We start from the raw sequence: 72089 nt of genomic DNA, 5'->3' as shown, positions 1-72089 counted from the left end.
CTAATACACCCCCTGTTTCCCCAAAATTACACTCTCTCGTTCTTTTAGTTCGCAGGTAATTTTTGTAATCCTCAGGAAGAAAACCTAGATTCTCCCTTCCACCGATCTGTTTAGACATTAGAGCATGTGATGACTTAGGAGGAATTCCCACGTTAGTGGCCATCTCGATATGTAAGCCTGCAACTGCAGACATATTCCTATGGCATCTATACAGGTGAGTTTTCTTTGGACTTGCAAGAGGATGACTATGATCACTGATAAAATTTACCACTTGGAACTTTCCATTGTCTGCCCTCTTTATCCTCAATTTCGCTTCACAACAGAACCTCGTCACAGAACGTCTACGTCTCACATAGACATCACGTTTGTCCTTTCCCCGTTCACCCTGTGCACTACAACAAAAAACTCTATCCAGTATTTTACCCTCGTCGTCTACATGTTTTGAAATGCGCCTTATACCAAATCCTATTAGTTTAGCGTATGCTAAGTAGAATACGTAGGCTTCTTCTTCACTCTCAAATTCCCTACCTAAAAGTGGAATTAAGTTGGCTTCGATGTCCGCCAAAGGTTGGCCGTTTCCATCGAAATTCAATTGACGACGACAAGTAGCAGATTCGCTGTTCAATTTGAACACGTGGAAAATAAAGGTTCAACTAACCAGAACTTGTAGATTATTGTAAAATGAAAACAATGTAAGCGAAGAGAGCTTCACTTCAACATTAATAACATTGTAATATTAGGCGAATATAGTTTCGCTTTAAAACATATTATCAAAAAAGCTATTAGTGAAGAGATCTTCGCTTACATATGAACAAAAAAAATTAGAGAAGGTAAACCATGTTACCTTAAATCATTAATATCATTCTCGTTCGTATCATTCTCGCTCATATGTGTTCCTTCCTGATAATCAACCAGAACAGAACATTTCATGTCGAGTATTCAAAAAACATAAAAAAAGGTTGGGATGAAAAGTAAAGAAGGTATAGATGACATTCAAAAACATACCATTTTTTAATTTAGGAAGATGGATTGATATTATAATGAAGTCTCCGGCGAAGGAGAGGTCGATGGTAGACAATGGAGTATCACTCCGGCGAAGAAATGGTCGTACAGGTGAGAGAGAGAACAGTACAAACTTTGTCTAGCTTAGCAGCATGGCTTGCTGCATGCAACATTTAATGAAAAGGTGGCAGGTGTTAGGTGGCGGTGAGGTGACTTGTTAAAAAAATTATTTCATTTTAATAATTAAATGACTAAAATTATTATGAATTAATATTAATAAATCAATCAATCAATCAGTAAGCGAAGATTTCTTCACATTATTATTTTGACAATTGTTTTAGAAAGATTATTTTGCCGGTTGTTTTAAAACATATTAATTATTTATCACATTAGGGGCGATTAACTTACATAGATTGCTATGTATTAATAAATGAATAAAAATTTATAATTCAAGTTATACATTATTTCTTCATGTTTCAAGATTTAGTTTAATATAAGGCTGGTGTTTTAAAAAAACACCATTCGAAGAACAAAAAAGATAAATCTGAAATCAAATATGACATCAACAAATTGAAGAATGCAAAATATTCAAATATTCAGTAACAAATTCAACCAACACATGTCTATTACAACAACAAATGCTGCAAATCACAAGCAGCAATGAATTCTAGCAAGCTTGTGTGAGGAACACCAAACACATCCAAATATGTCTTTAAAGGATTCTCTGCCTCAAATACCCAAACAAGTTCATTAACATCGTGCCGAGACTTGTCGAATACAACTATAGTTTTGTCGTCCTCGGGCTCGACAAATGGATTCTCCATTTCTTTAGTTGTACCTCATCCAGCAATTACAAACCCCATAAGATCCAGTTTGTAAGTCGGGATGAATTCCCCTGCAAATATGAAGGTGTAACTGTCGAACAGTTTCGGCAGCTGAAAGAAAATACAAAAAAATTTTAGTAATCATGGAGAATTGAATATCATATGGAGGAGTAGTAGGAATAAGACAAAACTTACATTGTTCAAATACCGCATTCTTCCAGCTCTTGGACCGCCCACAGTCCCATGATTATCTCGCTGCACCTCGTATGGTTCCTCGTCCACGTAACAGTTAAATCTGATTGATGATTTTATCCCTGTACAAAAGCAATAGGTGTTTTTAGTTTCATATATGTGAAAATGAATATTCAGTTAAGAGTAAAGGGTTAAGAATGACAGAGTCTCACAATCAATGGTAATGACCCAACTCCCGTTCAATATTGCCTTCAATACTTTGATAGTGCGACCGCATCCACCATTAGAATCGGTGGATGCTATGACGTGGGTCACATCGTCTCGCCACCTCATTGTCACCGTGGCACCACATGTGTTAGCATATTGTTGCATCAAGTGCTGTTTAAGAACAATCATAAATATTTCAGATAAATAGGATGAAAACTTAAACAATATGGAAAAAAAGGGAGATATGTCAAGAATAGTACTATCTCTTCACTTGTTAATTGATTTGGGCATAAAATCCAGTCTTTGCCAAAGTTTTGGACGGATGCTGTGGCGGTTGCCTGCACGTGCATGAAAAAAACGGTCTTTGTTAGTATGTACTAGGGTTTCATGGAAATAATATCCCAAAACCTAACACTAGGTAAGTTCTCCTAAATACGATGGATTTACATTGAAGGTGACATTTTGAGAGTAGGGTTTCACAAAGATTAACGAGACAACAACATCACATAACAGAATCTAGTTTAGTAGTTCCATAATCCTAAATATGAAAAGTTACTATTCAGGAATACGTACCATTGTGTAGTCGTGAAGATGTTGATTCTGGTTTGGTCGACGGGGAGCCGGTTGCGAATCGCCGTGAAAGGAGGCAGGAAGAGAGAGAGAGATGAATCGGGCGGAAATGATTATAAAATAATCATATTAGAGGGTATATATATTCATGTAACCGGGGCGAACATGTCTTCTTTCGAAAAGCGACTATTCATTCCATGTCACATGACACAGGGACCAGGGGCGAATAAGTGTTCTCTCGAGAAGCGACTATTCAATCCATTTTACATGGAACATGGTCTAGGCGAACAAATATTCTCTACCAGCAAAAAATTTTAAATAAAAAAAATATGAATGAATTAATTGAGGCGAATATTATATCGCTGCATGTCATTTTAAATTAATTGAATTAACATTTATTAATAAACGGAAATAAAAAAAACAAGAAAAAAAATAGCCAGTAATTGAGGCGAAGATTTGTTCGGTTGCTGCATGTCATCTTCAATTAATTGAATTAATATTTAATAAACGGAAATATAAAATCCATGTCATTTTGGTCTTTACATAGACGGGTAAGTGTCTTTACATGGTAGGCAAGCGGTCTTCTCATGGGTGGGTATGGGGGTTTTACATGAGGTTTTTATTAAAATTAATTTAAGCAAATATATCTTCGCTCATGAGGGTCTCCAGGCAAAAAAAATGAAATAAAAAAAACAAAAAAAAAATAGCCAAGGAATTGAAGCGAAGATTTGTTCGGTTGCTGCATGTCATCTTCAATTAATTAAATTAATATTTAATAAATGGAAATATAAAATCCATGTCATTTTGGTCTTCACATAGACGGATAAGTGTCTTTCCATGGTAGACAGGCGGTCTTCTCATGGGTGGGTTGGGGGGTTTACATGATGTTTTTATTAAAATAAATTGAAGCAAAATATATCTTCGCTCCTGAGGGTCTCGAGGCAAAAAAATTTAAATAAAAAAAATTAATAAAAAAATATGAATTAATTGAATTAATATTTAATAAACGGAAATATAATTATTAAAATTAATTGAAGCAAATATATCTTCGGTCCTGAGGGTCTCCAAGCCAAAAAAATGAAATAAAAAATTAAATAAAATTCCTAGAAAAAAAATGAATGAATTAATTAAAGCGAATATTATATCGCTGCATGTGTTTTTTAATAAATTAAATTAATATTTAATAAACGTAAATATAAAATCCATGTCATTTTGGTCTTTACATAGATGGGTAATTGTATTTTCATGGAAGGCAAGCGGTCTTCTCATGGGTGGGTATGGGGGGTTTACATGAGGGTCAGGGCAACGGGCGTGTAGATCTTCGCTCCCATCGCATCTCACCCTTCCCTCTGACACGGTGCCCTGAGCGAAGATATCTTATCTGGGTATCATATGATTATTATATAATTTCCTGGCGTTAACAGGCGCTGCCGTTAACGGCGTCTAGTGTGAACCCGGGACGAAACCCGGATTCCGGATTCTCCCTCCCTCCGTCTCCTCCCCAGATTGATTTATTATTAAAATAATAATGCTGCAATCTAATTGGTCCGCCACAGGGGAACACGGCAATCGGTAGCAGAAGATCTGGACTGTTTTATATATGCAAAGAATTAATGAAAAACTTAATAGATGAGTTATTAACAATGTTTATACCTCATATTCTAAACTTTGTATATACATATTATTATTTGTAATATTCAAAATCACATGATTTGTGACAAATCTGTTATTTTGTTAACAAATATAAAATAAAATAAAACCAATTACATGTGAAAAATAAATAAAACAAAGAGAAAAAACACTTGTGAAAATATGAAATTAATGCGTAGAATTTTCATTGTTGGGAGGGTTTGTTTTAATAAAAAAATAAAAAAATGATAGGTTATGTTTCTCCTTCATACTGTGACTAATCCGTACGGGTTAAGCACATAGCTTGCAAAAAAAAAAAAAACTTAACCAATTAATCAAACAAACTAACTTATCACTTATTACTTGACGGGTTCAAACCTATAATCTCAGGGAGGCCGATGATATTCACTTTTTTCCAGCTAGACAAGAAATATTTCGGGAAGTCTGGAAATATATATATTATTTTCTAGTAAAATATTTCACTAAATAATAATAAAGACGTAACTCCTGAAAAACCCTTTAAGTTTTTTGTTCCGCATAAAAGTTTAAGGTTTGAGAATTACAACATTAGTTTACGTGTCAGAAATATTTTTAAAATAAAACATTATTTTAAAAGATTTTGATAATTCCTACAACCTTTTGAAATTAATTACAAAAATAATTAATTTCATTCAAATTTGAAAATTCGGGGACTTGCGTTTAATCAAATTACAATTTGATTTTTTTAGAAATCTGTTGTTTAAATTAATTAAACATAAATAATTTAAAGAAAATTATTTATTTGATAACAGAGTCACCAATTGATTTATGAAAATCAATAAAAGTTGCGTACATGTACAAATGTATTGGCCATAGTTTCTTTTAGTTCGTAGTTTGGTGATACTCGGGAAAGGGATTTCACGCTTCATCCTCCGTATCTGTTTTAAAAACGGTCTCTACTTATAAATTTGACTTTTGTAAAACGGTTGCATAACATTTTAATTTTACAGATTATTCTTACAGTCCTAAACATGTATAAGGTTTGTACATTATTTAAAAAATTGTAACAAAAATTATTTAAATATTGTTACATGTTTGCTGATGATAACTTAGGGAGGAAAATATTTAAAGAATATCAGTCATTTAAAGGTGTTAGAGTTTAAACATAAATCCCAAACGAGCCTTTATTAACATACATGTTTGTTAACATGCTGGGATGAATTCCAAGCAAATGTCTCATCACTTTGATCATGTTTGATCAAATCTTGTTTTTGAAAAGTTTTGAATTTTAAATTTTGATTCAATATTCAAAAATTATTCTAATTATGTTATGATGTTCTTGTTTTGGTTTAGATCAACTATATTCATCATTTCAAAGCTAATGGAATAAAAAGAAGACATTGAAATAACCTAATTTAAAAGATCATAAAATTTGACCTAGAAATGGTGTTTTAAAATTGATATTTGTAAATGCTTCAAAATCGTAATTTATATAAGGGATTTTGTTCTTCATAATCATATGAACTTACTGTAGCTTACAGATCATGATTTCATGTTCCCAATCAAAAGTTATGGACTTCTGAAGTTTTTGACCAAAATAAGAACACCCGGTACTAAGGTTTTAGCTTAAGACCGAGAAAACTAACATTGGGTTCGAAATTAGGACCGAGAAAATGAACCACATGTCAAAACCCAGGATTGAGGACCCATGATCGAGTTTTTTGACCCAGGACTAGTGTTCTTCAGCTAGGACTGAAGACCACGACCGATGTTCTTGAGGAAGGATCGTGGAGCCCGACCGATAGTTTTAGCCTAAGACCATGGAGACCGACCGAATTTTTTGACTTAGGATTGAGTCCTCCCATTAGCCTAGGACATATATTTCTAACCTAGGACCGAGCCTTAATTTGACCTAGGACCGAGAGCCTTTCGCCTAGGACCGTTGATTAGGATTGAGCCTCACTTAGCCCAGGACCGACAAACCTAACACTAGACCTAGGACTGACAACTACCTAACCCTAAGACCGAACAACTAGACTAATAGACTAGTTTGTGATCAGGCCTCCCGAGCCAAGGATCAAGCTCTCTGGTCCCATGACCCACGCGACTGAGCCATGGTTCGAACCACCCCAATCTTAACCGAACCCGACCGAGCCTAGATCGGTAAACCGAACCCAGACTCTAGGACTCTAGTCCTAAGGCCTGTTTGGTTTCACTTTACCAAATCCAAAATTATTTTAATAATTTTGGAACCCAAACCCATTTTCAAATAATCTCGAAAGGTTAGAAAATGATATTTTTACATTTTCGGGATATTTTCTAAGCCAATGTTTTGGATAAGGACCCCTTTGAAATTTATGTTTAAATTCTAACATTATCCTCTGATATTTTCAGGTTTTGTTAAATTTGAATACCAATGCAATAGGTACACACCCCTTTTAAATGATTTTTTTACAATTATTTAAAATTTTATCATTACGTGGGAATTCTAGAGTACTAATTAAATATAAATAATGTTATAATTAGATTTATGAAAGCCAGACTTTGTTTATTTTAGAAAAAATTTGAAAACCGTCCTTAGAGGGCGCGGAAGACATAATGCGAAAGTCCTTTCCCGAACATAAACATACAACGAACCATATTTTTTCAGAAACTCTAGTATAAATACGTTTTTACACGTATCATTTTATTGATTTTCATAAAATATCTCGGCGACTCTGATTTTTAAATAAATAATCTTTAAATTAATTATGTTTAATTAATTTAAATTGGGTCCAAGTTAAATTGTTATTTAGCCTTCTAGATTATTTCAAATTTGAACAAATGATTTTATTTTTACATAATTAATTTTTTACCGCTTCAGGTATTTTCAAAATCTTTTAAAAACTAAGTCTTTCATTTTAAAAGATGTTTGACACGCAAAACAATGTTGAAACGCATTGAACTTCGAGTCATCCCACGATATGATATCAGCCCCAATTTGCCCCGTGTCAAGAGACACGTGCTAAGCTATGGGACCAGGAGATGAAGATACTCATTCTTGGGACGTCATAAAGTTCAAGAGAGATAATTAGATAATTGAAATAAGAGATATATACGAAGAGTTCCAACATGAAGAAGATATATATAATTGAAAATTAAATTATCATAATAAATTCATTTATCAATTCAATGGTCGTCATTCTTAGACTCATGGCATTTATAGACTCTTGACATCCAATCTTATTCATTGATATTATATATATAAAAAATTCACATTTGAATTTGGTATAAATTTATATTAATTTGAATTAAATTACATTTAATTAATTTATTCAAATTCTCATATTTATTAATTAATTAAATTAGTTTAGAATTTCAACTATCACAATTCAAGTTCAAAATCATCACCATAATCATTGAAGTTAATCCAATTGCTTGTTTGAATTACCTATATAATATAAATTTAGACCATAGTTTCTAATATCATCAAAAGTCCATAGACGAATTGTCAAATTTTGCAACGGCCACCTTGTTTTTTTCTTTTACTTGCAATTGAAAACAAAAATTATTCTCTAATAAAATGCTTTATTGCCCAACTGATTACATTTGATTGATTTAGCAAAAGAATAATTACATAGGATTGTTCTGATTATGAAAATAAAAGAGGTTAAATATGATTAGACAAGGACAAACATCGGGATAGAACATGAATAAGCCGTGAGAACAATAGCAATAGAACAAGCCGTGAATAAACTGAATGGAAATCAAACCCACAAAAATTATGGAGCTCCATATAGAAATCATAAATATTTGTGTAGGACTATTTCTAAAATCCCACCAAAATTATTTCGATAAGAAAACTTTTCATTAAGTACCAATATAATTATCAACGTGTAGGACTTATTATTCAATATATATATATATATATATATATATAAGTCAAAACATGAATGAAAAAGTCCTATTTTAACATAGAGAAGTGAAAAGTCATCATTTTTGTGTCTCCTCCAAGGAATTTTTTTTCTTCTTTGTAAAGCAGAATGTCTTGTTTCCTTTTTTCAATACTCAAATTTGAGTTAATGTTGTGTTTGGTTCGGTATAACATTTTATTTATTCGGATTGGATTTGTCGTTTTAGATTTTTGTAATCCAAATAATACTCCCATAATCTTTAGTGGAATTTTACTACTTAAAACATCACATTGTGTTGATGATTTTTTCTCGAGTTTGTATTAGTCTTTTTTTTGCAGCAAAAAAAAGGTGTTATCCTATCTGAAGTCATTTTTTTATTTTCCTAATAAATAGATTTTAGAATTTGTTTTTTTATCTTGATGCATTTTTACAAGTATCCTTTAATAATTTTTATCGGTTATTATTTGACAGAATTTTTTTCGGCATTACTTACCAACCTTTGGGGAAAAACAAATTTAATTGTCGCTCAGAATCTTGGGTAGAGATTTTTTCGATACCGTTTAATTGATTTGTCCGGATTACTTTTTTCATCCGTCGCGGTTATGGAACTTACATTAGTTTTGTCTTTGAAGTCATCTAAGAGAAATTGTATTGTTGGATGATTTACATTAGAATTTAATGTATTATTTAATTTTCGTTATATTTTAATATTTACAAATTATTGTTATATTTTGTAACTCCTAATTTAATTTAACGAAAACTTATTCCTACAAAAAAAAATGAATTTATCAAATCTAAGAAACTTAGATATCAATCCCACAATGCGAACCAAATTATTATTCAGGGTTAATTTGATTCAACTTATTCGCTAATATATATAGATTATGTTTGTTAATAACATCGGATTTATTAATATCTGTTTATTCGCTAAACGCCCTTCATAGTATATCATAGTATATTGAGAGAAAAAAAAATATAAAAACATATCCCAAACAGTTTAATTCAACTTATTCACAACAGTTTATTCATTCTAAATAGTGTAAAATTTTATTTAGGTTTATATTTGATTTGACAAAAATGAGTTGAATGAAACTAGGCATTCTAAGTCTATTGGAGCCGTATAGTTTGGGTATAATCAATATAGAAACCCATAATTGGTTAATTGAGCACTCATTTCAACCAATTATTGGAAATCAAACTAGAATGGTCCACACGTATCAAAAATATCTTATAACACTATACCAACTTCCCATTATTTAACATAGATCGGAATACCTATTATTTATGTATTATTTAATTCAACCACAAAAATAATCAAAATTCAGTTCACATACAAACCCATTTCAATTGAGTTTTAAAACTTTGAAATTCTAAGAGACTAAAATTCCCCCAAACATACAATTAATGTTTCATGAACTAACTCTCTTTATCATGTCTATCAAATAAAATGTTATAATGGTTAAATTAGACTTCTTTTATTTGGGTCAATTAGAATTTTGGACTTTTCTTTCAAACCTTATCATTTGAGTCTACTTAGTGTTACAGTTATACAAAATGAGGTTTATCTTAACGGTTTTAAACGTTGTTAACTTATTACCTCTATAACATTTGTAAATAAACAAATAAATAATAAATGTCATTAATTAACTATCCAGTTTCAGCCTATAGAGGGTTTTGACTACCGAATTTCAAAAATTTATAGTCAAAACCTAAAATTTGATAAAATTCGGTAGTTAAATTAATGACACTAATCTTTTATTTATTTATAAATATTACGCACATAATAAGTTAACATATTTAAAACCGTTAATACACAATTTTGTTTTTATAATTTTAGATACTCAAATTTTAAAATTTTAAAGAACATGTTGATCTAATTTGGTACTAATAAGGAGTTTCAATCTAAAAATTCCCTTAATTAAGATTATTAATTTACTTATATAGTATATTTACATTTTGATTAACAATCTTAATCCATTTAGATGAAATGGATTTAACTAGACTGTCTTTATTTGATCAATAGTCACAAATAGTTGTTTATTTTTATATAAATTATTTTAACTTATATATTAAAATAGCATTGATATATATATATATATATATATATATATATATATATATATTTAAATAAATAGCTTCTTCTTTTTTCTAAAAAACATGAATAAACTATCAATCTAATGAATTTCAACATATTTTAATGAAATGTTATTTAAAAAATAACTTAATTTATATAGAAAGACCACATGATTTGTTTTAGTTAACTAGAATTTTGTTCAAAAAATTCTTAGAAACAAACAAAATATTTAAATACTCTATCTAAGGCTTAATTTGTAGTCTAGAATTTTTATTTTTCTTAAAGAAAATATTTTCCAGTCAAATTAATTCAAACAAACTGGGCATAGTGATTTTCTTAAAATGGTATGCCATCTTAGTCTTAATTTTAGATTACAAATGCTTAAGAAAGCAACAAATCTTACACCTTTTTAAAACCCATAAATAAACTATTAAACTATTATCAATTTCTTATATTCACCCCAAAACATTTTTTTTAATTTAGATCACTTCCATTTGAAAGGAAATTGAAATAATTCATTTTTTCCAAGGAACTTAGTGCACACAATTTTGTTTTAGGTTAATAACTAATTCTAACTTAAATTTGCCTCAAAGTTGTTCATAGTTAGTATAAAAATTGAAGAAACAAATATGTTCCATCCAAAATTCACTTAAATTATCACTTTGTTTTAATATACATAATTAAAATATATATATATATTATAACCTTATTCAATCTAAATCACACTCTCAATAACCTTAATAAGATGTTGTACCAAAAAAATAGATTTTAAATAATTTTTTAAAAAATCGTTCAAACTCATATCTCGTTCGAATAATTTATATCACAATATAAATTAATTTTTGTTTTTTTGGTATTTAAATTAATTAAACCACACATCTACTATTTGAATTTAAAATTAAACAATCCCCTCTTAAATAAATTCAACTATTATAAAAGAGAAAAAAAATACGTACAATAATATCAAAAATATTGGCCCCGGATTTTCAGGGCGTAATTCCGTTTACTTTTATTTTTTTTGGTAAGTTTTGGATAGAGTATGGATGTCATACTTCCATTAAAGTTAATTTAAGATTAACAGTCATCAAGCGTCTTTGACTCAAACTCATGCTATGCTATGGGTTTCACTTTGATGTTATTCTTTGTTTGATATTCAAAACTCAATACTTTCAATTCATTTTATTTCATATTTTTTATATATTCTTTTCATCTATATGGTAATTAAACTTTAAAAAACTAATTTAAAAAAAATTAAGTGAAACAAATATTTTATCCCAAATCCGTATAAAATCAAACAAACTCTTATTGGTGGTGGCTTGAAATTTTATTATTTTAGTCTTTTTCCTACACATTTTTAGTGTAAGTCTATTGTCTCACATTTAGAATCATAGTAAATATGGACCATCGATGACATCAATGTCATTTAAAAATACCATAGTAAAACATATTTTTTCGAGTTGTAGGTATCCTTCAACGGTCGGATATGCAGTACCGTCGTTGTTGCTCTCTGCCTCCAAATTGTTGTTGAGCTAATTTACTAGACAAGATGAGATTCACGCCCATTTCCATGTTGTCTCGAACAGGTTGACAATGATGTTAAAAAAGAATAAGGATCGACTCCCGATGTGGAAGCCACGCTGGAACAAAAAGTCCATCGTTGAAAAAAAGATTAACGCGTGATCTTCTTCACTTTTGATCAAATCATAGCAAGACTATGATTAAATCAAAGCATTCTCCTATTGAATAATAGTTCAAATCTTCGATATTTAGATTTTTCTTTCTATGAGAAACCCAAGTCGAAGAAGACGACCTTCACAAAGAAGACCACGATGAAGAAGATGACTACCGCGAACAAGACTTTAACATGTATTATTATTAAACTAAATTATAATGTTTGAACAATAATGTTATTTTTAAACTAAAATATAATGTTTGAACTGTAATATTATTTTTCAAATGAACTGTAATGTTATTTTTAAATTTGAACTTTATTGACTTATAAACTGGACTGTAATGTGTTTTAAACTGAACTGTAATGTCTGATAAACTGTACTTTAATATTTGATAAACTAAAATGTAATGTTATTTAAACTGAACTATAACGTCATTTATACTGAAATGTGACGTTTTTTAAAACTCAACTATAATGTGTTTTAAACTGAAATGTAAATTCTTATAAATTAAAATGTAATTTTTATAAACTAAACTGTAATTTCTTATAAACTGAAATGTAATTTCTGATAAACTGAAATGTAATGTCTTATAAACTCAAATGTAATGTCATTTAAACTGAACTATAACGTGATTTAAACTGAACTGTAACATTTTTTAAAACTCAACTATAATGTATTTTAAATTGAACTGTAATTTCTTATAAACTGAACTGTAATTTCTTATAAATTGAAATGTAATTTTTTATCAACTGAACTGTAATATCTAAAAGTTGAATTGTAATTTCTGATAAACTAAAATTTAATGTCATTTAAATTGAACTGTAACGTTTTTAAAACTCAACTATAATGTGTTTTAAACTGAACTATAATTTCTTATAAATTGAACTGTAATTTCTTATAAGTTGAAATGTAATTCTAATAAACTGAACTGTAACATTTTATAAATTGAATTTTAATGTCTGATATATTAAACTATAATGTCATTTAAACTGAACTATAATGTCTGATATATTAAACTGTAATGTCTGATGTATTAAATTGTCATGTTTGATATATATACTAAATTGTAATGTTTGATATATATACTAAATTGTAATGTCTAATATACTAAACTGTAATATCTGATATACTGAAATATAATGTTTGATAAAATGAAATATAATGTCATTTAAACTATATTGTAACGTCTTATATACTGAACTGCAATTTCTTATACACTAAACATATAACATAATTTCTTATAAATTGGAGTGTAATGTTTGGTAAACTAAATTGTAATGTTATTTAAACTGAACTGTAATATTTTTTAACACAGTTTCTCTCTTATTTTTTAGCTTCATGGATCAACCATCATCATCCCATCCCAATGTTCAAATCCCCACTGTTGGAATAACTTTTCGTTCCAAAAATTAGCTTCGTGAATATTAAAACGTTTATGCCCAATCAATGAGTTTTGGCATTTTTAAGCTAGGAGCAATGAATGGTCCGAATGACAAGCAAAAGTGATTCTCCATTACGTGAGTCAAAAGTGGTGTATTTTTACAAATGTAAAATATTTTACAAGTTAAATCTTTCACCAAGAAGAATTGTAATGCTAAGATAAACATTACGGTTAGGAAGAAGGTGTTGTTGATATTACAAGTGTCTTCCATTAGTATAACCATATTTTGAGCCAAGAAAAATTGAGACATCTTAGATCTCACAAGGTTCTAGATCCAATTGAGAAGACAAGATTGGATATAAAAGACGAAGCTGGAATTACTTTGGCAAAAACATTTTAATCAATTGTAGTTGAAGCTGGTAGATATGTTAATCTGACTTTTGATGAGAGAAATTGTAGAAATATATTTCAGAAGCTAGGCGGTTGAGGTTAAGAAATGGTGATGCTGAAACGCATTGTTAGTATTTCTACCGAATGCAAAGTAGATGTTTAAATTTTTATGTTTATGATGTGGACGAGGAAAACCAAATAAAGAATATATTTTGGGCTGATGGAAGATGTAGAGCTACTTATGAGTACTTCTCGGATGTCATCACCTTTGACACAAAATATTTAACAAACCATTATGATATATCTTTTGCTCCTTTTGACGTGGTTAATCATGATGGACAATTTATTTTGCTAGGATGTGGCTTACTATCTGGAGAGGAATTGAAGTCATTTATTTGGTTTTTTAAGGCCTGATTGACATGTATGCATAGACGTGCTCCAAAGGCAATAATCACCGATCAATGTCAATTAATAGCCATTGCTATTGAAAAAGTATTTCCGAACAACAAATATCATTTTTGTCTTTGGCATATCATGAAGAAACTTCCTACAAAATTGGTTTCTCATGCTTATTATAAAAGTATAAAAAAGACATTTAAGAACATTGTCTATAACTCAATCACAATTGAGTAGTGTGGAGAGAATTTTATGAAAATGATAGAAGAGTTTGAGTTGGAAGACAATTATTAGTTGAACTCCTTGCACGTAGAACGAGCTAAATTGATTCATGTGTATGTTAAATGTCACTTATGGGAAGGCATGTCAACATCGCAAAGAAGTGAAAGTATAAATGTTTTTTATGACCTTGTACATTCGAAAACATCCCTAAAGTAGTTTGTTGAGAAATATGACAGGGCGTTGAAGAAGAACATAAAGAAAGAAAATAAATTGGATTTGCACTCTTATAATTCCACCATTTCAATTGTTAGTGGATATTCTTTGGAAAGGTAATTTCAAAGTGTATATACTAACGACATTTTTAAGTTGTTCTAGAATGAGGTGAAAGGGTTGATGTTATACGACACCTCCATACTTAAAGATTATGGGACAACTACTATATTTGGAGTGGTGGAAACCATTCTAGGAACTGATGGAGAATATTTGAGAGATATTTCAATAAAGTTACCCTTCACCCCAATGAAGACTTCTGTAAACTATCAATGTCAAATGTTCGAGTTTAGAGGGCTATTGCGTGGGCATATTTTTGCGGTATTAAGAAGAATGAAAGTGAAAAAGGTGCTAACGAATTATATTTTGGACCGCTTGTATAAAGATTTTAAAAGAGGTTATCAAAGTATCAATAAAATTTATGATTCTAATATGTGTGACATTGAAAGAAATCGGTATAACTATCTTACTCCAATGATGCAAGAGCTCTAATAAATTGTAGCACAATCTAATCATAATACTTCTATTTTGGCTGAAGTGGTGAAAAAAATGAAGGAAAATTTATTGAATATTCAGGAACATCAACTTCTAAACCAATAACTTCTGCACATAAAACTTTTGCACCAACCCCTTCTGCACCAGCACAATTGATCCTGTGAGAGTAAATGCCAGAGTTCAACCATCAACAAAATGTAATCAATTTATCATCAAAAGAGTTATAAACAAATCGACTGCAAGGGTAAAAAATAAAATTAATTTTTGAGATGTGATGTTACTTCGATATTTGTAAAATGTTATAGATACTACATATATTTCATGCAAAATCTATTGTTTTTTGTATTAACGACTATACATGATTCAATATCAACACAACAAGAACAATGGAATGATCCAGTCTTGACTCAATTCTTTTTCACACCATTTTTGTCCTCTCAAATATATCTTGAAGATGATGTTTGCGGGGACAACATTCAACGAAGATAGTATGAACATTATGTATGTTGTAATATATTTGGATATTTTTAAACAATTGTAAATACTACATTTCGGTATACAAGTGTATATAGTTTAGTAAATAAGACGTTAAAGTTCAGTTTAAATGACATTATATTTTAATTTATCAGACATTATTGTTCAGTATATCAGATATTACAGTTCAATATATCATACATTATAGTTTAGTTTATCAAACATTATATTTCAGTTTATCAGAATTTACATTTCAGTTTATAATAATTTATAGTTCAATTTTGATAACATTATAATTGAGTTTTAAAAAACGTTAATGTTCTGTGTATGGAAAATTACAGTTTATTATATAAGACATTACAGTACAGTTTAAATGACATTATATTTCAGTTTATCAGAGATTACATTTTAGTATATCAGACATTATAGTTTAGAATATCAGACATTACAATTTAGTATATTATACATAAATTTCAGTTTAAATAACATTACAGTACAGTTCAATTGATATTACATTTTAGTTTATCAGACATTATAGTTTAGTTTATTAGACATTACATTTCAGTTTATCGGAATTTACATTTTAATTCATAAGAATTTATAGTTCAGTTTTAATAACATTATAGTTGAGTTTTAAAAAACGGTAATGTTCAATGTATAAAAAATTAGAATTCAGTATATAAGATAAGATGTTACATTTCAGTTTAAATGGAATCATAGTATAATTCAACCGACATTATATTTTAGTTTATCATACATTACAATTGAGTTTATTAGACATTACAGTTGAGTTAACCAGACATTACATTTCAGGTTCATAAAAATAACATTTCAAATATGTACACAATGTGATGGTTTATAAAGAGAGTAATTAACAAAGAGTTACATTAAGAAATATGAGTTCTGAGATTGTTGGTTTTTGAGTGAAGTAGTCGGGAAATGTAATGCCTCATCAATCGATTAAGCTTTTTCTTCGAATTTTTTAAGGTGATGCCACACTCTCAATTATTGTCTTCATCCATATAGGTCTCCATATGACGCATAAGATACACTCCACAATTGTCGTAGTTTATATTATATTGTCATTGCATTGATAACAACTTCAGCTTGTAGGTGGAGAGTAAATCAGCTATGGGAAACTCCATAAAGTGTAAAAAATCAATAAACTTTTTCAATATCTCCATCACCTGGTCATACTTGTAATCAAACGTAATATTGTCGGGGAGTTTCCTATTGTCAATAATTTCGATTTTGTGTGTGTTTCTATTGTAAATGGCTAAGTAAAAATAATTACTTACATAGAGAGGCAAAAAATCTGCATAGATATAAATGTCAATTTAGTTTTAGGCACGTCAAATGTAGTATTTATAATGTTTGAGATGGTTAATTTGACCAAAATGAAAGTTAGTAAGATCATAGTATGAGAGGTTAGTTAGGGTGTGGATAAATGTGGATGAGATGGTTAGTTAACTGAAATGATGATAAAAAAGTCATGTTGTATATTGTAAAATATGTGAAGAGATTGTTCACGAGATAAGAGGCTGGTTGGGGATTAGTGAGAAAAGTGAGAGTAAAAGAGATTAGTAATGTTGGAGATGGTTAATTTGACCGAAGTGAATGTATAAGTTCACAAATGTGAGGTCAATTATTGGGGTGGATAAATGTGGAATGAGATGGATATTTAGCTTAATTGAGGATAAAGAAGGTTGGGTTGTATATCGTAAAATATGTTAATATATGGTTTGTTTGATAAAGTGAAAGTAAGGTTTCAAAATAAGATGTCGATTGTGAATTGGTGGATAAATATGAAATGAGATGGTTAATTAGTCAAAGTGAAAGTAAGGTAACGAGATGAGAGGTCGGGTTGTATATTATAAAATATGTGAGAATATGAGTTATTTGATGAAGTGAAAATAAGGTCTTTGATAGATGAATTTTTTTTTTACGGTTCAAATTTGACTATACCCGCTTATTTCTTAAAAAATTTCAATATACTTCAATGTTTATTTATCTAATTATTAAAAAATGGTAAAACTTACCTTTATCCACTAGTTTTATTCGAAATTTTTCTCGTTATTTTTTAAGCTCACCCCAAAATTTTTTTAAGCCCACCCCAATCCTATTTCTTGGGTCTGTCCCTGTGAGAGATCAATTGTGATTGGTGGATAAATGTGAAATGATATGATTTTTTAATAGTCGAAGTGAAAGTAACGTAAATATATGATAGGTCGACTGGAAAAGAAATTAATATTGGTGGTTAAAATATGCGAAAAGATTAGTTGTTTGACCGAAGTGAAAGTTAAGGTCACGAGATGAGAAGTCCGATTTAAATTGGTAAATGTGGAATGAGATAGTTGGTCAGTTAAAGTGATTTAAGGTCATGAGATGAAAGGTCGATTGAGCATTAATGGGCTAAAGTGAGGGTAAAAAAGAGATTGGTAATATTTGAGATTTTTTATTTGACCAAAGTGAAAGTTTAAGGTCATGAGATGAGAGGTGCATTATGTGAGAAGATGATTTGTTTTACCGAAATGAATAAAATGTGAAATAAAAGTGTTTTATTTTTTATTCTAATATATTATTCGTGATTTATTAAAAATTTAAAAATTTAATACATGTTTTAAAATTATCATTTTTTATTGAATTTATTTTGTTTAAACTTTGATGGAATCCTCCTAGTTTAGATAATCTCATATCAAACAAGCTCAAAATTTGGTACATAATTCCAATGGATGACCTGGCATTGTCACGTTTACATGACCAGTTGACACGTAGGTGTATGTTGACTATCAAACATACATGATGGTGACTGTACATGTTGGTCCATGGGAATGAACATAACTCCTTTTTGGGTTATGAAATATTAGTTTGATTAAGCTTATAATTCTCTTATTTAAAATAATTAGATAGTTTTTTTTTTTTTTTTTGGTATGAAAACAAATTGCTATGTCGGTTTGATCCAACTTATTTATGATAATTTATTCACACAACCCTAACTTATTTGGGAAGAATAAGCTGAATCAAACTAACACGAAAATATATGAATGACATTTGGATTTTGGGGACCAATAATCCATTCATTCAGCAACTATATTATAGGGTGTGCCTATTAGTATTATCTTCTAAACCTATATATTATTATTGGTATCACTATCATACAAGATTTGGCATCAAATCCTTATCTTTTCATTTAAAAGTCTAATGTACAGAAGAAATGAAATCAAGATTGTAACAGCTCATAATCATAACATGATGTTTAGCCAGATTGATGGACTGCGGTTCTTAAGATGAATTGGGTTATGCCAAGTGTGGAGTCCGGAATTGTTATATTTTGTAGGACCGATTCATAAGGTGCATGATAACGACTTGTCATACAAGTGCATTCAAATCGCTTAGATTTAACGGTACATTATTTTAAAAAGATGAAGATTAGTCATGTCAAAAGAATTTTTTTATTAATTTTTTTTATAATCAAATCAAAACGTGGTTGATTTTTCAATTAGTTTTGGTCCAACAAGTTACTATGATGAGACATATAACCTTCAAACTCAGTTAGTGCTCCCAACTTTTTGTATTGCTTCCATTTTCTTTAGTTAGTGGTATTTTTTATTTCTTACTAAAAAAGTAAAAACAAATAGGTTTTTTTTTAAATAATGAATTGTGTGAAATGTTTCCAAATATAATTTATGTCATGCAAGAAACAAACCAAAAAAAAAAAGATAATAGTCTTTCCAAGATTATACTTATCAAATTGATAGTTTGATACAAAATTGCTATAAAATAAAATAAACTACAATATTTTTAAAATCAAAACAGTTGTTTTCTAAAAATCAATAGAAAGAGATCTATTTTAACCAGATATATTTATTTGTCTTTTTGGAAGAGACTTGAAAAATTTTCTTAACTAAAAAATAAAATATTTTAAATGATAGATAAAAAATATAAGAAATGAACCAATTCATTTTTTCTTGTTTTCTTTTTTATGGTACCGATATGAACATATTTAATCTTACAACATGATATTTAAAATATCAATCGGTGTTACCCTATTCCGATTGGCTAGAGTCCAAATTGTCCACTTTGTAGAAGAATTAGACACTCTCATAGGATCATTCCGTAAAGACTCTCACACAATGAATAACTTTTGGTGATTAATAACTGTTATATTAAAGAAAAATGTGAACACCTCTAATCCAAAAGAAACAAGTATTGTGATTCGATATAACTTGTGGAAATTTTAGAAATACGAAAAACATGACTAAATATTCTCTGGCACTTGGATCTAAAACTCAATCCAAATAAATACCAAAATTGTGGTTCTTCCCCATTGAATTGACAAACAAAAAGAATTTCATTAATTAAGGCATCAACCATTAATTAAGTGACATTAGTTCCATGCTTAGCCTTCTTAGACATAATCTGGTTGGCCAAAGTCTTAACAAGACCAATTAAGGTGTTGTTGAATGCGCTAACAATTTATTAAAATAGTGGTCCATATCTTAGGTCATATAAAACAAATTAAACTATAGTTTACTTACAAATAATCATTAAGATGGGGATGGTTAATTAAAGCCATTTCCTTAGGGATATTAATTAGCTTTAATGTATATCTTATTATAGATTTAGACCCACTAAAATGTAAATTAATCTCTTCCATTAATGTATTCTAGAGATTCATATAAATAATTGACTCATTTAGAAATAGTATTTTAATTTTTTTTAAATGACTTCCACAATTTATTTGATGTTGTTTTAAATCATTATAATTGCCAATTTACTTATTGTTGATTGGAATCATCTGGATATTTATTTACACATGTCATATATGATGGTTTCTGGTGGAAACTCATTAGGTTTGTAATTTCAATGTGAAAAGGGTAAGGGGTTGATTTTTAGTTATTTTTTTCTATTAATTTCACTTTTTTTTGTTTGTCGTTTGTTTGCTCGGAATAAAAGGTAAGGAATTGATAGAGTTAGGTTTATAGCTATCGCGGCAAGATGATTTTTAATGGACTTCGACTCTACTAAGAACTCGGAAGCATCTCATGTAACTTATGATTTTAACGATATAAAATCATCATTTTCCTATTAAGTCTTCTAATAAAACAATTCTATTAATACAAATTTATGTTTAAAAGATAAAAATAAAATGCATCTCTCTATTATCAAGTTTTGGAACTGTTTAAGTAATTAAGTGGTGTTTAGCTAAATGTTTTCAACACGCAATTAGAAGTCTAGCAAGTTGAACAAAGTAGTCTCCTTTAGTCCAATTAAACAAACTAGTGTTAAATTGACTATATGTCCAATTATTCGTCAACAAAGGATGCTTTATACATTTTTTTCCTTTTTTAATTAAATCTTCATGCTTATATATGGTTTAAGTTATAAGATTATTTTAAAAAATTTTAGTATAATTAGAGATAAACTACACAATAATATCTACCCAACTCCTCTCCTTCGAGTACCTACTTACCACGTCTCTTGGAATCCAATGACCAATCCGAGAGTCCAGATGATTTTATGGCGTGAAAATCAATGACGATAATTCTCAAGAACGAATACGTTTGAAAAAATGATAATGATGCTAATTACCCTTTCTTTTTTGTGACCCGGGTTTATTGTGAGATGGTTCCCATAACCCTTTTTAAATGAGAACGTTATTAGTGGGAATTAATCTAAAACTTTTAATTTATTAGATAATTAGAGACATGCATAATGATGCTAATTTAATTCTTCTAGTTAAAATGATTGACTTTAAATTATTGTTTATCTTAGAAGTAAACTGAGTGTTTCAATTTATTACAAAATTCAATTTTTTTATTTTAAAGTGAAATGAAGGGATAATTGAAAATAATTGAAAATGGATGTTTAGGTAGTTTAGCATTCAATAGGGATGTATATATAGGCCTCATATATTCAATAAATTTACAAAAGGTGGCAATCAAATTAATTTTCTGTTAATTATGTTTATTTTGTTTGGAGTTTTCTGGATTTTAGGTTAATGAGATCACCTTAATTAGTTGAGACAACTAAGGTCAATATTATGCAAAATGAAGAAGTTGCATTTTTCAGTTTGACCATCTTAGCTAAGATAAAATGATTTTCAAATTGACTATAATTTTCTCATGAAGAAAGTAGTATATCTAACAATAACAACCCAATGAGGAGGCAAGTGGGTTAATAGATTCTTCAAAACCAAACATCAACATTATGAATAACCATTTTTATCAAGATGAAAGTTTGGGTCTTTGTTAGTTTCCACATTATTGATGATTACCTTTGAATATTCTTTGAACTAAAAATGGATCATTGTGATGAAAGTTTTATTGATGAAGGATGGTAACATGTGAGTATAATATAGGACATAATTCGTGAGTGTAATTGTATAAAGAGACCACGATTGATGTTACATAACGATGTTCAACTATGGTTGATTGAGATGATTTTATTAGTAAGTGTAGATTATAAGTCTTTAAGTTTAGTTGATATGTTTTGTCTATAGAAATGTTGAGGATAAGTGAGAAAGAGAGATTGAGACATCATTTTCAAATTATTTTCCTCCTAAACATATGGGCTAATTTAGCCCTAAGGTTTATTTAAACTATGGATGGTGTGGAATTATAGGGTATATATGTACTATTGCAATTTTGAAGAAACTAAGGTCAAATCCTATGGATACATTAATACTAGAGCAACTAATCGAGAAGGTTTGTAACTTACAATGGAGACTAAAACATGAAAAAAAAAGTTACTCCAAACCTCATTTAGAAAGAGTTTCACGAGGAAACGTAGATGCAGGAGTAGATATATCTTAGGGATGAGCGTCCTTAAGCCACCGTAAAAAGTAAAAAAAAAAAAAAAAAAAAAAACATTATTGTTGAAAGATGAAATTACCCTTAATTTTTTATTTTTCAATCTAAGTCTCATTTTAAAAACGACATGTTTTATTCATAATTTTCTTTTCATTTTCTTCAAGTCTATCTCAAATTTTCTTGAAGCCTACAATCTTCATTGCTTGTAATTATGGTTATTGAGATCTTCACGTCTATCATTGGAAAAAAATCATTTGATAATAACCTTAGGATGTATATAATTTTGATCTTTATGTAAGTAGGTGTTGTAACACTAAAATTATCATTTCTTAATAGAGATGTTAATGGACATATAAGGCCAAAAAATGAACTTAATTATCATTTATGTCTCGTTCTAATTCGAATCGATTCAGGGAATTACTGCGAAGAAGATATCGGTTTCGAGAAGTCTTTCAACGATGCACTGTTTCTTGTATAGGCGATAATTGCACTTTTAGTGTTCGGGACAGGTACAAGACGTAAAATGTAAATATCATTCACATTTCATCTTAGATCAATTATATATCAATCAAATCAGTGAAAAATCGCCCCCAAATAAGAACAATTTGGATCCGACAGATTAAATTACCATCAAAATTCTCCCTTTTAAAAAGAAAAAATAAACAAATATTTCATAATACAAATTAATATTAAATTTTGAAGTGTATGTTTTTGGAAAATGTATAATCTACATAAACAAATTGTGAGGAATAGTTTTGTTGCTATCCAACAAGAATGTGTTGAATATTAAAATGGCCAAAAGAAAAGAAAAAGTGCTTTGAACTTAATTTTAAGTAAGTATATGCATGCACATGGTAGTGTGTGAAATGATGCTCCATATTATATATCATTTCTAAGATAAATAAACATGTAAACTATATTATTCAAAGACATTCATTCAAACTTTCAAGTTTTTAATAAACAATAATCATAATTTAACTAATTTCAAGTAAGCATTCAAATATCTCAATCACATTGAAATGTAGAGTTCTAAAGTGGGTTGTTTGGAGGCATGTGTCAATTTGTACAAGGGTTGAGGCTTAGTTGAAGTGGTTTCGTTTCAATTTTCTTCTTGTGAATCATTTAAATCGAAATAAATATAGATTTTTGTGAATAAAGTTCAACTCACAGATTGTTTGAGGCTAGTTTTTATATATTTATTTTCAGATTGTCTTGTATAGTTTTAATAGAAGTTTCAACAAAATAAATAAGTGATATGAGAGTTCTCAGTTCATTTGAATAAGTTATAACTTATTTTAAATTTTACAAATATAATTTTTTATATAAAATTAAAATATTTTATATAAACATTAAATTGTAAATTTAAAATCGTTCAAACTTCAATTTATTTGAATCGTAATTAGTCCATATTTTGGAATCTCGGAAACAAGTACTTTAGTTAGAATTAGAATTGGATGAGATGAGTTAGGATAGTTCGGGCTAGGGCTTATCATTGGGTTAGGCCTAATTAATGATTCTTTCTTCTTCTCTTTATATTCATTTCCTTCTTCTTCTATTTTCTTTCGAATTTGGTTGAAATGGATACTATTGGATCAGATTATATTAGAAGATTAGAAGATTGGAAATTGGAATAGAGTTTGGTTAATTGTTGTCTGGTTGATCCGCTTGAATTATATATAATAATCAATATTGATTTAAGGTATCGGTTTTCGGTATAGGTCATAAGGTACAGGGAATGTCGTGTTGTCGGAATGATCAAAGGATTTTGTTGTCGCTAGAATTAGGGGTGTTCATAGGTTCGGTTTTCGAGTTATACAAGTGCCTCGGTTCGGATTCTTCAAAAAAAAATTCATTTTTTAACCAATTCGAAAATCGAACCGAATTTAATTTTTTAAAATTTTATTGTCAAATCAGTTTTGTTGAATTATTCGAATTCAAATAAAATTCAAATTAAAAATTAAAAAAATCTTATTTACTAAAAAAAAATAACCTAAGCTAAACTTAATGAGTTGTAGTTGATTTTTAATGTTCGGCAATTAGTATTAAGATATTACTTGTGAGATAACTAAATATGTGAAATGTTTAAAAGATTTTTAAAGTTAGAGATGAGGAGAGAAAGTGGATGACTTGACGGCTAAAGAGAAAGAAAAGAGGACAAAGGTTAGTGTTTTATTGGGATAAAATTATTAGGGATATAGGAGGTGTAGACAAATTAATATATAATTATATAATTAAAAATAAATAATAATAAATGAATTTGGTTTCGGTTTGATTTTCGAGTTTAAACTCAAACTCGAAAATAAAACCTAAAACCGTATTTTAATATGAATCAATTTAGAATTTGATTTGAAAATCGAAAAAAAAATTGAATTCGCTTTATTGGAATTCGGTGGAATATTTGATTAGACCCAATATTGAAAAACCTAGCTAGAACGACGTTACTGGGAGATAAACTTGTTCAATTTTATGTTGATTTTTTTTTTGTTTCCTTTTAATTTTAATTTTGACCGAAAGCTTTACAGCTTAGTGATTTAAAATGACATCAAGCACATGTTATTGGGCCAAATAGTTTTATAGCCCATTATAAATTATCTTATCAATACAATTGCATATCAACTATGAAATATATATATAAAAAAGAAATGATAGTTAACAAAGAAAAATATTGATAGAAAATTTAGAGTGGGTTAAAATTTTTTAACTCTTATTAAATTTATAATCCAATCAAGACATAACATTCTTTCTAATTTTGTTGTCTAACATTTTTCTCACTCTATCTTTTCTCTGAGAAAAAATGGGAAATCATTTATTAAAAGATGTCATGATAATTTAAATAATGGATAGATAACTTAATAATGTTTATAATTATCTTTCTTGTTTTTATTTTCTTTTTTTCCAAAATTTATTGACATATTTATAAATATTATTAAATTATATAACGATCATCCATTTTAGTTTTATACTTCAAATTATATTAAAACAAAATAATTTGTACATTAGAGGAGTTTAACTCTTAAAAATTTTGGTTAGAATATCCTGAAATTTGAATTGTAATGGTTTGATAGTGGCTGAAATTGGAATGGATCTAGTCATTCTAATATTCTAATATTGTTATTTGGTTGATAAGTTACAATTAAGTATGACTATCAATATTTATGTTAGGTATGATTAGGGATGGCAACGGGTACCCTACCCGACGGGTAGTGAAGTACCCATTCCCGAACCCGATTTTCATTTCACTATCCGACTCTAACCCCGAACCCGACGGGTATCTCTACTTCTATACCCGACCCTGACCCTGACCCCGAACCCGACGGGTATCTCTACTTCTATATCCATCCCCGATTTGTCGGGTACCCGATCCCCGACGAGTATCCCATTACCCGATTAAATTACTTATAAGATTATAAAGTTTGAAAAAAAAGAAACACAACTTTAATAAATAATTTTAACATTAATAATATCAAAATATTAAAAATAAAAATAAAACCATTACTTACCTACCTCATAATTTTTGTAAATCTTAAAGAAGATAAACTAGAGTGAAAAAAAAGTAGAATGAACATTGAAAAAAAAAACTAGAGATTGAATATGAAGAATTATGAGAGAGAGTAATATTTTGTTATTAAAATAAAAATTGAAGTTACGTAGAGAAATATTGTTTTAGGAATATAAAATAATTAAAGTTGGAGTGTAGTGTATTTATGACTATGGTTGGAGTGAAGTGTGGATAAGATCAAATTAAATGATGCATATTTATGATACATTTGCAATGATGAAACATTTTTGAAAAGTCACACATTAAACTTTAATAAAAAAAATTAATAATATTAATATAACCGGGTATCGGGTTTGGGTTTCGCACACTCCCCATCCCCGACTCCGTACCCGACCGGGTACCTTCTCCCTCTCTCCATGCCCGACCCCGAACCCGATTTAAAATACCCGAACCCGACTATCGGGTACCCACGGGTATCGGGCATACGGGTACCCATTGCCATCTAGGTATGATACAAATTTGGGAATACAAATGTAATAAATACCAAATTTATCCTTATAATAAATATGATAATCTTATACAGTTTTTATACATTTTGGTTATAGGGGTACAAGGGTATTGGAGTACCGGCAGGTATATTGGGTATTGGGTATTGGGTATTGGATATTGGGTATTGGAGTATTGGAGTATTGGAGTATTGGGTATCGGGGTATCGGGGTATCAGGTAGGTATTAGGGTATTTTGGTATTGGAGTATCGGGGTACGGGTAGGTATCGGGGTATCAAGGTATGTATCGGGGTATTAGGGTAGGTATCGGAGTATCGAGGTATCGAGATAAGTATTTAAGTATCGAGGTATCGGGGTATTGGGGTATTAGAGTATCGAAGTGTTGGGTATCGAGTATTGGAGTATTAGAGTATCGGGGTATCAGAGTATCGGGTAGGTATTGGATATTGGATTATCAGAGTATCGGATATGTATCGGGGTATTGGAGTATCAAAGTATCATAAAATCAGAGTGTCGGGATATTATGTAGGTATCAAAGTATCGGGGTATTAGAGTATCGGATAGGTATTAGGGTATTGGAGTATCGGGTAGGTATCAGGTTATTAGAGTATCAGAGTATCAGGTAGGTATCGAGGTATTGTAGTATCAGTGGTTCAAAGTATCAGGGTACCTCATTGGTATTGGAGTATCGATGTATTAAAGTATCAGAGTATTCATAATATCGGAGTATCAGGTAGGTATCAGGGTATTGGAGTATCGGGGTATTAGAGTATCAAAGTGTTGAAGTATCGGGTATTGAAATATTGAAATATCGAATTATCGAGTATGTATTGGGTATCGGGGTATTAGAGTATCGAGTATATATCAGGGTATTAGAGTATTAGAATATCATTGTATCGAAGTATCGGGGTATCGTGTATGTATTAGAGTATCGGGGTAATAGTGTATCGAAGTATTGAAGTATCGGGGTAGGTATCTAAGTATCGGGGTATCGGGTAGGTATCGGGATAGCGGAATATCAAAGTATCGAGTATTAGAGTATCGGGGTATTGGAGTATCGGGGTATCAGGGTATCAGGTAGGTATCGAGGTATTAGAGTATCGGATTTGTATCGAGGTATTGGAGTATCGAAGTATCAGGGTACTGTGTAGGTATCAGAGTATCGCGATATTAGAGTATCAAAGTATCATAGTATTGGAGTATCGGGTAGGTATAGGGGTATTGAAGTATTGGTGTATTAGATAGGTATCGGGGTATTGGAGTTTCAATTAGGTATCGGGGTATCGAAGTATCATAGTATCTGAGTATTGGGGTACCATGTAGGAATTGGAGTATCGGGGTATTAGAGTATCAGGTAAGTATTAGAGTATTAGAGTATTAGAGTATCATAGTATTGGAGTATCGGGTACCGTGTAGGTATCATTGTATCGAGTATCGGGGTATTGGGGTAAGTATTGGAGTATTTGGGGTATTGGGTTATCGGGTAGGTATTGGGTATCGAGTAGGTATTAGGGTATTGGAGTATCGGAGTATCGGAGTATCTGGTAGGTATTGGGGTATTAAAGTATCAAAGCATCATATTATCAGAGTATTGGGGTACGTGTAAGTATCCGAGTATCGGGCACGGTGTAGGTATTAGAGTATCGGGTCTCGAAGTATCGGGTATTGGGGTAGGTATTGAAGTATCAGGATATTGGATTATCGGGTTGATATTGGGGTAATTGAGTATCGGAGTATTAGGGTACCGTGTATGTATGGAAGTATCGGGGTATCAAGTAGGTATTATTATATTGGAGTATTGGAGTATCGAAGTATCTGGTAGGTATCGGGGTATCAAAGTATCGAGTAGGTATTTGGGTATTAGATTATCGGAGTATCATAGTATCGGGGTACCATGTAGGTATCGGAGTATAGGGTATGTGGTTATCGGGTAGGTATTGGGGTATCGGGTAGGTATTGGAATATTTGGGGTATTGGGTTATCGAGTAGGTATTGGGATATCAAAGTATGTATTAGGGTATTGGAGTATCATAATATTGGGTAGGTATCGAAGTATCGGGTAGGTATTGGGGTATTAAAGTATCAGAACATCATAGTATCGGAGTATTGGGGTACGTGTAATTATCGAAGTATCATAGTATGGATGTACCGTGTATGTATCAAAGTATCGGATATGTATTGGGGTATCGGGATATTGGAGTATTAGAGTATTTGAGTATTAGGGTACCGTGTAGATATGGAAGTATCGGGGTATCAGATAGATATCATGGTATTGAAGTATTAGAGTATTATAGTATTGAAGAATCGGGTACCGAATCGGGTACCGTGTAGGTGTGGAAGTATCGGGGTATCAGGTAGATATCATGGTATTGGAGTATTAGAGTATTATAGTATTGAAGTATCGGGTACCGTGTAGGTGTCGGTGTATTGGGTATATATCGGGGTATCAAAGTATTGGGATATGTGTTGAGGTATCGGGGTATCAGCATTTGTGTATCAGGATTTAGTACAAGTATGGGGTATTGAGGTATCGGGTACAAGTACAGGGGTTAATGAATGGATTTTGATTATGATATAAGATAAAAAATGTGTATCGTAAAGTTGAGCAAATGAGATCCTCAGTTACTGTAATCTCTTGTTCCTTCTCACAGAGTAAAATAGTAAAAAAAATAAAAATTAAAACAATTATTATTTTATCCCCAAAGAATATTGGAACATGTAATTTTGGTAGGAGAAGATCTCTCCCCACTTTGTAGTATCTGATTACTATTTAGAAATGATTTCCAATCTCATTAACCAAATATTTAATTTAATTTTTATATTTTATGTTTAATTATGATTGATATTATTAGTTGATTTTATTATTTGAATTTAATTCAATGTTATAACATATATAGTTGTTCATTTATATTTTATGAATATGTTTATATGATTTTGAGAATAATTTAATTAATTTGAAATAATTTTTATTTGTTATTATAACTTTATTATTGGTTAAAATAAATTATTTTAAAATAAATAAATTATAATAATTTGTAAGTTAATTATATATTATTAAAAATAAATATGATTAAATTTGAAAGAGAAAAGATTATTTTAGGCTAATTAGTATTATCTCTTCTACACCATTTCATTTATACCATATTTGATATTTTAGTTTGATGGACCATACAAACCCTAAAGGCTAAAACCTAAAGGGTAAATCTTGCTATCTTTTACGGATCTCATTCTTCATTTTCTCATCTTTTGATTCTCTTCTCTTTCTTCTGTTAGTTTGAGCATTCAGGCGGCAGATCTTCTCAACACTGAAGCAGTTTCGACGCATCCATTTCCTCCTGGAGCAGAAGACCCGATAAAATCAGGTAATCATCCTTTTCAGATAGTTCAGTAGGCGATTCTAGTAGATGATTACTATTTCTTTGAATTCAAATGGAGCTCCGGTGACTTAATTTCAGAAGTGTTTTTCCATCGTGCCTACTATGTTTGTAAATGCTTTGTTACGATTGGTTTATAAGGGTATATGTTAGAAACACTTGATAAAGGAGCTGAGTTGTGTTTTTGGTTTTGGTTTCGAAATTTGAAAACGCTTGATCGATTGAAAATCCTTTTATTATTTTGAGAAGGAAGTTGATTGGGATACTTTTCTTCATTTTGGTACAGGCAGATAGGGAACACATTCTTTTGATAATGTTGATTTTAATGATGCTGTTTTGATTGAATTAGAAAAGAAATGTTATCTTGACCTAGACATTGTGGATTGATTTTTGCTTCTTAGATTGAGGTTCGAATTGGACTAAAAGTCATGTGAACCTTGAGGATGAATTTTAGTGCATGATTGAATTTACTAGTGAATTGGGGATGGGTTTATGTATTTGGAGAAATTGAGTTGGTATGATAATTCTTGTGTGTTCAATTGTCAATCCGACGTGCTGTTCATAAGAGGTGGAATTAAGATTGAATTGATGTGCATTCTGAGATCAAAATGACATGATAACTTTTGTGTTTCATTGAAATTTGACATTATTTTGGCCATAAATGATAGAGCATGTTGATTATTGAGATTAAATTGGCATGATATTCATGGATGCTTGTTTGTAAATTTGATTGTGCTGATTGAGCGTGTCTAGAATTATATGATATGGCTTCTAATGTCATTAGATGTTAGGATTATCATTATGTAAATTTTAGTATCTCATTCATTGCTTGTTCTTTATTATTTGAATTTGATATCTAACCTGAATTCATGTGAGATGTGTTTAGGAGTGTTAGAGCCTAATTCATAAAAATATCTGACAAATCAAGAACTCGTTTGATCTGGAACACTGTAATATTGTTTTGACTTGTGATTTGATTTGAGCACGTCATTGGCAATTCAACATTCGTCTTGTGATAGACGAGCAACTTTGAGATCCAACAATAGGATGACTTAATGCATTGAGCTTCTTGGGTTTTGTTTATTGTGATTTTGTTCAATGAATTAATCTTGTTGACTGTGTTTCATTATTTGTATCAAGGTGAGAGTTTGTTTAATGCCTATATAGTTACTTATCAATTTTCTCGAACTTTTGTATCTTGTTGTAATGATTCTTACAGTCGACTCAAATTGTGCATTTACTGTAGTTTTGCTCTTAAAAATAAAAGGTAATAAAATCTAATGCATTGTTTGATCTTGTGTTATTTGAATAACCAAGTGGTTATTTCCAAATAATTTGTTTGATTTATATGTTATTAAAAATTGTATTATTTGGAGTTATTTAAGTAAAAAGATATTATGGATATGAATTTATAATAAAAAGAACTTTTTTAAATAAAATATATGGTATTTGATATTTTGTTGGATGATTTGAATGATGAGATATTCAGTTATTTGAGATTAACGTAAAATAATCTAAATCAAGCAAGACTTAAATTAGTTAAGGACGACAACACAGGGACCAGACAGAAATTCCTTGTCAAGTTTAGGTGTTGATTTAATCTATTTTCTGATTATTCATTTTATTTCTTCTTCAAAAACTGCCTAATAACTTGTGAATATAGAACCCTAACAGAGCTCTCTGTTTGTCATTCTGAGAAGCCATGTTTGTTAACCGATCCGCGATTCGACTTCAAATCGGCCAAGCATTTCGCGCCATTGTCCCCGGAGCTTTTCGAGGTATGTCTCATGTTCAATAACTAGATTCATGGTCCTCTCTCTTCCATTATTTCATTTCTTCTTCTCTATCTATGTTTTGCTTGCATTTCCATTGCTTTCATGCCCATCTGTTTGGCCATGATTCCTGTGTTTTTAATGATGAAGTTCAGCAAGTTGGATCTGTTGATTCATTCTGTCATGAAGTTTAAGCAAGGTGGATACAACATACATATATGTCTATGATAAATATAAAGTTTTGCTTAGCTTCATTTCTTGTTTAAAATAGAGTACAAATACTTAACAAATTCTAGCCATCAGTGGGGAATTTTTAGGTGACTGTGAAAATGGCTGATTATAGGGAGAATTCATTTATGTATAAAGAAGGAAGATGAGAATACAGTGGAATAGCCCCATCAGATGATCATTTGTTTCATCCTTAGCAAACATAAGGTCTCTAAGACACTAAATTTTACTTTTTATATTGGTTGTGAACTGTTGATGTTAAAGTGATATTATAATAGAAGCTAACAACTACCTAATTGATAAGTTTAGATTAATTAGGAACAGTTTATTGTGATAAATGGATTTCATATATTTTTAAAATATTGATTAAGTACAGTCTATTTTGCTACATTATTATGTTATTGGTTTGTATTTATATGTACTTGTACTTGAGAACTCAACAAGCTACCCTGGGTGAATTCCCAAGGGATTAGTTGAGCTGCGGGAAAGATAAAACTATATTATTTCAGTTGGAGAAAAGGGCATAGTATGATATTGTCATTGTATGAGCTAGAGACCCGAACCTTCTATATGCTAATCAGATGTTATCCACGTGCATGTTGTTCGTAATGTAGTTAATTGAGCTACTTTGACAGATGAAATTCATGAAAATGTTTACGATGCTTTTGAAAATGAGAACTGAGCATGTTCAACGTCTTTCTATAAATCCTTTTTAAAAATAATCTGAAATGCATGCTTGAGTTTAATTCCTTAAGTCATTTTTATTTTCTGAATTTTTTCTCAGGTACTTGTGCAGGTGTCACGGATAAATTGAATTGTCACGGTGATGTCATTCATCGATTAATGGGAAGTTTAGGCAGTCAACTAGGTAGAAGCTCGATACACTCATCAAGTCAGAAGGAGTTTGAAAATGGAACCGGTCAAATGACAAGATCAACCGGTCAAATGACAAGATCAATGGATTTCGTGAGGGGAATCATGGAAGAAGATATAAAAGGTTTTCCCAGAAATAATAATAATAATTGGATGCCTCAGTATCAAGTGGAGAACAATGCAGATATCCTCCATATAAGGATGATGAGAAACAATAGTAAAGTAACTCTGACTGATTCAAAAGGGAAAGTAAAGTTTAATATATCAGCAGGAATGTTATCAGGAGCAACAAAAGTTTCTCGATATTCAGCTGAATCTGCTTCGGAACTTGCTGGGCGAAAAATAAGGGAAATGGGAATCAAATCGGTGGTTGTGAAAGTGAATGGGTTTACTTTCTTTAAGAAGAAGAGACAGGCGATCTTGGCTGTGAGGGAAGGTTATACTAATAACCGGGGAGATAAGAATCCTATTGTGTTTATCGAAGACACCACTCGCAAGGCTCATAATGGATGTCGGTTACCCAAACAACGCAGAACCTAACCTCTTTATTTCTCTTGTTTTTGGAAGACTTTAAAGTGGAAGACTTTAAAGTTATTTTCTAGCTATGGAGAATAATAATGGCTGCTTTTAAGACTTTCAGACATTGTACCTGAAGATGATTCTTCTTCTTACTCTGTTTTTTGTCCTCTTTTTCTCCATTGTCTGATTATTATTGATTGATATATTGTAGAAGAATGGAAACAAATGAGGTATGGTAAGTAATTGTATTGTTTCCAGCCCCAATCAATGCCCAATATTTGAACCCTAATTGCACTTACATAGCTTAATTGATATATTTTTGTGTAACTCAAGGCCAGATGCAAATTCAGAAATAGTCTCATTTTTATTTTTACTTGGATTTTAAAATCTAACTTTGCTCATATGCTTCAAATGAATGTGAAAGGTTACCAATTTATTTATCTTCAAATTCTTGGTACTTTGTTAATAGTTCAAAAGAATCTCATTATTTGAATTGAAATATCAAGTAGATTTTCTTTCTTTCATTTATATCTTTTTTTTAAGCTAGAATTATGTCAATTTTATTTATTAATAAAATCTGATTTACTAAAAAACACAAATCAAAGAACAAACTATATTAGAGCTTTCATTGGTTATTTTGGGAATTCATTACAATTAAACCTATAAGGCTTAAAAGATATCTTTAATTAGAGTTTTCATATGAATTGGAAATGTTGCCAGATGTTTTGATTATGGTAGTGGAAGTGCTTTTAGCATTGTTCCCGGAGTTAGGAAAAACCTAGGAGTCTCTGAATGCCTTCAAAGCGCAATCCCTGAAACGTGAAAAGGAACATTTTAGCTCCTCAATGGAGAAAAATCTAGTCATTTGAAATGGTTGCAAACAGGTCACAGTTTTTAAGTAGTGTTAATTAGATAATTATACTTGTGTGTAAGTCGATGCATTTTTGTTTTCTTTTATGAATTTGGGAAGCTAACACGACCCCACGGTCATAGCCCCCACTTCAACTTAAGACGTTCTTAGTGAAAATCAAATTCGAGACCTTTGGTCTCTTTAGGCAAGACTTATCACTTCAGTTATTCTAGTGCGTTCATTACATTGATATATGCATCTGTTCTTTTTCATGCATATATGTTTCTATGGGCACAAGAATAACATTGAGACTCACCAAAAGCATACTTGCTAAAGGGATGTAAAGCTGACTTGATGTTTTCTTAACATAAATAGCAAGAACACCATTTAAGCTTTCCTTTTCTTCAATGTAGAACTTCCTATAGACTTGAACACCTGAGAACATGGTAAAAAAAAGTCCAATATTAGAATATGGAAAACACTTTTGCATTGCTTGATAAAAGGTTATTCGAATTTACCCAAAACATCAAATTACCCTTAATTTAATTTTATAGTGTTATTTTAGTCGTGTAACCCAACTAATCCACTTTTTCATCAAAATATCGATTCATTTAAAAAAGAAATCCCGAAATCAAAGAAGATCTTGATGAATTAACCTTACATAAAACAGTTCAAGTGAAACATTCAGAAATGATATCACAATATGAGGTTTACCATCTTCAATACTTTTCACTCCAGGAAGAACCTTTTCTATACCTTCTGTTTCCAACATCTCTTTAAAAGATGCATATCGATGCACACCCTGAAATAATAAGGCATAAGCTAACAAGAACATCTGGTGGAAGACTAGGTATTGTATGAACAAGAATATGAAAACATAAAATGATCTGCTAAAGGATACTCCATCACCTCAACTTGCAAGATCAGACATTTGTTAAATAGAATGAAAGACCCTGATGCAATTCTGCCAGAAAAGTTCAAATAGCAATTGTTATCAGATACCATCTTTGTTCAGTGAAAATTGCTTTACCACTTGTAAAATGGAAGCAAATCCCTATCATACCTGCTGTAATTACCAATGGCACATCTCCCTTCAACAGTTTTCTGACCATCTATAAACAAACTAGAATCAGCAAAGAAGAACAAAAAAGAAAGAACCAGCATATCAAATACCTTTCAGCTGGGAAAAGAATGGATCTTGTACATGAAGTTCAAACCCCACATTCATCAAAACCTAATATAAGTGCAAATATAACAATGGTTATCAATCACTATCTTAAAAAAACTTCAATAGATAAACTTACATTGGCTATATCAGAACACTTGTCAAATATTAACTTAATCCATTCATCTTCTTTCTGCGTCAACAAGGCATTTTCTCCACTGATTGTTCCAATTGGGTTACGTTTCGTATCAAATGTTCGAGAAACTAGGCAACTGTATAAAGATGATGAGAGTTTTTTGTATAAAGGATAAGCTGGAACTCCTGCGAATGAATCGGAAGTAATAACAGCAGATGGATCTAAATGATCATCAAGTTTGAGAAGGCTGGAGCAATACTGCTTTGAGAGACCTACATCTAGCTCTAGATCTCCTTCTATGAAGGAAATCAACATAAACTTCAGTAGATCTTCGATGCAGTCTTCTAGATGAACGCTGCAAACTTCCGGCGACGGTGGGTTTGACTCTGCCGCCATTTTAATAAAGCAAGTTGAATAGGAGGTACTTCGCTGTTTTAGAATAATCTGAATGGTTGGTTTTAGAATAATCTGAATGGGTGAGGATAATCTAGCAGTTAGTTCATGACAAACTTTTCATCTTTCATTTAATTTCATTTCATTCTTGAAAAAAAAGTTAAACTTTATTACTGATCTTTGGTGGGTACAAGGTTAAAGAGGATATATTATCGAGATTTTTGGATGCGGGCAAGAAGGAACCTGAAGAGATGAATGATCGATACTTAAGAGACATAATTCTCAACTTCATGATTGTTGGAAAGGATACATCAGCAAATACTCTATCATGGTTCTTCTACCTGCTATGCAAGAATCCACAAATACAAGACAAAATCGAACAAGAGATTAAAGAAATAGTCGGTTGGGAAGGCAATGTAGATGAATTTATGGAACGGGTAACCGAGGAAGCGCTTTAGAAAACACATTACCTTCATGCGACACTAACCGAGACACTTAGGCTTTACCCTACTGTTCCTGTGGTAATAATTGGGTTCATTCATTGGACAAACAAGACAATATTTGTTAATTTGTTTTTGTATTAGGATGGGAGGTGTGCTGACAATGATGATATTCTTCCGGATGGATATGAAGTGAGAAAAGGTGATGGAGTTTACTACATGGCTTATGCAATAGGCAGGATGGAAAGCATTTGGGGTGAAGATGCGACAGAGTTTAGACCCGAGAGATGGATTCGAGATGGTGTTTTTCAACCCGAATCGCCATTCAAGTTCATTTCTTTTCATGTAATAGAAACACATATTTAATGATTCTTTCTGTTAAAAAGATGGATTCATTTGTTTAATCTTGATTGCAGGCGGGTCCAAGGATCTGTTTAGGGAAGGATTTTGCGTATAGGCAGATGAAGATAGTTTCTATGGCTCTCATTCGGTTTTTCAAGTTTAAGTTGGCAGATGAAGAGAAGAAGGTGACTTATAGAACTATGTTTACACTTCATATTGATGGTGGTCTTCTCCTTTATGCCACTTTGAGAGACATGTCTACATAAATCCTCTTTTACCATTTTCGATATGTTCATACTATATTGTGTGTATATAGTAGAGTGTACATGAAAGTGCCTGTGTATTTTTATTATACTTTTCAAATAAAACGCCAGTGAAATTTCATGTCACACATCAATGATGAAGACTTACTTGTAAAAGGATCCAACTAGAGTATATATCTTCATGTTTTCCTAAAGTTTTGAAATCGTTAAAACAAATTTTTTTTATAATGAAGAGCTTCAAATTGTGATGTGAAGTTTTTCAATTCAGGCAATATATTAAATACAAACCTATTTTTATAATTTAATTTAAAATAATTTTTATCTAAATCAATCCAAGTAATAGACAATGAATTAGGTATAACATTGATTTGGGAATGGGAAGGATACATCAATTACATACATACATTATAAAAAAATACCCACAAACCCAAAAAAAAACTAAAAAAAACTAGAAAATTGTTTTGGGAATAGAATCTAATATTAAAGCATTTCTTCCCCAGCCACAACAAACAAGGAAAAGAAAGAACCCAACAAAACAAACTATATACTATCTTTAAGAAAGAACTCAACAAAACAAACTATATCCTATCTTAACCTTCTTTGTGTAGTCTTGTTTGTGTTTTTGTTGGAATTCGAGTTCAAGACCGAAACTTCTCGTTCTTCCCCTTCCACTTCATCCTCGCCTTCGGGTGAAGGCTTAACATACTTTCCAATCGTCTTCTACCTATGTTTCCTTCTCATTCTTTCTAACTTATCCCTACTCTGTTTCCTTCTCTTCTCTTTCTCTACATTCTTCAGATTCCTTTCCTTTTCATAAATTCCCTGCCAAAAACCCTCACCTGTCGATGGCCATAGCCACCTTCTAGAAGAAGGCCCTTCTGAATCTGCTTCTTCAGCTAGATCTTCATCCATGCCCTTGAGTGTCGTGTACGAGAACCACTTCACCCACATCTGACCCCTCCAGTTCTTAAGTGCGTGTTGTTCTTGCATCACACCTGTTTTCGGATTCACATACACCATTCGCCTCGCACTATGATATGCCCACACATTCACAACTAGTTCCATCATCCGTGAGTAGCAATGCTTATCCTGCGATAAACACCAAGAGATTTTTTAGACCAGGGTTTATTTTCATATTTAAGAAATTAGTCAAGTTCAAAAGATTATAACAGTAAAAAATTGACAAATAAGAAAACTAATCTAATCACCTTCCATAGACTTAAGTAACAATGCCCGGTTTTCGGGTGCCCATCGTAAACATGTTCGTCGAGAGCATTGACAAACATCCTGCAACCGCAACACCCACAAATAAGTATGATATTCAAAAGCAAGGAATTGGTGGGGCTTCAAAACTTAAAAGACCAACCTTGAGAACATTATAAACTCCATAAATGATTTTGTCGGCAAAACCCAACTATGCATTACGGACCATGTCTCCCCATCAACAGGCATTGAAGGAAGAGAAGTAACGGTTAGTCTTTATTCCATACATCTTCTTCATTGCCTCCAAAAACGCAAGTCTGCAATTCCCAGCATTAATAGCATCGCAGAACGACCAAAAATCCTGTTGTAATGGGTTCCTACGATCCTCATCCAAACGGACCCAAAAATATAGGGTGTCCCTGTGTTTTCGAGCTTGGATCGCATCTAAAAGTGCAGTTTCAGCTGTCTTAGACAAAGATGCCTGTCAATACACAAGAAACCGTTAATAGATTTCTAAATATCTTTCAACATGTGATTCAAATAAATACCTTTTGTGCTGTAACTCTCCAGGACTGGAACCCTATCCATGCGTTTTTGTGAATTCGATCGATCCGGTTTGCTATTGCAAGAATCTCAAATTTCTTCGCTCGAGAAATTTCCCCACGCCCACGCCCAAGCCCCACGCCCCAAGCCCAAGCCCCACGATCCACGCTCAGGCCCACGCACTACCCCATGCCCTCGCCCCACGCTCAACCCTCACGATCCTCGCCCCATTCAGATTATTCTAAAACCAACCATTCAGATTATTCTAAAACAACGATCCCTAAACTAAACTAAACAAAACAAAACAAAACAAAACATAATACTCATTAAAATCAGCAGGTTTCCCAAATCAGAAGGAGAACTAACCTCAGTCCGTGAATGATTAGAACTAGAACGAGAAAGGAAGAACGTCCGGCTGGTGCTTGGCGATCGTCCGACTGCTCGGTAAGAAGAATGGGACCGGAAGATAGGCGGTCGGCGGCAATGGTCGCGGGTGGAAAGTGAAGGGGAAGAGGAAAACGGGAAGAAATAAAGGGGAAAAAAGAAAAGGAAAAGGAAAAGGAAAAGGAAAAGGAAGAGAAAAAAAGGAAAAAAGTTATTAAGGGTAAAATTGGAATTTGTTTAAAAAAAAGGTTAAAAGTAAAAATGGGATTTTGTAAAGTTAAATATAAAAATGATCCTCTTTTCAGGGGAAATTGGACGAAATGACCCTGAAGAAAGGGCTATTTGCCTCCGTGGTCACCAGATAATTGAAATTGATCTGATGACCACTTTATTTTTTTGGACAAAAATACCCTTTTCGCGTAACGCGAAGGGATTTCGCGTTTCGCGAAGGGAGTTTTTTTATATAAATACTTAAAATTTTTCATTTCGGCATTTTCTTTCTCTCTCTTCTCTCTTCCCTCTCTTTCCTCTCTTCTCTTGACGGCGGTGGCACGGCGTCGGCACGGCGAAACCCTAAACCAAAACCTAAACGAACACATTATACAGATCGACGACGAAAACTCGTTCTAATTTTCACGACTTCACGTTTCGCGAAGGGCTTCACGTTTCGCGAAGGCCCAGACGGTCAATGAGCCCTAATTTGTAAGTCAAGAACTTCTTCAGGTCGGTCTCTCTCTCCCTCCCTCGATCCGAATTAAGAATCATGTGAATGCTTATTGAATCTTCTTCTTCTAATGATTCATCTTTGATCTCGCCTAGGTTATTTTCGGATTAATTTGTCTTATCATAATGTCTTCTTACTTGCAGCTTCAATCCCGTACATTGCTAGTTAGGGCTAGCATTTCTGTACTAGAATCTAGTTGATTATTGAAAAATTCTATCTGTATTCGATCTAGATCATAATCTAATCTCCTTTGTAATGTATTTTGTTAGTCTCTCTTTGGCAGAAGCAGAAGAAACAAGGTCAATTAGGGCTTGCAAGAGGAAGAAGATGGTGAAAGTATCTACCTTCTTTGGAATGACAGTGAGTGTCTTCGTCTTCTGGCAATCCATGCCTTAGTTGGAAAATAAATATTTTGAGACTTAGATTTGCGAGTTTGTGATGGGCGTTATTTTTCAATAATTTTAGGCAGTCATTTGACATTATATGAAAAATGTAGACAATGCTATATTTTGATATTATATGAAATTCAATCTTGAAATCCGACAGATTCGATTAGGATCTCATTTCCATTTCGAAAGATCTTCACACTTTTTAATATGTTTATTTTATTTTCTTTCACAATGGTTTATTTGTCGCATTTAAACGACTATTCATTTCATCGACCATCTAAATAATATATATAAATCAAAATCTATAGGAACCCACCACAACGCTTTATTTGAAACTGATATTTGTTACATGCATCTTTAACAGAAATCACAATTCAATAAGAAAATTGTCTAAAATTTCAACAATGATTTTGTAAGTTATTGGAACATACTATATCTGTAAGAGTATACATCTTTTTCCTGAAGACTGTATATCTGTAAGAGTATACATATTTTTCCTGAAGACTGTACTCCTAAAAGAATGAAACTAATATACAAAAGAAGTTGTTTCCTTCCTCTCATGCTGACTCTTCTAGCAACATCCCATGCCTTGAGAGGTGCAAGCTCACCGGCTTGAGATGCAAAGAAGGATTCGTAACCGGGTGAATCAAATGCAAAACATGTATGTTTAGATCCCTCTCGAGGAAGCCATGCCATTGCAAATCTCCTCGATTCCTCTGGATTGAGCTGGTAGTACCAACCTCCACCAACCCTATACTGCTACTAATATCTATTTCATTTGCATGCATTTCCTGAACCATCTGGTGATCATAAGGGAAGGCCAAACATCCTGACAGTTGAGTTAACACTTGTAGAACTGGAAATGGCTACAAATTTATAGATCACCAATGATTGGTAAACTTAAAACACAGCCAAGGCCACTACAACTCTCCATTTGAAGAAGTATTTCTTATTCCTTCCTTGTACAATTGAGGGTACTGCTTTGAAAGAGATGCACTCACATCCTATTATAAAACACAAACAATTTACTTTTCCGGTTCACGATTATCCAAAATAAATAGAATCAGCCAGAAGCAAAGATATACCTTGTCAAAAAGTCCAAGAACTAAAACTGGTACTGAAGTGAAGATAACATTATACAAAGACTAAAATGTGAAGCCATCGCGAAACATGAAGTCCTTCGCGAAACGTGAAGCCCTTCGCGAAACGTGAAGCCCTTCGCGAAACGTGAAGTCGTGAAAATTAAATTAAAGTTTCCTGAAACGAAACCGAATCAGAGCATCATTAACTGCAAACATATCATCGACAAGATGAACAACCAAGATGAACAATAAGATGAACAATAAGATAAACAATAAAAAAATCTCATGATTTAGGGTTTAAAGATGAACACAATGGAAATAATAATATAAATCGATCCAATTACCTGATATTAGAACGAGTTTTCGTCGTCGATCTGTATAATGTGTTCGTTTAGGTTTTGATTTAGGGTTTCGCCGTGCCGACGCCGTGCCACCGCCGTCAAGAGAAGAGAGGAAAGAGAGGGAAGAGAGAAGAGAGAGAAATGAGAGAAAGAAAATGCCGAAATAAAAATTTTTAAGTATTTATATAAAAAAAAAACTCCCTTCGCGAAAAACGAAGCCCCTTCGCGTTACGGGAAAAGGGTATTTTTGTCCAAAAAAAATAAAGTGGTCATCAGATCAATTTCAATTATCTGGTGACCACGGAGGCAAATAGCCCTTTCTTCAGGGTCATTTCGTCCAATTTCCCCTTTTCAGGGTCATGTGATCAAATTTCCCCTACATAACATATATTTGAATTTTTTTTATATATTTAAATAATTTTATTATATTCAATTAAATATATAATAAAAATACTAATATATTAATTTTATTATTATCTCTATCTATTTTTAACTATAAAGATAAATATGAATTATATTATTTATTAATATAAATTATATATAGAAAAAAATAATTTTTTTTTCGACAACAATAGTCAAAAGTAATTGAGAGTCCAATTCTTCTCTTACTAATATTTTTGTGCCTATGTTCTAGACTTATCAAAATGCATCATTAATATTATTAAAGTACATTTGGGTTTAAAAAAAACTTTAAATTTGAAAATATTACCGCTTCATTATGGGTTAAACTTGAAGCGCACTCGAGTGAAGCTTCCTTCACTTTCATTTATAACGTCAATACAAGTGAAACAAACTTCACTCGATAACACTTGCTTCACTTGTATTTACATCTTTAATAGAAGTGAAACAAACTTCACTCAATAACGTATGCTTCACTCGATAGCGCTTGCTTCATTTCTATAAGCATCGTTAAAAGAAGTAAATTAGAAGTGAATCAAGCTTCACTTAATAGCGTTTGTTTCACTTCTATAAGCAACGTGAATAGAAGTGAAGTAATCTTTACTCGATAGCGCTTGCTTTACTTTTATTTACATCGTTAAAAAAGTAAATCAAATTTCATTTGATAACGCTTGCTTTACTACTATTAATGTTGTTAATACAATTGAAGCAAACTTCACTCGAGTGCGCTTGCTTCATTTTTATAAACAGTGTAAATAGAAGTGAAGCAAACTTCACTCGATAGAGTTTGCTTCACTTCTATTTACATCGTTAATAAAAGTGAAACAAACTTCACTCGATAACATTTGTTTCACTTCTATTAGCAGCGTTAATAGAAGTGAAGCAAACTTCACTCTATAACGCTTGCTTCACTTCTATTTATATCGTTAATAGAAGTGAAGCAAACTTCACTCGATAACGTTTGATTAGCTTCTACTAGTAGCGTTAATAGAAGTGAAGCAAACTTCACTTGATAGCGATTGCTTCACTTGTGTTGACTCTGTAAATATAAGTGAAACAACTTTCACTTGATAACGCTTACTTCACTTCTATTTACAAATAAGAGGCTCTTAACAAAACAAACAACAACAATAGTAAAATATGTTAATAATATTAATTCAATGTGAAATATAATAATTTCAATATTTATACAACTCTTATCTAATATAAATATATTCAGCTCTTATCTAATTAATTTAAGTAGATTCTTCATGTTCGAAATCAACTCTGACATTAGAATTCTATATTTTATCATATTGTGTTCAATGCTTCTAAGGCTTCAAGACAAAACAATATAAGGACATCAATAAAGAAATGTGAATGAAGAATATGTGTTTAACACTTAATCCATATGGGTTTTAATCGGGACCTAGGCTCGCGGTGCAATAAAATAAAACAAAATCATAAATGTTTGATATTGGGCCCACTAGGCCCAATTATGTGATTATAAATATATGGTCTTCCGTTTTAGTTAGAGTTTTATTTACAACAAACACACAAAATATTTACCATTATTATTTTTTTTCTCTCTCTCTCTAAGTTGCAATCTTATATTTTAACCATAATAAATTATATCCTCATCTGCCATAGTTTTTCTTCTTGAGTTTTTTTAAGTAAATCTTGTGTTTTTTACGTGTTTTTTTGATTGATACTTTGTCGCTTCTTTATCTGAATTAGTCTTAAATCCATATCATATTTTTCAACAATTCGTATCAAAGTCTTAATTTTTTTAATTCTAAGACTATATCTATTTTTGGAGATGTCAAGTATGAAGTACGATATTCCGTTATTGGATCACAACACCAAATTTTTCTTTATGGCGGATAAAGATGCGACTTTTTCTCACTTAGATGAACTTGGACGAAAATCTCTTAGGGTTTGATAAAATGCCTAGTTCGTGGACATTAGAAGAGAAAACGAGGAAGGATCGCAAGGCTATGTCTCATATACATTTATATCCGTTGAATACTATTTACTAGATGTTATAAAGGAGACGAGTGTTGTTGGGTTATGATTGAAGCTATAAAAACTATATTTGTCGAAAAGTCTTACTAGTAAGTTGAATCTGAAGTAGCATATGTATTTTCATCGTATGTCTGAAGGTACGACTCTACAAGAGCATTTATCAACATTTAAAGAAACTATTACTGATTCGAAAGCCTTGGAATGCAAGTATTATGATGAAGATTTAACTTTAATTCTGATGTGTTTGTTGCCCCCATCATATATCACGTTTCGTGATACTATGTTATTTAGTCATGATATTATTACGACAAATGATATTTATAATGCATTATTCTTTAAGGAGAAAATGAAACATCTTGTTGTTTATTTTGATGGTTAGAGAGCCTTATTATTGGAGGGAGAACCCAAGAAAGGGGGTTCAAAAAGTGATTAGAGAGATAAATCAAAGTTGAGAAAACCTTGGAAGACTTGCAATTACTACAATAAAGGAGAACACATAAAATTTGAGTGTTGGAAGCTACAAAATAAAGTTAAGAAAGAGGATGATATTATGGCTGAAAAGGAGATAGAAAATTGGAGTGAAACCAATAATGTTGACGCCGAAGATAGTGAACTCATGACTTCTGTTTGCGATGCAAGGTCGCAAGATGATTAGATACTCGATTCTAGTTGTACGTATCATATATTCCCAATCTGGACTAATTTTTAACATATGTTACAATTTCCAAAGGTATTGTATTGATGAGAAATAGTTCATCCTATAAGGTCGTGGATATAGGAACAATAAAAATCAAGATGTTTGATGGAGTTGTTCGAACACTTGATGTGAGCATGTTCTTGATTTGAAAAGAAAATTTATATCTTTAGTACCCTCGATTTAAAAGGGTACAAGTACATTGTTGAATATGGAGTTATGAAGATTAGTAGATATGTATTTGTCGTGATGACAGCTAAAAGAAAACTTGACATGTTATATGTTCTTAAAAGCTCCATAGTTGTAGGAAATGTTGTTTTCACAACTCATCGTTATCTAATGATGATGTCACAAAGTTGTGGAATACGTGACTTAATCACATGAGTTAGAATGGCATGGCCGAGTTGAGTAAGCGAGGACTTCTAAATGGGAATAATATTACTAGATTGAAGTTTTATGAGCATTGTGTCATCGACATTCATAAAAGAGTTAGGTTCTTTAAAGTAATTCACAAAATTAAAGGAAAATTAGATTATATTCACTATGATCTCTAGGGTCAATCTAAATTACCTTTTATGAGAGGTGCCTATTATATGTTGACGATTATCAATGATTTTTCTAGAAAAGTTTGGGTTTTCTTCTTGAAGCAAAAGAGTGACATTTTCTTTAAGTTTAAGGAGTGGAAGAATATGATTGAGAATAAGATTGGAAGGCCAATAAAATAGTTTGGAGTTCTCATCTTAAGAGTTTAATACTCTATGCATGACTGAAGGAATCATGAGGCACCACAAAGTGTCTAAAAATTCACAACAGAATGGTGTGGAAGAGAGGATGAATAATACTTTAATAGATAAGGGAGGTGTATACTCGTTAATACTAATTTCCCAAAGTCGTTTTGGGCTAAAGATGCAACTTTAACTTGTTTCCTCATATACCATTCTTCGTCGAATGTGAGTAATAAACAGACTCTGTAAGAAGTATGATATGGTATTCTTTCTAGTTATTTTGATTTGAGAGTTTTTGGTTATTTTGTGTATGCTCATGTTGATGAAGGAAAATTGGAGACTCGATCTATGAAGTATATTTCATCAGATACAAGTCCGGTGTAAAAAGAGTATAAGTTATGGTGTCCTGAAACTAGAAAGGTTATAATTAGTAAAAATGTTATTTTTGATGAGACAACTATGTTACATGCTACACCTCTTATATATTCTTGTGATCAGATTTAGTAAAAATCTAACCATTTTCGAGATAATTCAGCAAAAAATTAATAAGTAGGTGAAGTTTGAGAGCAAATTAGAATCTGAACCTGCAACATTACCGTCAACTTCATTAGAATTGTTTGATACTTCACCATCGCCCACACTACCACAATATTCTATTGCTACTGACAAGCCTAAACGTGATATTAGACCTCCTCGAAGACTTGGTGAAGCTGATTTAGTTATTCATGCATTGAGTACTATACAATATATAGATTCATTGATTTAGTTATTCACTTGTGATGACTCTAACAAGTGGATGATTTTCATTCAAGAAGAGATGAAATCTCTAAATAAAAATGATACGTGGAATCTCGTAAAATTACATGTGGGAAACAAGGTTATTTGTTGTAAGTGGGTGTGTAAAAGAAATGAAGGTACACCTAGAATTGAAGATACAAGGTTTAAAATGAGACTAGTTGCGAAAAGTTACAATCAAATTCTAGGGATTGATTTTATTGATGTATTTTCACCAATTGTGAAACATATTTTGATTCGAATATTACTTGGCATCGTGGCGATGCATATTTTGGAGCTTGAGCAGCTAAATATGTAGACTGTGTTCTTCATAGAGTTTTAAATAAAAATATCTATATGCATCAACCTAAAGTATTTAAAGTCTTAAGAGGAGATGATTGTATTTTTTATTTGAAGAAATTCCTTTATGGTTTAAAGAAATCTCCAAGACGGTGGTATAAAAGTTTAGACTCTTTTATGACCACTCATGACTTCAGGAGAAGTGATTTTGATAGTTGCGTCTACTTCAAAGTCCTTTATCTAATCAACATTTTTTATGCAGTCCTTCATTACCAACTCATTTTAAACTCTCTTCAACTATATCACCTCAGTCTAATGAGGATATCGAGTATTTGTTACGAGCTCCATATTGTTGGGTTTTGCAACAACAAAACTACGGATCTTCTTAGAAATTAAACCTGTAACAAATCAGTTTCCAAATCGTCTATGATGAACAACAAATTTACCAAGAACTGAAATATCACAAAATAATAACAACACATTATATGTGGCCCCTACCATAACTATTCCGGCTTTGGCACAACATATCTCATGATTGCCTTTTGGCCAGCCCTTTGTCATCATATATGACCCATTCTCATTTGTATGCACTTTCTCCAAGTATAAATCCTTCTTCTCGAGCACTTTATGGATCCAATGATACCTTCTTTGAATGTGTTTTGAACGTGAATGGAAACTTAGATTCTTTCTCACATGTATAATACTTTATGAGTCACTAAACACCACGAACCCATCTTGTGTTATACTTGTTTCCTTCAATAATTCCTTCATCCATCCCATTTCCTTACAACATTCAGTAATGACAATATATTCAGCTTCTGTAGTAGACAAAGTAACATATTTTTATAGACGAGACTGTCATGATACATCTCCTCCTCTAAAGGTAAACAAATATCCTGAAGTTGATCTCATTGTGTCAATATCACAACTCATATCTAAATTAGAAAACCCTTCAACATGTGGTTTTCTAGTACCATAACACAAAGCGTATTTGGAGGTCTCTTGAAGATATGCCATTAGCCACTTAACCGCTTCCCAATGTATCTTACCAGAATTTAAAAGGAAACATGTGCTATATCTGGTCTTGTGTAGACCATTGCATACATCAGAATGTCTATTGCTGAAGCATATGGAACCTTGCATATTTCTTGTCTTTCCTCTTCATCCTTGAGAGACACTATCTTTTTTATTTTCAAGTGTGTATCCAAATGACAAGCAATTGGCTTTGCCTTGTCCATACAGAACATTTTTAGAATCTTCTCAATATATCTCTTTTGAGACAACCATAGCCTTTTCTTCACCCGATCACGAATGACCTGCATTCTAAGAATTTGTCTTGCTGGACCCAAGTCTTTCAACTCAAAAGACTTGGCCAAATCATTTTTCAATTTGGCAATCTTGAGCTTGTCTCTCCCTACAATCAGTATGTCACCAACATATAGGAGAAATATAATAAAATCATTAGAAACAATCTTTTGCACAAAACACAATGATGTGTAGACGTCTTCATGTGCCCATTGATGGTCATGAACCACTCAAACTTAAGATACCACTACCTTGGTGATTTCTTCAAACCGTATAGACTTTTGATAAGCTTGCACCTTGCTTTCCTCACCTTTCTTTTTGTAACCTTCAGGGTGCTCCATATAAACATCCTCATCCAAATCACCATAGAGAAATGCAGTCTTGACATCAATATGTTCAACCTCAAGATCCATACAAATAGCTAGACCTAACACCACCCGAATGGAAGTCATCTTCACTACCGATGAGAAAATCTCATCATAATCGATTTCATGTCTCTAGCGAAAACCTTTGACAATCAGCCTATCCTTGTATATTGGCTTGATATCATCACCTTCTTACTTGATCTTATATACCCATTTATTTTGTAATACTTTTATGTTCTTTGGTATTTCCACTAGTTCATATGTGCCATTTTCAGCAATGACTTTACCTAATAAGTCATTTTTCCTTATGAGCATCCTCAAGAGCAACACCATTTCATTATACCATTTTAGAAGCAACACGAGCAAAACTTTTAGATCCAGATGTATGCGGCATATTCTATTTCTCTCGACATCTTTTGTTGATTGAACTATTTCTCTAAATAATAAAAATTATCAAATTTATTTATATAATAATCACTATAAATATAGAATCACAGTGTCATACCATGTTCTTATCCGAGTACCAAAAATTGACAAGGAAATTCCATCGTACATTTGGAATCCCAGCTGGCCTATTCTTTAACAAATCTTCTCTCAACGGATTTTCCAAAATATCGTGCTTTCAAATCAGATCGATAACCTTTCAATGACCTTCCCAACGATTTTAGTACCCAAATTTTAGCCGTTTAAGGTAAATCAAACCTATTCTGTAGAAATAATACTAAACATTAATAAATATTATGAATGATAAATAATTTACCTTGACCAATATTATTAGATGGTCTTTCAATTTTTTGGGAAAGCATCTCCAGTCATTATATAACAATGGAGTTATTTCTGCATTTCGCACGAGTGTACTTAAGAAAAAACCCAATGTGCATCCTTCTTGTCCAGTAGGTTGGTTCAAATGATTCAATGATATTGTAATTCTTTTATCACTTGGTAAATCCCATACATTAAGTAAATTAGTGGGTCCGCGTACTCTTTTAAGTGGTTGAGAATCTGTATAAAAATACGTTAAAAATTAATAGATACATTTCAAACTAATTAAAAAATAAAAACATAATAACTAACTTTAGTATCACCATGTAAGGCATCAAAAGTAGAAGCATCATGTAGTAAATTATTTGATGATGATGGCATACAAGACGTTGATCCACTAGACGAAAAATCTACAGTATTTAACTTTTTTTTCCGAGCCATTTATCTACAAATACATTACAAAATATATTAAAACACTATACAAACTCACTTATGAGTTAAACATAAGATGTATAAATATTGGAAGTCTCACTTGGTGATATAAAATTAAGCTAGTTGATTTATAGTTTCTTCTTCAATATCATCTCTAACCCAATCAACATCATCATCTCCTATGATTAGTGAAGACTCCTCAATTTCAATGTAAACCATACTTTGATCTCTCATGTCAAAAGTATTTCTAACTTTTAGTTACCTTGGGAGAAACCAACCAGGATTTGAAACATCTTTAACGTATATAACTTGCTGACATTGCGAAGCAAATACAAATGGATCATCTGTGAGATATTTTCCCATGTGTATAAATCTAGAAAAGTTGACAATTGTAAATCCTAAAAGATCTTTTTTTTTATTCCTGTCTTTTAATCAATATCAGCCTAATCACATCTATATATTACAATCTTAAATTCATCAGAGTAGTTCAATTCAATAATATCAGCTAAAATTCCATAGTAGAGTACATCACCAATGGTTGGTCTTCGATCACTCGTACTTGCATAACTATTAGTTTTTGAAACATTAATACTTGATAATTGAATTCCAGCTATAAACAAACAACCTAGAAAAATCCCATGTCAATGTTGTGTTTACTCCATATATAGTTAAAGAACAAGAAAACCTTCAAAACTAATAAATATACTTTATTAAACTTTATAAATCAAATAAAACCGGTTCTCATTTGTCGTACATGTTTAAGTAGCTAAGAATAGAAGAAACCAAGAACAAAAAGAGGTATATTATACAGGGTTTTTGTGTAATCGATCAACCGAGTATGTACAACATAATAGATCAAATGATCAATGGAATTCCTGTGTAAAGCTATAACACATCGAAGTGAAAAATATCTTCCTCATACAACAAGATATGCCTAAATTTTCAACTATTCTATAGACAAATGGCTCATTGGGAATACTCTAGATATCAAAACAAGCTCGAGATTGCTACAAAATATGCAATAATTTCCTCTTGCAACAAGTTTTTTGGCCATGTGTAAAACTTAGCCTTCACATTGCATATTCCCTCGTCTAATTGGACCATGAACAAATCTTACTATAAGTTTATCAAAAATAACAAATTGATTATCAATACTCAAATTATTCAAGGAAATGAAGAACATGTTGTAACCAATACTACATTATCCAAGAAATAACACTAGAAATAACAAGCTACAAAAAACGCTAGAAAAATATTTATATAAATACTATAAGAGTGCATATGTTTTAATTTTTTTAAAAAACACGATTGATTCAAAATACAAATACCTTACCTTTATAAAACCCAATAACCCATTTCATCAAACAAGGTTTCTTCTAAAATTTAATCAAATGGGTGGAAATTGGCTGGCAGTGGACACATCGTGGGTGGGAAAGGGAGTAACTTTACAGAGACAGAGAATATCATAATAGCATAAAAAGACTTTCATGTTTCTACGACTAAATTGTCAACAAAACAAACAGTCTGACTAACAAACATATAACAAACTTAAGTAGAGTAGATAAATTCAGTTTTAACCATAAAAATTCTAATCTTAATAAAACCATCAAACAACAACATAACAAGAAAGAAGAGGTCAAATCCAACACATAAAATTTGATCACAATAGAGTCCCAACTTATTCTTCAATACAAATAAGATTAAATATTATATTAATTTACTGTACCTAAATATTACTAACAAACTATTTATATTATAACTATGATACAATTTTCTCTCCTTCAATCTCAATGTTATTTAATTGTTTAAACATGATTTTGAGGACACGCCAAACACCATCTAAATATGAAGAAAACTATATACTCTAATTCATACATACATAGAAGATGGATTAAAGGGAACCAATAAAGTAACAAATAAAAAAGGAAATAAAAATCGTTTTACAGTTTTAACGAAATGACCAATTTCAAGTAGAGAAACTTTCAGGAGCAAATTTATCTGCACCACTTCACACTTAGCCTTTTTAAAGGACAACTTAGCACAACAACATGATCTAAAGTTATAGATGAGAAGTTTGTGGTTTAACAAGAAGGATGCAGCTAAAGTTATAATTTACATATTACTTGGTCCACCTAAACCAAAGACAAAAGAGAAATATGCACAAATCATACACAGCTAATGGATCATTCTATATGATATTCCTTTTATGCATATTGATACATAAATGATTTCAAATCGTAATATCAGAATAGCATTCATGTAGATTGACAAATTCATACAAAAAGACACATCCATGGAAAAAAGAGAAGTGAGAAAACCTGGACAGCAAGAGCAAAAAGAGCGCAATACAATGTAGATTCCTATAGAAGTATTTAACTCTTCTTGAAAGCAATCCAGTCAGTCCCTTCTCTTTGAGTCAACTAAGATTCCTATTATCATCAACAATGGCGGGATTCACATATGATAATAGTAGTAGAAATCATAGCAAAAAGAATTCTCTTGAAATGAACGTGCGTCTATTCACACATTTACTAATAAAAATAAGTTGGGCTAGTCATTCAAATTTCAGACACACGGTAATTTCTGATAATAAGGCTGGAGCTTGATTTGTCAACTTTAAAATGTAGGTTTCATAGGCTGAAGAACATTAGTATACACATTTCTCTTGATTTGTATATAGTACCTTCTTAAAATACCAGAATACTATGTACATTTTTTTCATGGCTAAGTTAAAATATAGAGAAGACTGTAGCCACCGTTTCATTAATGTGACTGTTCATCATCTGTTTGTTTTAGGACAGAGTTAATCAACAAATACGAGCTCATGATTTGCCTAATTTCATTGTGTCCAATATACTAATTTGGGATATAAAGTAAAAGAATCATATCATATAAATATGTCCTTTTTAAAGCGTATAAACAACTTGTTATGCATATATTTAATTTTTTTTAACAAACATGAGACAAAATATGAAGAATACGAGAAACAGCTAACCGTAATCATTCAATTGTGTCGATGATAAGTATTAAGACCTCGAACATGGGCTTGGAATTTCCTGTAAACACCCGATTGGAGAGTTCAGAATGTTACAACGTATGAAAGAAAAACCTACATACATGTGAGTGTACTTGTAAGTTGTAATTTGTATGGAGAGTACAACATCTCACTCATAAAGATGGTTCAATCAACTATAAAGAAGTATCTACAATAAAAAACAGTGACCTAAATAAGTCAAATATATACCATAATTCATCCTTAAAACAAATAAGTATAACCATTCTTCACTCATAAAGATGGTTCAATCATCTAGTTAACGATATACAACCTAGCATCAAAATCCAACTGAAAATAACTAAGAAATCCAAAACACTACAACAAGGGGCAAATCTATGAGCCACGCATCTACAATAAAACCAACCTAAATAAGTCACATATAAGCTTATATCAAAGGTTCTACTAATTTATATGTTTCTACAAATAATTTAAATTCAATTTATTGATCTATATCTTCAATTTTTGGAAATTTTTATTGAAGTACATATCATTATTTTCTAGTAAGTAGCCTCAACAATCATCACCCTACAAGTCTACAAAATTGCATTAATGTAGATCTGTTAAAAACCATTTAAAGCATTAAGAATTATATTTACTTAGATAATTAAAGATGTCAATAAACAATAAATTTCACAAATAGTAGGAGACCAAAAAATCATGCTCTTTAAGATAGAACAAATGATAGATTTGGAAAAAGAAAAGAGCATCATGATAGAGTTTAATAGTTCAAGTCAAAAGAAGAGATGCAAAAGGAAAGGAGGTTTAGGCTAATGGTATAGAGCAGTTCCAAGTCTATAGATGTTTGACATCAATAACATAATAGTATACCTAAACTTCCATTATAGGACATGAAAGTTCACCAAAATTAGTAAAAATATGCCTTTTATATAACCAAAATTATTAAAAATCCGCATTATATTTAAACAAGAACATAACTTAACTCATGTTCAATATCAACAAATACACAACACTAATTTAGGGTTTATAAATAGTGCATGCAAGACTAAAAACATTGCCTCCAAACGATGTACATGAGAAGACAATAAAGAAAGTGAGGAAGATAATACTATTTATATCGGGTGAAATTAGAATCCAATCAGACTTCTAAGCACCGATTAACTATAATCAAAATTCTGGCCAAGTTAAATTCCTCTAGGTATAAGGACAAATGAAGCCACGCAATCAATTATTTAGCAATGTAAAGAAGATATACATGTAAATAAGCCGGGAATAAGAATCACATACCTTGTGTACTTTTACTAGAACTGTGAAAATGGAGCTGAAGTATACAAATGAGTTGTATTGTTCAACGCATATCTAAAAGTAAGCTTGACCTGCAAATTCCAGAGAGATAGAAATAAAGAAGAAAACCTAGAATTTGGGTAGCAGAAAGAAATAGTCGCGAGAGTGGTAATGTTTCACAGAGAAGAAAAAATAATTGGCTGATGTGGGTTAAGGGAAATTTGACAAAATAACCTTTATAATAGCCTTATTACCAAAAATAACATAGATAAGAATTATTTTGCAAATGTAACCTTTTGTCATGGGTAAAAGACCCTTTTACCCCTCAAATAAAAAATAGGGTTATTTCCTGTTTCTTTTCTCTCCCTATTCTCATTTCAGTTTCTCCCCTCGACGATCCAAACAAAACAACGAAACGAAGGAAGCCGATCGATCAACTCCCCGATGCAACATCGAAATTCCTTCATCATTGCAAGTGAGTTATGCCCGTTTTTCCGTCATTTTCTTTGCATGCATGCTGAAAAGGAAGAATGGTTTAGTGTTTTAGCATTTGGTTTAGGGTTTTAGGGGGTGACTGAATGATTTAGGGTTTATTATGCATCTGTCGTAGCTGAATATGCATATGTCACCTACCACAAATGTATTTTCGCATGCGACAAATGTATTTTTGCTTGCGACAGATGTATTTTCGTCTACGATAGATTCATATTCGCCTGCGAAAGATGCATTATTCGCCTACGACAAATGCATTTTCCGCCTGCGACCCTTTGGTTACTTGGTCGTTTGTACAAACAACGTTAATTTGATTTTTGACATTTTGATTTACTTATCAGATAACTCAACACAAGTGGACATGGCCCTTTATGCAGCCTGTTGATGTTGAAGGTCTTGGGTTGGATGACTACTATGAGGTAAGTTACTATTTTCTTTTTTGGTTTACATTTCTATTGATTTTCATGTTGGAGAATGTCCGTGACATTTTTGCTGATATGAGGCTAGTGTTCGACAATGCAATGCAGTGTAACGATGAAAAGAGCGATGTTCATTTGATGACAAAGACTTTATCAAAAAAAATCGAAGAAAAGTGGCAACTGTTTTTGCCAAAAGTTATGGAAGAGGTAGTAGTAACTTACAATCTCATTTCATTTACTTATTTATGTTTTGGTTTGCGATTCTATTACATTATCAACTATCAAGTGCTTTTTTAATAGGAGAGAAGACGAGAAGAGGAGGAATCAGAAGCTCAGATAAAAATGACACTTGCCTAGGATGCTGCAAATGGAAGAATAAAAAAGGATTTAAGAAACAAGGTTTATTAGCAGATCTCACAAATTAAAATGCTGTCAGTGTATAATATATTGATGAGATTGATAAATAAATATTGTTCAAATTTATGATGTGGATAATCATTTGGAAGAACTCTGCAAAAATTTGGTTCAGAAATGCAGGTTTGTTTTCCATGGCTACTACTCAATGCTCTATTGACTATCATTACATTTCACTTATAAATAACATGAACATCATTTTAGGAAATTCACTATTGAAGAAAAATGGAATATTGGGATTGAATTAACCAAATTGTCTGAAGATCTCAGCAAAGTTTTAGATATAGTAGCTCAGAATAACCCTAGCTTCCTTGTGACAGTTGAAGAAATAGACCTCGTCATTGATTCTCTGGCAGTAGCCACTCACATTAAACTGAAAGCCAATATTGAGAAAGCGAAGAAACGTCAAAAAAAAGATTTCCCTGCATGACTTTTTTGGCTTACAAGAGTGGTTCAGTTTTTTTTTTAGAAATTTAATCACTTAAAATTGAGATTATGCCTCCACTTAATTGATCTAGTGTTTTTCTTCTTCTAAAAATGTGATTATTTATGTTAAACTTGTATTTAATATTGAAAATGATTTACAAAACAAAGACATTTTTACAATTGTTTAGAACATTCAAATTAAGTGTCTTACAATAAATGATACATGGTGATAATTTAAATAAAGATGAGAATGATTAAATATTAGTACCCAACTCCAATTGATTGTTTTCAAATAACACTCATTTTATTTACAAAACATTAATAATATAAATATTTTGATTAATGATTATTAGATTGTACAGTAAATTATTAATCATCAATATAAGGACATGTCTATTTGAATTAAATGAAACTTAATTTCCCTAATACATATATCAACAATTGAACATCATTTCTAGTAATCTGATTTCAATAGAAATGGTTATGACAAAAAAAACTGCAACAACAAACACCACCACTCAGTGATGAAAATAAAATCCTTCTAATTGACAAACATATCAATCAATCAAAATATCATTCTTTGGATTCAAATTTAGAATTGTTCCTCTTTTACCTAGCATTTAAATCAAACTCACCCCCTTCATCACGCCAATCGTTTTGCCCATTATTAGTCTCCTCGTCGTTCAGAAAATCTTCTAAAGGTTCTCTCTGATCATCCCTTTGTACATTCACCTCCCCCACCTAGTGTTATTATTACCCATTTCATTCGGGCTCACTCCATCCTCAACGCCCATTCTGTGTGCCCCAAAAGCATTCAAACGTACATGCTAGTGAAGTGATGCTCATTCATGGATTATAAACATCAAAATAACACATGCATAAACTAGTAAAAAACATAAAAGGGAGATTGAGAGATACATATCGCAAGCGTCGCAAGCGAATAATGCATCCTTCGCAGGCAATATGCATCTGTTGTAAGCGAAAATGCATCTGTCGAAGGCAAAAATGCATTTGTCGTAGGCGACAGATGCATATTCGCCTGCGATGCCTACGATAGATGCATAATAAACCCTAAATCATTTAGACACCTCCTAAAACCCTAAACCAAATGCTAAAACCCTAAACCATTCTTCCATTTCAGCATGAATGCAAGGAAAACGACAGAAAAACGGGCATAACTCACCTAAAATGATGAAGGCATTCATGCGTTGCCTCGGGGAGTTGATCGATCAGCTTCATTCATTTCGTTGCTTCGCTTGGATTGTAGGGAGGAGAAACTGAAATAAGAGAAAGAGAATACCAAAGGGTCGGGGGAGAAACTAAAATGAGGAGAGGGAAAGAATTGAACAAGGAAATAACCCAATTTTTTATTTAAGGGGTAAAAGGGGTTTTTACCCATGGAAAAAGGTTACATTTGCAAAAATTATCATACCTATGTTATTTTTGGTAATAAGGCTATCATGAATGTTATTTCATCAAATTTCCCTATTTTTTTTTTTGCTAAAAAACGACTTAGCGTCATTTCATTAAAAATTCCCAAAGATGATAAAATAACAATTTCTCTCATTTCATATTTACTGAGAGAGAAAATTAGAATTGGGCTCAGAGTAATTTTATATCGAAGAGAATTGGGCTTGAGAGTGGTTATTAATTTAAAAAAGTTTATAAGTTAATTTTTTATTCTTAAATTTAATTTATTTTTAGTTTTTATTATTTTTTACTTTTAATTTAAAGAAAAATTAATTAAAAGATAGATGTTAATAAAAAAAATTTAATTTTATAAAATTTTAATAATTATATTATAAAAAATTAATAATTATATTTTAGTGTTAATAAAATTTTATGTCAAATTTAATTTTAAAGAATTAAAACATTGAAATAAAATATTTATAAAGTTAAATTATAAAACATAAAAAATATTAAAATTTAGTTTAGTTAAATAAGGTTGTCAACTATGTTTATAAAAGAAATTAATAAAGGTTGTTGTAATTGTATAAAGGTTGGCAAAATTAAATTCTCTTTTGATTTTTACCAACGCTTAATATGGGTTGCCATATAAGGGTGGTTGAAAGTATATTTTGTTGTAGTGTGGCATGTTGTCTAATATTTTTATTTTCTCTACTGTCATATTTATACATACAACATAGAAATGGTCAGTGCGGATTATTAGTAGGAATATCTGAAAAAGTAGAGTTATTTGTTATCATTACATATAGCATAAAACAAAATGTGTTATTTGAAGGATTACAAGGTCATAGTGTTGATGTCTTCTTTTGATATCTTAAACGGTTGCATCTCTTCATTAAGTGTACCAACAAATGTAATAGAACCATAGTCCTTCATACGATAAATTCTAAATATCAATCACATGAACATTGTGCATAATACATAGAACACAACCAAGTGAAGTACTTACATACGATAATGCAGTAAAGAAAATTCTTCATTTTTCATGTCTTTCTTACCTTGTAAAATTAAGGTTCAAGAGATGGGCCCAAATGTCCACTATTTCACTAAAAATACACGTGTCTTCTTTCATTGTGGTAAGAATTTGACATGACAAACTGTTGGTTAAGTCACCGAAAAGTTTTTCCCTGCAAAGCATATTAAGAACACACATTACTTGGTATTCTAATAGATTATACTCATTTTTTATTGATAAATGTTTTGAGGAAAACTTTATTTACTTCGTATAAAGATCTTCAAAAAAAACAAATCTGCCACTACTTATTCTTTCTTTGTTATTTTACCCAACTTCTAAATGATGTTGTTCATATAAGGGCATTTATGGTCCGCCGTTAGTCTGTTAATCTTCCTCATCGGATGGTCTTTAATATTTACACATCCCTCTTCTTCATCATCTTTAGAGTCTTCACTATCTACACTATTTTTATTTGTAATGTCTTCAATGAAAGTGTCCCTATCTGCACAGTGAGCCTTTGGAGGGGGTTCATTATTTTTGGTGGGTTTGAGCCCACCACCATCCTAAAGTAAATCTATATGTGACAATATCAAACTTTATCAAAGTTATTTATCATAAATCCTCCTTTTATAAAACTATCATAAAATTATCATCAACATATACATATATTCTTATATTCTTGATTATGCCCAAACTAATTATATATATACAATGGAGAAACCAAATCGGGGCCAGCATGTGCTTGTGCCCCGACTGAATCCTAAATTAGTAAGATAGAAAGAACATGATAGAGTTATGTAGTATCAAATAGGGCTGACTCCTAAATTAGTAAGATAGAAAGAACATCATAGAGTTATATAGAGTTATGTAGCATCAAATAGTTGTAGTACGTGGTTATTAATCCCGCCCCCATCATCTAAGTTACCCAAGTTTGAGCCCTGGCAAAGAAGTTTATATATTATTTAACTAAACTCCAAAAGAATAAATTTCTTACTTTAATTTCAATAAAATTTCTACCATTTTTCCTTTCAACCAAACCAGTCTTAACATTTATGTTCCATGTAGTTAAAGAGAATGTAATATCATGATATTTTGTTATTACTACGCATGAAAAGTAAATAATATAATGATAATAACATTCATCTATGTCACTTATCCAGTTATCCTCATTAGAAACACTTGTCATTTATCATAATGTGTCACCTACATACTAAGCCACATTTATTTTTTTATATAAAGTCATTTATTTTGTTTTATTTTTAAATTTAGATATTACAAAAACCAAATGCAGATTATGCCTTTTTATTGTTGGAGAGGATGCTTCTTTCTCATTAGTGAAAAAAAACGATCTAGGAAGTTAAGAGTTATACGAATTGAGAGAAATGAATGAATTATTCATCCAATTAGATGGTACTTTATTATTCATATAACTAACATAGCTTGTAAGAGATGAAGTTCAAATACAGTATACTAAATAATACTCAACAGTAGATTCAACTCATCCATAACAATCTATCAAACTAAGTAAAATAAAAATAAGGACTTTGGTACTAACATGTCCTAGTATTAAAGTGAAGGATACTAACATAACTATATTCACAACTTTTGTCATTGAGCTAACATAGTGGGTTAAAAACTCAAGATTTTATTGCATCCTAAAATAGAGACTCTACTAAAAGACATCAAAATGTCTAGGTGATACCATTCTAGATAAATATCTAAAGTGAATATAATAAATATTAACATTACAAATAGGTTATGTGGAGGGTTATCATCTTTTTAAGATTACAAATAGGTTATGGGTAGGGTTATCATCTTTTTATTAAACTGACCCAATTCCAAAAACTCAATTTATGGAACTACTTGATCATCTAAAAATTCGGATAACTTATTAAACTAAATATAAAATCAAAATGTAAGTGAAAACTTCATCTCTAATCATGGGGTAACTTTGTAATCAAAATGTAAGTGAAAACTTCATCTCTAATCTTGGGGTAGCTATGGCTGCATTACGTGCAAATGCTATACCGAGATGGATCAAGAAGAAAGATGGGTAAGAGACATACTGTGGGGAAAGAGATGTTCAACTATCAGGAGGAGGCCAAAAGCAAAGAACAGCCCTGACTCGGGCTACACTTAAAAACCCATCAATTCTGCTCTTGGACGAGGCTACAAGCGCTTTGGACAGTGTTCGAGAAAATGATGGTGAATAGGACCTGCATTGTGGTTGCTCACAGGCAAGCCACAATAAAGAGATCAAATTCGATGGGAGAGTAGTGGAAGAAGGATCACATTCTGATTTACTTTCTTTGGGTAGAAATGGTGCATAGTAAAACTTGCTTAATTGTCTAGTAACTCTTGTATTGTTATATAGAAAAAAAAAACATACACATTTGCTTATTCATTATTATATAGACTGAGAGAATACATAACATCTTCCCAATCCATAGCTCGCTCTAGGACAGGACGCGACTGAATCCGCCTAATCTTAATTTATTACTATGGGATATATTTTGGTTGATCAGAACCATCTGGGGCTTCTTTCGAAGGTGCAGCTGCGTGGGCTGACTTCGCATCTTGATGGAAGTCTCTCTGCCTCATCGACAATCCTCTGCTTCTGACTCTGCTCAGTCTGGTGGCCTCTTTCTCCTCCGCGTGTCTGTTGTTGTTGCTGACGCACAGCTTCTTGAAGTCCCTTGCAGCGGCATTGCTCATTGAGGTTCCTTAGTTGCTGGCAGCATTGATCTAGGTATTGCTCCTGATCATCGTTGTTGTCTGTGGACATTTCCAGCACAGATGATCGTCTGCCGGATTTCTCTTTAAGGTACATCTGGCAGTGGCGGAGCTGTTGCTGTCTCTGGATTTGTTCCTGGCATCTCTGTTGTGGCCGTGCAGGGTTAAAGTCCTCCTCTTCTACCACGGTCACGGTGGTTCTGAAGGCAGTTGCCAAGTGGGCAATAGCGAAGAGGGCTAGAAGGGCGAGGATTGTGAGCTTTGCCATGATGATGATGGAATTGTTGTTAATTAGATAGATGGTTGGTGAGGAAAATGGAATGAAGGGGATGAGTTTATATACATGTTCTAGTGTTGGTGCATGGTGAGAACGTGGGGAGCAGATCATGAATCAGCAGCATTCCTCAGTGTTTGCATGGAAGACAGCTTCGTACCTAACATGTCATCTTTTCAGGCATCCATACATTTTTGGTAGCTTGTTGGAAGGCAGCCAGGCACTAGTACATTTGATTCATTCATTCACAAACAAACTATTCTCAAAATTAAAATACTATATATGTTCTAGTGTATGTGCATGTTGAGAATCAATCAGCTATATAGGTGTATTTTTTTTTTGTTTTTAGTTGGGTCAAAACATAATTAAAATAAATAATTAGATTAATTATTGTAAAAATTAAAATCTAATTAATTAAGAATAATGGTCAAATAAAATAAATATTTTTTTAGAAAAATGTTATACTCATTTTATCTCAAAATAATTTAGAAAAATCAAAAGAATTAATATAAATAATTTAGGATTAAATGAGATACCCATTTTATCTTCAAATTATTTATTTAACCCTAAAATATAAAATAATATAAATTGGCAAAATATTTGTCATATTTATTTTAAATATTTTATGTATTTTAAATAATTAAAAATAAAGTCTAAAGAGTGAAAGAGAAATTAATTTCAAACAAATCCTTAAGTTTCAAAATAAAATATGTGATCCTATGAAGCCGAAATTTTGAAGAACGGCTGCAACAGAAACCAAGACCATCATATGAGCGCTGAATTGTCATCCAACACCCCAGCGTTGCCTACGTCGCCCGCTGCAACAAAGGAAGCGCGCATCCGTGAAGTAGGAAATCGGCTATCACGCACCCCAACAATATTAGCCGAAATGCGACAAAACGGCCAAAACGCAACGACGCGCTAAAGTGACCGCTCTGCGTCCGCATTCTCGCCCGAAACGACGTTGTTTCGTCCCCCAATCATCGTCTTCATCGCGACTCCAGATGAATAACCATCCGCAAAAATCATTGATTTTTCAAAGATGGAATATCGTCGTTTCTAGACGGATTGACTCAGTTCAAAAGGTGAAATGATCACCCTACCATGTTGATCATTTCCCCTACATCTATAGGCATGAATCATGCCTATTCCGACAAGTTTGATGAAGAAAATCCAAAATACCATAAATAAATTTTGGCTAATTCGATCCACTTAAATCCCTCAACCAACTTCGGGAGACTATAAATAGCCTCCCTCAACAATTCCGAAGCTAAGAGAGTCCATCTCTAGCTTCAAATCAAATGAATTAAAAAATCTGCCATTAAAACTCAAGCTTGTTGGATTTTACAAATTATGTATAAGGCCTTAAAGTTTGGATCTATGCATTCCAAAAGCTTCCATAAGGCCTAATGAGTGTTCTCTAATCCTTGATATGTTTCCAATTATCCTTTAATTCAAACTTCCAACTTGAATTAAAAAAATTTATATTTCAATTTTCACAAATTTGTATATTGTTTGGTTTCTGGATTGGAAATCGATCCTAAGATCATTTCCAAGCATTATGTTTATGTTGTAATCAATCAATCTTATATAGAAAAACCCTAATTTAAAATTTGAAAATCTATAAATCGGGTTTGCTATTCATGGGCTAATTCTCAAGAATGGCTGCTCTAGAAAGCTTCCCAATATGTTTATAATGATGTTTGACAACTATTTGAATCATGTTTGATCAAAATCACAATTTTAAAAATAATTGAAAATTTTGAGATCTTGAATTGGTCCAAATGAACAGTTACTGTTCATGTTTTGGTATCAATCAAGTATATGAAGTATAAGGAAACTATTGACAAACTCCTTACACTTCAAAGCAACTTTAAAATCAAAAACCCGATTTTGGCCATAAACGGTTTTGAATGAATTGATCATAACCCAGGTCGATTGATATCTTAGGATAATGTTCTAAATGTTCTCAGGAGATTAGTGAAGCTACCCAAGCCCTTGGATCAAAGAATCAAAGCCTCCATCAAAATTGAAAAACCTGCAATTTTGATGTTCTTGAAGACCGACATGTTCGGCCGATAAAACTTAGCTAGGACCGAGAGGTCAGACCAATGTTCTTCATCTAGGACTGAGAGGTCCGACTAAGGATTTTTACATCCGACCGAGAAGTCAGACCTAGGACCGAGGAGTCTCACAACCGATTAAGAACTCTTAAACCCAGGACTAATGACTTTCACCTATGACCGAGGAGTCTCGTACCCGACCAAGAACTCCCGAACCCATGACCGATGACTTTCACCAAGGATTGAGACATCCGACCGATCTACAATCGACCAAGAATTCTAGCCAAGGACCGAGAGGTCATAGCACCCCGACTTAGGGACTCCTACACCCTGACCAAGGATTTCGAACCCGAACCGAGGGGCTTCCGACCTAGGACTGAGGGCTCTTTGTTCTCGACCGATAAAATGAACACAAGACGTAGGACACCGGTCCTAAGACCTCTTTGGTTCCCATTTTCAAACTTTAAAATTATTTTTATAATTTTGGAACCTCAAACCATTTTCTAAAAATCCCGAAAAATTAGAAAATGATTTCAAAATATTTTTGTGATGTTTTCACATAAAAATATTTTAACAAAGTCTCGTTTAAGATTTACTTTTAAACCTTAATGCTTTTTAAACTAATGTTCTTTAGGTATTTTCCTCTTTTGTCGTCATGAGAACAGGTACTAACATTTAAATAATTGTTATTACAATTCTTTAAATAATGCTAAAACCTACGCATGCCTAGGACCGGAAGAATAATCGTTTAAAATAAAACTTTATACAACCGATTTTCAAAAGCCAAATATTTAAGTAGAGACCGTTTTCAAAACAGGTACGAAGGATGAACAACAAAAAGCTTTTCCCGAGTATCACTAAACTACGAACGAAAAGAAACTCTTGCTAAAAATACGATTTTACAAGTATGTCATTTTTCATTGATTTTCAAAAATCAATTGGCAACTCTGTTTCAAATAAATAATCTTTTAAATTAATTATTTAAACAACAGATTTTAAAAAAATCAAATTGTAATTTTATTACTACATGTGGTTTTCTAGGGGTTTCAACTTTCTAGCGACTTTGTTGGAGATTAAATGTTTAACTCGAAAATATAAATGTTGGGTCAAATTATTTTGACTAAGTGTCCAAAGGTTTTTGACTATTGGAATTTTGATGATGAGTGTGTATAAAACTTAATTTAAGCCGTCTAATCGTTTTTGGTGCAGGTGTATCGAAAACATGTTATATTAGACAAAGTCTTAATGATGCTCATTAGACTGATTGACCATTAAATGCTTTGAGTTTTACGTGCAGTCTAACGAATACGTAGTTAGACGTGCAGTCTAACAGATACGTAGTTAGACGTGCAGTCTAACAGATACGTAGTTAGACGTGCAGTCTAATAGACGTAGTTAGACGTGCATTCTAATAGAGACGTAGTTAGACGTGAAGTCTAACGGATACGTAGTTAGACGTGTAGTCTAACAGATGAAGTTAGACGTGTAGTCTAATCGATGTAGTTAGACGTGTAGTCTAACAGATACGTAGTTAGACGTGCAATCTAACAGATACGTAGTTACACGTGTAGTCTAACAGAAACGTAGTTAGACGTGCAGTCTAACGGATTCGTAGTTAGACGTGCAGTTTAAAAGATACGTAGTTAGACATGCAGTCGAACATACGTAGTTAGACGTGCAGTCTAACAGAGACGTAGTGAGATTTGCAGTCTAATGATATCGTAGTTAGACGTGTAGTCTAATAGATACGTAGTTAGATGTGTAGTCTAACAGACGTAGTTAGACGTGCAGTCTAACAGAGACGTAGTTAGATGTGTAGTCTAACGGATACGTAGTTAGACGTGCAGTCTAACAGACGTAGTTAGATGAGCAGTCTAACAGATGTAGTTAGACGTGTAGTCAGACTGATACGTAGTTAGACGTGCAGTCTAACAGATACGTAGTTAGACGTGTAGTCTAACAGACGTGGTTAGACGTGTAGTCTAACAACATAGTTAGATGTGTAGTCTAACAGACGTAGTTAGACGTGCAGTCTAACAGATGAGAGTTAGACATGTAGTCTAACTCTTTAAGATTAGTCTGAAAAGATGCGTAGTTAGACGTGCAGTCTAACAGATGAGAGTTAGACGTGCAGTCTAACTCCTTCAGATTAGTCTGAAGGGATGTGTAGTTAGACGTGCAGTCTAACAGATGAGAGTTAGACATGCAGTCTAACTCCTTTAGATTAGTCTGAAAGGATGCGTAGTTAGACGTGCAGTCTAACCGATGTAGTTAGACGTGCAGTCTAACAGATGAGAGTTAGACGTGCAGTCTAACTCCTTCAGATTAGTTTGAAGGGATGCGTAGTTAGACGTGTCGTCTAACATATGAGAGTTAGACGTGCAGTCTAACTTCTTCAGATTAGTCTGAAGGGAACTGTAATTAGACTTGTCGTCTAATCCCATTAGACCTAATGGATCCTGCTATTAGATGTGGGTGTCTAATTTCATTAGACGAGGTCGTCTAAGTGAAATACGTCCAATGCCATGCTTAAAGTAGTTTCTTGAAGCTAACATACGTCTACCCACGATCAACTAATTGTACGCTACTCCTGCTCCACTTTCTAGTGAAGATCAGTACAACAGCCAGTTGCAACCAATTGATTAATGCCACATTGGTACGGCCACGATCCTGATGCTTAGAGTCTGTTGTGTTATATGGAGGCATTCCAATGGAAGTTAGCCACGTGTCATTATAGAAGATTCGACCGTTGGTACCTGCTCCTTATTTAAAAGATACTCAAGGACAACGGAAGAACCGCCAGACACAATTTGCTGAACACTGAAAAATACGCATACAAGAGATCTACTGATTTTACAATCTCAAGAACTGCTTTCTTGCTTTACTGTGTGTTTGTCAAGAGAGAGTTAGAATCAAAGCATTGTTTTAGCTGAGTGATATACTTCATCATATTGTAAGTTGAATAGAGTTTGTTCTGTTCAACAGTGAGCTAATCGTGAGACTGTATTTGATTCTTAGAAACTTATAGTGAATCCTTCTGGTGGTTGGAAGAAGGGGTGACGTAGGAGAGTTTGCTCCGAACATCCATAAACAAACAACTGCGTCTTTTTCATTCTGTCATCTTCTCATTCTTGGTTCTTAGCTTCAAACCTGAGCAAACGTTTCCGCACTTGAATCGTTCAAGAGTTTGCAAGGGTTTGTGTAGAATAGAAAGTGATTTAAATCCCTAACAGGATTTCTATCAAACCGTTTTTCTTAAGACGTCATCCATAGCCAGACCCCATCTCTATCGATTACGCCGATCCTATCAATAAAATTGTCTTTTAAAACGTTTGTATCATGTTTTTAACTTAATAGGCATGTCTCGAAAGGTACAACACCTGAATGATGCATATGTTTTACCTTATAAAATGTCTCTACATGTAAATGGTATATCACCCTATCCCTACTTGAAAAGAAGTACACGATCAGATTCAGTACTTCTACACTTATGTGCAAAGATTGTTAATAAGGAATAACAACTTGTTACGAAATGAGTGATGTTGTGAGAGTAAAAACTAGAATGCAAGGGTTTGATCCCCACCATTTAGCGATGAACCGTCTGTTAGGACATAGGCATTGTGGAGTGAGGAAAAAATCCCAATTGAGTTGATATCCCTGGGTTATGGCGGCAGTTTTACCCCCTCCATTATTGGTGAATGATAATCTCTTATGATTCCGCTTAGTACAAAAAACCTAGATATTATCACCAAGCTGGTTGTTTGTTGTGCCTAGACAACCAAAACCTCGCCACTACAACTATTATGTGATTACTATATATGTATTATGTGTGTTCATTTATAGTATAAGTAAACATCTCAAACACGTTCCTTCTTCAAAACAAATACATTTTTGTAAATGTTTTACTTTTCTAATCATAAACAATGTCCATTCTGAAGGATATCGAACTGATCGCATAGATAAATAGTTTCTACGAAAACGAGTGGAACTATGGGATTTATGGACTAACTCACATCATGAGGTTCACAAAGTTTAAGATAAACCACACCTTCATGATGCAAATGTAGAGGCGGTGGAGCCATACAAGACGTGTTTACTATATGGGATAAAGGCCCATGTGCCCAACCATAGAAAAATTCTAATCTATCCTAATGATGGATAACAAGAACGTTTTATATTTGAAACTACTTGTAGAATCAATGTTCTTGAGGATGCTTTTGCAAGAGGAATACATATATACTAAGACAACATCCAAGACAATCCTAAAAAAGAATGTCATCGACTTTTAAAAATGGACAAAGATGGAAATCAGGAATGGTTCCCTTAACTCTAGGATCCTCCATGATGACGATGACAGTCTTGCTGGCCCATTTCTTCATGGCTTCAACGGATGACAAGCATCCTCCAAAATCCTGGAGGTAGCATACCACATGCGTAGGGGAAACAAAGACCCCTCATGTATCATTCTAGTTGAAACAATGTTGGGTTTAAACGAATCGTTTTTAACCTCTATCGTGAGTAGAAGAGGCTCACCTCTGATTCTCTACATCTGGCTATACGACAAACTACGATGCTTATCGCTAGTATGTTCTAGAGGCATCATGTCCCCTTCTCTTTAATATCGATGAATGAGGAAAACTTTGTATGGACCTCTTGTATAGAATGATGATGAAGTTAAGGAATTACTCTTGTGGTATCCCATAAAGAATATGGCATACATGATGGACGATGAACCCATGATCATGCTTATGGGCTTGGAATGAGTTACCTCCTACTACACTCAAGACCTCATCAAACAGTTCGGTCATGATTTCATGCCCCCATATACGAGAAATGCCAACACTATAGACACTTCAATCGACCATAAGGCCTATATAGGATATCTCAAAAAATGGCACAACGCCTCTCAGACGGGCATCCCGAAGGAGCGAAAGAACTACATAACCGTCATTCTTGAAGAATATGAGAAGGTGCAGAAAAATTAAGAGGAGGAAGCTTCTAGTGTGGGAATAGGCTATAGTTGGACCTAAAGACTGTGACCTCCGTCAACACGTTTTCCCTTTTAGACTCTCTCTGTAAATATCAACAAGAGAGATTTGTCTGTAACAAACTTAACAAGTATGGTTTGTATACAAACTCTATGTTTATTTTTGAATCACAAAGGAGATGTCCATCCCCTAGGAATCATCTTATGTGCATATGAATTACATTGTATTTTGTTACAATTGCAAATCTTCACCTCTTTCTCTTCGTAATAGTCCACGACTGTGATAGTCGACACGACCTCCATAAAGAGAGACCCAAAAACCGGACATTTAGACCCCACCAGATGGTCGAAGAACTCCTAGTACCTGAAATGGTCTCTATGACCGAATTTAGGGAAATGATGGTAGTTTTGTAACATGTGACAGAATAACTCGCGTTGATCACAAACTCTTTAACTAATTAGTAAATATTGTCCACATCCCAAAACATGTCTTCTTCCTATCAATTTCCTACCCAGTCTATCCCAATTATGTTCACTCCCATCAACCCCCGTCTTAATGGTCCCCAAGCTCAAGAGGAAGTCTCTCTCTATGAAGACTCCAAAGAGGATATCAAACTAACCACACGTCCCCAAACTCAAGAGGAAGTCTCTCTCTATGAAGACTCCAAAGAGGATATCAAACTAACCACACAGGCACACCATGGGACACATGAGGAGGTACTCAACCCCCTCGAATTACAAGAAAGACAAATTACAGTGGCTAATTAACCACACTAATGGAATATGAATACTAAATGGCTCAAGTTCAAGCCATGATGGTAGAGATGCAAGGCCAGATAAAAAAAATGGTTAAGGAAAAAACATTGAAGAACACTATGACTCGAAAGATGCTATGAATACTACCAACGAGTAGTCATTCCATTAGGAATTAAGCTTCCAACCATATCCAAGTACATCGAAAAAAGTGACCTGTTAGTCTTTTTCAAAATATATACTTCTGCAATGACCCCACTATGACTTAGAAAACTGACATTTCTCCAATTATTCCCTTAGTACCTCAATGACATTGCTCTATGCTGGTATCACCAACAAAAGATAGTATATCTTAGAACACTAAAGAACTAACTGCAGCATTCATAGAACTCTTCTCTATGCACCTCAACATGGAACGACCATAAAAGAGGTTAAAAAACATCAAACAAAGAGAAAATGATAAATTCTCCGTGTTCATCGAAAGATAGAAAGTTGTTGCCGAGGAAATTGATTCCCTCCTGAGCAAACAGCGACAAATCAATATAATCTTGATTCACCGTCAAAACATTTCAAAATATGAAGAAATTTCTTAAAACTAGCAATAAACTCGATGACACTGTCGAGAAATAAGACGGAGAGGGAAAAGCAATCAAAGTTACCCCACCTCCAAGTCATTTCCCGAGAAAGGAAAAGACATAAGTACACTAGGTAACCATTGCTTGGAAGAAACGTCCTCCTTAGAAGGCGATCCCAAACAAGGCTCCACAAGCTAAGGTAGGTACAACCATCCCTACCAAAACCACACATCCAAAGGCACCTAGACCTCCTAAAGTCTTTGACGACCTAGGAATGTCTTTGAGTTAGGTAATGAATATTCTCCAAGAAAATAATCTTATCATACTCCTCTCCCCAATAACGAAGACCATTCTTGGGAAAGTATGAGAATGCTTGGTGCAACAACAACCAAGCAAAGGGCCATGCTACTAACATTTGTAGTTCCCTCAAACATCTGTTCCAGGACTTGATCGATTAGAATGTGATCGCCAAGCCAGAGATAACCAATAATCAGTTACCAGATCACCTAGTCAACATGCTCACAACCGAAGAAGCATCCTTTGACACTAACACATTACTTGACCTGATCCATGACGCTGAACCAGAAATCAACATGATTGATCACTAGCCCAAGAATAAGTCTAAAACCCATTTCGATAAACCTTCTGAATGGTGGAAGTAAAAAATGACTGTACACATCTATTCCTCGATAAACATCGCGACAACATGTGGTGGAACGAGTTTTAAACATAGTTTCAATAAAATCACACCCTCCATTGTGCCATCCACTTCCTAACCAGCAGTATGGAAAAGAAAGGAAGACGAGACCACAACTCTTAACCCAGGAGACAACCTATGATAGAACTGAAAAGGACGAATGTTAACATTTCCATTTGGGAAATCTTGATGTACTCTATCGAGCACAGAAAAGCAGTCCTCAATGAGCTAAATAAGGCTAATGTTCTTGCCAACACTACCTCAAAGGAATTAATAGGAATAATTTATTCCAATTCCCAACATAACATGATTGACTTTGAAGATAAGGATCTTTTGTCATCCAAATCAGACCATGATAAAGCCCTCTGTATTTCTGTGCAAATGGAGAAAAAGATTGTTCTGATGGTCTTGATAAACAATGGATCCGCTCTCAATATATGTCCTTGGCAGACTCTTGAGAAGATAGACATATCTCTAGACAACATCATACCATCTGACCTGTATGTTAGAGGATTCGACACCTCTCGCCATGAAATAATGGGTTACCTAAAGTGCACCATCCGAGTGGTCGACATAACCTTTCATGTTGACTTATGCGTCATCAACAAGAAACCTTCTTATAACCTAATCTTAGGAATATTATGGCTGTATCAAGCCAAGGCTTTAGCCTCTACGCTGCACTAAAAGTTTAGGTTCATCGCCAACGACCAGGATATCACAATCAACGGTGAAATTGACACCACAATAGTTATTAGGTCTATCCATAATGACACTTCTAAGGTTGAACTAAGTGGGTTCTAGATATGTCCAATCTTCTCAAAAGGTAAGGACTCATCAAAACACCCTGACTTTAGTACGTTTAGCCTCCCCTCTATTAGAATGATGCGCATAATGAGATATTTCCTTAGCATGAGTTTGGGCCCAAACGCCAATAGCATCCAATTATTTTCGCAAGCATGTTCTAACATGGACCGCCACACTTTAGGATACATCCCTATAGTATTAAAAGAAATCCACAAGGAAAGGATATCTAAACGATGCATAATTATTCCACCAACCTTGAATGGATAGTTAATCCGCGAGGGACAAATCACCTTATGCTTTGACTTCCCTAAACCCTTTACCAATCCAGATTTATAGAGACATTTTCCAAGTCTCGAAATCTTTTCAGATTGTCCTCGTAATCCTAACCCTTCTGTTTACGTGATTAGGAAAAGACGGACTATTGGCGCGATGCCTTAGAAAACTTGGCTCGGATTCCCAAGACAACTAATCTAGCTTAAGAAACCAACTCTTCTAGTCTCTAAGGAACTGATTCTGTTTCATCTGTTGATACTTTGTTCGACGAAAATAGAACTATTTACCCTCTCATGTGTAGAGAGATGTCAAATAATGTACATTGTAAGAAATCCGAGAACAATTATCTTGTTATATCATTTTTTCTTACATGTAATGAACCCCTCAACGTATCACCAGAAGTTATCTTTGAATGTATGAGTAGAAATGGTCTTTCCTTTTATTTTTATTTAAACTTCGAAACTAAATACTTTTTAGAAACCAGGGACAAAATTATCTCCTCAATGGAAAAGACAATTGAAATCGATCTAAACACGACTGACAATCCTTAAATCGTACTGACCAGACAAAGTATAAACCCACAAGAACGTCTAGAGTGAGTTGAGTTATTAAAATCCAACAAAGATGTATTATCCTAGTCATACAAGGATATGCCATACATTGATCCAAGGATCACATGACATCACATTCCTCTATATCTAGACACTAAGCCAATAATGTAAAAGCTCAGACATATGAAAAAGGAAGTCATGACTAAAATCCGAGAAGAAGTTTGAAAGCAACTTGAAACCGGATTTCTCGAGATAGTAGAATATCATATTTGGATAGCTAACGTAGTTCTCGTTATAAAGAAAGACTAGAAAATACGTGTATGCGTAGATTATCGGGATCTGAATAAGGCCAGTTCTAAAGATCACTTCCCACTACCACACATCGATATATTGGTCGACCATACTAGTCATGAACTGTTATCATTCATGGAGGGATTTCTAGGATACAACCAAATCCTGATGGCTCCGCAAGACAAGGAAAAGACCACGTTCATAATAGAAGTAGGAACCTTCTGTTATCGTGTCATGCCTTTCGGTCTTAAGAACACAAGAGCCACTTATTAAAGGGAAACCACTATGATCCTTCATGAAATAATCCACAAAAATGTGGAAGTATATGTCGACAACATGATTTTAAAA

At 32.5% G+C, this 72089-nt stretch overlaps 2 protein-coding genes and 4 pseudogenes across 3 annotated transcripts; 3 read left to right on the top strand and 3 right to left on the bottom strand.

The window, feature by feature from the left end:
* The first annotated feature begins 29688 nt into the window (after nt 1-29688).
* LOC124937081 (probable ribosomal protein S11, mitochondrial) lies at nt 29689-33519 on the top strand. Of its 2 annotated transcripts, none has more exons than XM_047477593.1 (3): nt 29689-29851; nt 31564-31641; nt 32648-33519. In XM_047477593.1, the coding sequence occupies exons 2-3, from the start codon at nt 31566-31568 to the stop codon at nt 33274-33276; spliced, it is 705 nt and encodes a 234-aa protein (XP_047333549.1). In that variant the 5' UTR covers nt 29689-29851; nt 31564-31565; the 3' UTR covers nt 33277-33519. The 2 variants fall into 2 exon arrangements, with proteins under 2 accessions (XP_047333549.1, XP_047333550.1); XM_047477594.1 differs by having other exon boundaries at nt 29718-29851; nt 31527-31641.
* A 423-nt stretch (nt 33520-33942) lies between these two features.
* On the bottom strand, nt 33943-35804 carry LOC124936225 (annotated as a pseudogene).
* A 74-nt stretch (nt 35805-35878) lies between these two features.
* LOC124934932 lies at nt 35879-36880 on the top strand (annotated as a pseudogene).
* A 534-nt stretch (nt 36881-37414) lies between these two features.
* LOC124934931 lies at nt 37415-40887 on the bottom strand (annotated as a pseudogene).
* Nucleotides 40888-53598: 12711 nt separating this feature from the next.
* On the top strand, nt 53599-55322 carry LOC124934930 (annotated as a pseudogene).
* Nucleotides 55323-60261: 4939 nt separating this feature from the next.
* Nucleotides 60262-60741, bottom strand: LOC124934929 (2S seed storage albumin protein-like). Its single transcript, XM_047475418.1, has one exon. The coding sequence runs from the start codon at nt 60739-60741 to the stop codon at nt 60262-60264; it is 480 nt and encodes a 159-aa protein (XP_047331374.1).
* Nucleotides 60742-72089: the final 11348 nt, after the last annotated feature.

This window comes from Impatiens glandulifera, chromosome 4, assembly GCF_907164915.1.
Source record: "Impatiens glandulifera chromosome 4, dImpGla2.1, whole genome shotgun sequence".
NCBI classification, from domain to species: domain Eukaryota; kingdom Viridiplantae; phylum Streptophyta; class Magnoliopsida; order Ericales; family Balsaminaceae; genus Impatiens; species Impatiens glandulifera.
The sequence above is the reverse complement of the archived record's forward strand: the minus strand, read 5'-3'. Positions and strand labels throughout refer to the sequence as shown.

Excerpts from the sequence above, each read along its gene's own strand:
- LOC124934929 (XM_047475418.1), bottom strand. The coding sequence starts at position 60,741 with ATGGCAAAGCTCACAATCCTCGCCCTTCTAGCCCTCTTCGCTATTGCC.
- LOC124937081 (XM_047477593.1), top strand. The coding sequence starts at position 31,566 with ATGTTTGTTAACCGATCCGCGATTCGACTTCAAATCGGCCAAGCATTT. Across the intron at positions 31,642-32,647 it reads TGTCCCCGGAGCTTTTCGAG|GTACTTGTGCAGGTGTCACG; the intron begins GTATGTCTCATG and ends ATTTTTTCTCAG.